Source organism: Cryptomeria japonica, chromosome 7 (assembly GCF_030272615.1).
Source record: "Cryptomeria japonica chromosome 7, Sugi_1.0, whole genome shotgun sequence".
Taxonomy (NCBI): Eukaryota; Viridiplantae; Streptophyta; class Pinopsida; order Cupressales; family Cupressaceae; genus Cryptomeria; species Cryptomeria japonica.
In genome coordinates, this window is record NC_081411.1 from 601,206,897 (window position 1) to 601,278,985 (window position 72,089).

Genomic DNA, 72,089 nt, shown 5'->3' on the forward strand with positions numbered 1-72,089 from the left:
ATAGGAAGCTTAGTAGAATTGATAGGTTTTATATTTTTTGCAACCTACAATTAGATCAAGCCATCAATGGTTGTTATGTTAAAGTGGATTATTCTACCTTACTTTGAGATCATTTTCCTATCTTATGTAGTATTAAGGAGGAAGGTAACGAAGTGGAATACAAGATGCCTTTCAAGCTCAATACCTCACGTCTAAAAAATCCTTCATGTGTTGCTGCACTAGTCGGTGTTTGTGATTCTATTCTTAAGCTCAAAGAATGTGATTCTTATAGGATTTGATGGTAGGAAGTTATCTCCCAATGTGCCATTTTTTTTACATGCTTTTGGTAAAAGAAAGCATGTCTTGGCAACTGAGACCTAAAGGGAAATCTCTCAAAGGAAAGCTAGAATTAAATAGAAATTTGCATAATTTAAATGGCAGCAACATTGTCCAAATCATAGTTGGACTACTCGCGACTCGACTCGACTCGCCAAGCCCCTGGGAAAAAAACTCGGCAACTTAAAAACACGCTTAAATTTAATAAAAATTGCATTTTTTTTTTGCAAAATTTAATGAGAAGATGCATCCAATGAGTCAATAAATGATAACACAAAAGAAACAAGCTGATTCTAGATATATTTAAATGCAAAGTGTCTACAAAATCACATCCTCATGAGGAATGCTGATGGGTGGAAGCCTGAAAGCAATATAGTAAATAGTTTTTGTAAAACCAAAAGTAAATACATCATTACAAATTAGGATTACAACTTTCTCTTCCCATCTCTAGCAAAAACTTGGGGAGAGGTAGAACTAGAGGGTCTAGTCCTATAAGTCTGTAGTGGGCAGTGGGCGTGACTGTGCCTTCTCGCTCTGTATGACTGGCTCATCCCCCATCTTGGATGAAGCTATGTCAACACTTGCTTCGGGCACTGGCAATGAATCCTCATCCTCTTCCTCTTCCACTTCCTCATCAATGTCATCCAACCCAAATCCACCCCCCTCCTCCATAGCCTGCCTCTCCAAATCAGTGATGTCAGTGTCGGAAAACAATGGAGGCTGCTCCTGTGATGTCCAATAACTATAAGGATCTATATCATCCAAGTCAATTGGACCACCTTCTACTTCCTCTACCTTCCTTATGCATCAAAGATTATATTGCATGAAGACAAGGTCATTGAGGCGTTTCTGCGCTAACTTGCTCATCTTCTTCGTGTGGATTGCTTCAAACAAGCTCCAATTGCCCTCACAATTGGATGAACTGCAAGGTTGACATAAGACTTCGAGGGCAAATTTTTTGAGATGGGGGGTGTTTCCACCCCAATTTTGCCACCAAGCATATGCAAAATAAATAAAATGGAAAAATTAGAAAGCAAAGAGATAAGAGAAAACATAATTTATCAATCATTTTAGATCCCAAAATCCAAATGGCAAATGTTATACTTGGGGTTTGAGTGGTTCTTCCTCTCCTAGCCAACTCTGAAGAGAATAATTTACCCCTTCCTCCCTCATAATTTTGGAGCTCACTCACAATGAGGTCTCTCTCCTCAACATCGGGTACCATCCTCTCAATGCATGTATTGAGGCCCTCCATGACCTCTCCATTCAGATCTGAGTAAGAACCTCCGAACCTAAAACGAGGGTTGAGGAAGTACCCTGCTGCATGAGTGGGTTGGTGGAGCTAATTGTTCCACCTCCTATCAACAATTTCCCAAATGGGATCAAATTTGAGTCTACCCCCCTTGTAGTAATTTTTGATAGACTCCTTGGCACTATCCATGGCCTCATAAAGATATCCCATTGGGGTTTTATCTCAATCCACCAAGCAAAGAACTCGAACCAAGGGCTTTGACACTTACAATTGAAAAATACAAATTACAAAAAAATTAAATAATAAAGTCTCACATTAATAATGAAAGACTTGAATCAAGAATAATTAAAATTTAAAAATTAAAGTTTTGAAGTTACCTTCACAATCTCTGTAGCCCTTTGTGCAAATTGGTTGTCGAAGACTATGCATGTGACAGTCTTTCCTTCAGGCTTCTTTGAATAAGGTGAGTTAAGCCATTCTCCACTCACACATTTGTTTCAAAGAAGTCAATGCAGCAGAAGGCTTTGCAACGTCAAAAAAATCGTTGTAAACCTTGTGACACCAACTCTCACCAAATCTTTCCCTTGGGTGTGCTTTCTCATCAAATTTAGGACACAAGGGCGATTTTAAATATGTTTGGTGATCCTCTTTGCATCTTTCACAACTGGAGTCACCCACTCAAGTTTTCCTATGTCCTCCAAAAGAAGGTCAAGGACATGTGCTGCACAAGGTGTCCAAAAAAGAGTGGGGTGCCTCTCTTGGAGGATTCTTCTTGCAAAAGAAGAATTTATTCTCAAGAAATATGCAACCAAGCAAAACAAAGCCACAACAAATGAAAATATTGCTAATGCCTAAAGGTGATAATTCAAAAGGATTTTACCTGCTGACACATATGCTGCTGCATTATCTGCTGACACATATGCTGTTGCATTATCTGTGATGATTTGCACCACATTCTCTACCCCCACCTCCATGACGACATGCTCCAACATTCCAACCAATGTTTCTACATTTTTCACCTTGCTAGAGGCATCAATAGATTTCAAGAACACTACATTGTCCTTGCAAGCAATCAAAAAATTGATGATGGTGCGGTTCTTGCCATCTGTCCACCCATCAGAAAGAATGGTGCAACCATAATTTGCCCATTCAATTTGATCCTCCATCACTTCTCTTGCCCTAGAAACTGAATTTGTGAGCAATCTGTAAGAGCAAAGTTAAATTAGGTCTTAGTACACAATTTTTATTTAATAAACAAAAAATCTAAAAATAATTAAAATGAAATCAAGTGGACTATGTAGTAATTTACTAATCTCCCACTCAAATCTTTGCGAGAAGGGACCTTGTACCCCTTTCCTGAAACTGTCATAGTAGTCACCAAATTCAGACAATAAGGATTGTCCGTCACATTGAATGGAATGTTGTTGAAGTACCAAAAATCAACTACTGCAATGTCGGTTTTCTCATGTACCTCCCTATTCCATCCAGTGGCCTCTAATGATGGTTGTGCTCCAAGTGTGTTCCTGGGCACAAAATAATCACCTATGGACCTTGATCGTGATGATGGAACAATGACAGGTACTCTACTAGAAGAAGCAGAAGCGATGGGCGAGGTGGTGGTGAGTTTGCGGATACGCGGGCCATGCCGAGAGCCCACTATGCCCTCAAGTGTTTCTTGTTCCTCTTCAATGTCAACAGAAACACCTTGAGATTCAACTATGGCTGATCTCATGGCTAGCTTTGCCCTCTCCCTTTGCAATTTCTTCTCTTCCCTAGCTGCAAGTAGGGCATTCATTTGTCTTTTTATTTCTTCATTGGTCCCAGGGAATGCTCTAACATCATGCCTGTCTATTCTTGCAAGGTGGTATTTGAGGCGGTTGATGCCTCGATGAAGTATTTTCTAACACTTTATGCATATAACTGACCTAGGATTGAGTCCCTCATAGGCATACCTCCATGCCCCATCTCTAGCACCTTTAGAACGGGTGCCTATATATCCAGATGGGCATGGATCTAGTGGCCATTCCTCCCTTGCCATGATTAATGCTTACTTAACCTACACATACAAAGTGAAAAAAAAACAAAACATTTTAGTTAAACAATTTAACAAACTATCTACATTAGTTTAAATAATTTTATACATTAAAGTTTAAAAATAAATAAATTAGAGTTTGAATTTTTTTTGAAAACTAGAGATTCTTCAAAAAAATTGTGAAAAATTCAACAAAATTTGTCAAATCTTGTGTTAAATCTTGTGCAAATAAATTAGAAAAGATTTAGACTACCTAGGAATCATTTCTAATTCATCTAAATGCAACAATATATATTTAAAAAGCATAGCAAAAAAATTAAAAAAACTAACCTGAGAATATGATTTTTCTTGAAAAATCACTTCAAATTCCCTTCAAATCCACTTGAAACGAGCAAGAATAGTTCAAAATCTCCTTGTTGGTCACTCTTCCCCCCTTCTCACCAAAAAACTCAGCTCAAAAAATGAAATGCAATGAACTTTAGATGTCATTTCCTTTTGTGCTAGCGCGACCGAGTTTTTAGCTTAGACTCGTCGAGTATTCCATCTATGGTCCAAACAACTATTGCTGGTATTGAAGCTCAACTTTGCAAACTCGATTCATATAGAGGGTAGGGGGCCAAAACTAGGGCTAGATTACATTGGATTAAGGAAGGAAACGAGGGTACTAAATACTTCAACTATTTAATTTATAAATATAAGGAGTATGTTGGTGCAATTAAAGATGAAATTGGGCAGGTCCATACTAGTCCATAAGACATTAAAGTCTTGTTCCACAATTTCTATGAAAACCTCTTCAAGGAGGATTCCCATTGGTTAGATGTTCAAAATACATTGGAAGACATTATCAAGGATATCATTCCTAGAAAAATAGACCATGGATGCAGAAAAATATCTTGATCGAGAACATTTCATAGAAGATTTGGAATGTGTTATGTTTTCAGTGGCCCCTAATAAAAGTCTTGGGATTGATGGATTTTCTATTGAATTTTACCAAACTATGTGGCAGCATATTAAGAATGATTTCTACCTAGTATACTTGGAAGCTTTGAGACAAGGATCATTAGTCCTTGATATTAGTAAAGGTTTAGTTAAACTTCTTCCTAAAGGAAAAATGAGGATACTCTTTCAGGATGGCGTCTTATCATATTGCTCAATACATCTTATAAAATAATTGTTAAAGTTGTATCTTTAAGAATCAAACATGTGGCTAAAAATATAGTTAGACTTGAGTAAATTGGGTTCCTAGGCGACGCGTTATCCTTGACAATTTAATTCTTGCTTGGGAAACTTGTGAGTGGGCTCAACAATCAGGGCAAAATGTTTTACTTGTGAAGCTAGATTTTAATAAGGCATATGACAGAATGAGGTGGAGATTTATTATCAAAATGCTTCAATGGTTGGGGTTTGGTCCCAAAATTTGCAAATATGTTCACATGTTATTTTAGGATGCAAATTCTCAACTTGTTATCAATAGTACTCTTACCAATTCATTCCAATTACAACAATCAATTAGATAGGGCCTCCCTCTATCTCCTTTTCTATATGTATTGGTTATAGATGCTCTTGACTATTTGATGCAAAATATAATCAAATGAAACTAATCAGAGGCATCCTTATTCCTAACAATGCCATTGGCCTTAATTTTCATTTTGTTGATGATAGTTTATTGTTCATCTAAAACCTTGAATCAAAAATTAATGATGTTTTGGACTTGTATTGCTCTGTATCGGGTTCCAAACCGGCTCACCATAAAATAGAATTTCTCATGATCAAATCAGGTCCACTCCTTTATTGGATACCCAAAGAATGGAAGCAAATTGGACATGGTTAGATTACTAGATATCTAGGCATACCATTTGGTTTGGGGGTTTCTTTAGCCGACATGTGGAATTGGTTTATAATTAAATTGAAAAATAAGATCTTTGATTGGGGAAACAAACATCTTTGCCTTGCTGGCAAAATTCAAGTGGTTAACAAGATTTTTTAGCTTCTCATGTTTACTAATCATCTTGTTGGATGCCCTCCAAAAAGGGAGATTACGAGTTAAATAAAATTGTTTGACAATACTTGTGGTCAAATTAGGAGGGGAAATCTGGGTTCAAAACTTCTTCTCGCTTACATTGCATACAACCCAAAGAGAAGGGTGGGTTGAGATTGTTAGATCCCAAGACTCAAGAGTCTTAATTATCAACAAAATGGATCACAAGGGTGGTTACTAGTGATGAACCTTGGAAGCTCTTAGTTCGTCACTGTATTTCTCTTGCTATCCATAATAATGTGGCAGAATGTGGGGTGGATTGATAAGATTCTAAAAACTCCATTTTTCCATTTAAGAGCTTCCTTTCCTTTACAATATATTTGGAAGGCTTGGCAACATGTTTGCAGTTTCTTAAATTGGAAAGAATCTCTTCAACATGGGTTTCGTTTCAGTTCCTCTTCTATTTGGTGGAACAAATTAGCACAATATCATGGTCAATTGCTTGCTACTATTTTCCCCAAACAAGTTCACTATTTCTTCAGAAGAGGTATGCAAAAGTTTTGTGATATTTGGGATTTTAACTTACTAGATTGGTTTGAGTGGCGAAATATAAAAAAACTTCTTTAGGTTAACCAATAAGTCCAAAGGTTTTATCACTTTTGTGAAATCACTAGTGCTAGTAGAGCTTCTTATGAAAATTTGCACTTCTCTCCAATGCAATGTTTTCAAAGATTGGCTTTGGCTGCGGAAAATCCCAGTTTACTGTTTTACTTTGAAAAAGATTTTCTTAAATCTCCTTCCTAATTTGATACTAAATCCAAGGCTTAATGCTAAATGAGGCTTTAAGCTCAAAGAGAAGAAGTGGAGGAAGTTAAGTACTCAAATTTGGAAGTCTAAAGTTGAAGCTAATGCACAATTTTGTCATGGAAAATTCTTCACTTTAAATTCCATCTTGGGGATAGATTAAAATTTCTAAAAATTACTCCAACTAGGTGCCCCTTTTGTCAACATCCTAAAAGTATAAACCATATTTTTTTGGAGCTATTTCTGGGCTAAGAGAAAATGGACTACCATTTTTATGCATTTTCTTGCTATCTTTTATTGTGTGTTGGGTTGGAAAGAAGCTATCTTGTGCATTGGGTTCTATAAGAATGTTGTTGTTGATTCAATGAGAAACTAGTTTGATGAACATTTGAAAAAGTCGATGTTTAGTTGTTTTTCCAAACCATATCACTCAACGAGAAGTTGAAATGCTTCAGTTTTACTGTGATGTCATGTGACAACTTGCTTTTTTTGTGTTCTTAGCACAAAAAGGAGGTTAGCTACAACAAATGTTTGGAAGAGATCAAATATCAATTTTTGCAATTGAATGAAGGAGATATTTATTGTTTTAGATAGCTTAAAAAATTCTTCAAATTTTAAATGGTTGTTTTAAGTTGGGATGTATATGCAAATGGCCACCAAATATTCATTTCAAAGGTGTTACACAAGGGACAATAGGCATTTGGATTAATATCAGTTTATGCAACTACATGACGGTGCGAGTAATTGTGCTAAACAAATGTAAAGCCTTATCAAGTTTGATTCGTATTCAACTTCCTTGTTTCAAGAGCTGGGTTTTTGCAGCAGGTTGTAAACTTTTTTGTAATGTGTTTTCAACTTCTATCCTTTGAGAGTTGTTTTGTTTTAGGTGTTGGTATTGTATTGTTTATCCAGATGGATTGTTATAGCTGATGGTATCTCTTTAGGACTACTTATCATGTTACTTCTTTGAAGTTATATTGTTGTCTTGTCTTACTTCTTATCCTATGTAGTCCCTTTTAGATTGCTACTTATTTCCTTTGTAATTTTTTTTTTCAGTTTATATCAATACAAAAAAAATAAAAAATGGATTGGCCTTAGGTGAGGATTAAATTAAATCATGACAAATGTTCTTTTGCTATGAAACATTAAAACACATGAGTTAATAATAAAGTAAAAAATGAACGTAATAAATTAATTGATGATTAATTGATCAATTATGCGATTTTGCTTCTTGAAGAAAGCCAAGAGGGTTTTCATCATGGATGCAATTCAAACACAAGCTCACAATGAAAATGCAAATGAAATCTTGATGATCAAATGAAGATAGGATTTCCTATATACTTTTAAATTAGGCTCTTGGGTCTTAAATTTATCAAGTATATAAAAACACACTGAACTCTTTATTTTAAGTATTTAAAATACTTTTATTTTGAAGTGTGTTTAAAAACACTTTTTATTTTAATTATAAAAATTCTATTAAGTTGTCTATAAAATTAAAATTATTGGACCCAACTTAAATAATATTATTAATCAGTTTAATTCAAAATGGAGGACGCGACATTACACAAAGTGTCTCAAGAAATGTGGTTTCATGCAATGTGATAATCAAACGATTTGTACAAAATAGGATTTTTGAAGAAGCTTTTAGAATTCTTAACTTTAAAGAATTGTGGTCTTGTGGATTTTATTGGTTGTAGAACATTCACAAAATGAGTTTGTTGAAAAGGCCTTAGAAACTTTCAAGCAAATGCAATTGGTAGTTGAAATCAAACTCCACAACTTTTGTTGGTATCCTCCCTACTTGTGCTAAAATGAGAGCATCACAACTTATTATAATGTCATTTCAACAATGAAGTGCGTACAATTAAATGGAGATTAGATTACATATAGGAAAATAGAAATCAAAGGTTATTGACATCAAAATAAGAGGCGCTAAATGAAATAGATGTACATCTTTGATCTCAACTTGATAGAAGGATTCCACAAAAAGAACAATTACAAATTATGATAAAAGCGTTGTTCTTGAGACAAAAGGTCTAAGATATTGCAAAGCATGGAGTTTTATTGACTATATGCCATGAGAGCAGCCAATTCCATTGTTTGCACGAGCAATATACTTATAATCATTCTTGTAGATGAGTACACTCCTCCCATGCTATTACTTTCCAAAAATAGTATTAAATTTTGAATTATTCATTCCTAGAGTGGAAAGGAGGATTTGAAAGAGGAGTTATAAGATCATGTTGCTTGGAAAGATCTTAATGGGATTAACCCTTTTTAGCTTAAGTTATTTCATCTTTCAAAATATTTGAACTATTTAGTAAACAAAAGTGGATGATGATGTTTTTGATAATAAAAGCAACAAAACAAGGGTGTTGGCCCTATATACAAACAACTTTTAGGTAACATAAAAGAAAAGGTAGCAAAACAAGGGTGCTGACCCTATACAAACTTTAGTGTAATAGACCATTAACAGTAGGTCAAAAGACCACTGTTAAAAGGCCAAACAAACCATCAACAACACCATAGTAGAAAGCTAGGCTCCCAACTCAAGAGTGGGAAGAATCACCCACAACTCAACTTGGAAGAGTGTGCAAGGGGAGCCTTTCTTTCCATGCTACAGAACCAGGTTGGGCATGCTATAGCACAAAATGCTGATCGAGCAAGCCAACCCTTTAGAATAGTAGGGCCCCAATATCTAGAATCAACTGGGCTAATCATAACACTTGAATGAGGCAGATGAATAGGTATAAATGACACAAACTTCAACCTTGGAACACCCACCCTATTTTTTATAAAATGGAACCCTATTTATCTTCCTGTGTGTGCTGACTAGATGTCTCCGAAAGGGTGCTTGGTTCGTTCGAAGGTAATTGTTCTCACTCTGACGTAATGTGTTTCATTGCCAACTTACTAGTATGCTAAACTGCTCTGTACTAGGCTGCTATTGCCGCCCTACTATTCTATGGTGGTGGTGGGCCATACTTAGTAGCAAAACTACCTATTCTTTACCCCATAGAATTGTAGGGGCTTTAGATACTCTGCCCCTACTATTCTATGGTGGTGAACAAGATAAAAGGCTGGGGATGAGTGTGGGGGAACCCAAATGTGAGACTCTACTATTCTATGGGAGATTATTTCGAGTATTGTACGCTGAACCACCTCTAGTGATCCTTAACAATTGTAAGTGGAGGGGAGGATTGTTTTTCGAAACCGTTCTCGCAGGGTATAGTTATGAAACTAGGTTAATTGAATCAGCGGTTGTTGTTTCTCAGTCAACTCAATCTATGGAGTGTAGATTAACAACCCTAATGTTGGATCTCAAACTCTAACTGGTGACTAGAGAAAGGGAGGAACAACTCCCTTAGGAGGAGCACAAACCGAATGAAAATCGTTCAGATGAACACTCTTCAATCAATGTTGATCAACAACTATTGATCAACACTCATCGATCTTTCTCCCATCATTGAAACATAGGAACCAACAACCCTCTAGTTTCTTATGGCAATGAAAACCATAGAACCCACCGAACTGCGCAGCCTAGGCATCCTCAGGCACTTCTAGCTAAGGGGTTTAATTGACTACTATCCCTTCTGATTCCCAGATTGAAGGATTTAATTTTTTTGCAATAAGAAAGGGGGAGGGGCTCGAGAGGGAGCCTTAGTTACAACAACATCTCGATTGGTCGAAGGAACATTCACTTATTCATTAGTTGTCCCATCCGAGACCGCTTTGGGAGGGAACAAATTCTGAATCGTGAGTGGGGAGGGGAGTCGATACGGGTGGGTGCCCATCGCTGAACCACTACCTGTGATTGATAAGGTACCCAGACTGAGACAAATGGCTATCTCTACAAGTAGAGGGAAAGGAATAAACATTGATTGGTCAAGTGAAGGAAGATGGATCATGACATAAGGAATTAGATGTAGCTACGACTGAGATCCCACCAGTCTTGGTAAAATAAGCCCTTCCCAAAGAATAAAATATGTAGGGAGGTTCGACTGAGACCCGGGTAGACGTCTGCCGATGAAGGAGGGGTGCATTGTCGGTTGCATCAAGAAGGGGTCTCACCTTCTAGATCATCTGATTAATTTGATGGAATGGTGTATAAAATCCTTGAGCATTACAATAGTCCAATCCAACATCCATGTGTGCATGGCGGTACACAGTTACTCTGAGTTTGCAAAAAAACCATGGGAAAGTAACACACAGCTGTACCTACTATAGCGATATCCAATCCATTCGAAGATTCATGATCAATAGCGATAAGATTGACAACATCGATTGAGATTCACAACGTTCAACTCATGTTCCCCAAATGTTGAAGTATGGGGGCATCGTTTGATCATGACTGCCCTACTATTATGAATTCGGGCTTTTAGTGATTGAGAGGGGCAAAACAAATCGAAGTTTGCTCAGGGGCTGGATAATTAACTAACCTTGTTGAATTGTGATTAACTAAATTTTGATCGATGGAGGTCAGCTGAACCTAAGCCCAAGATCGGGAGGTAAAGAAATACACTCTGTGTGTGGGGATGGGTGGGGGGCTAAGGTTCTCCCACCCTGCTGCCCCAGCAAGCATTATTTGAAATTGGTTTGATGCTATCTTATTCACTCAAATTAGGCCCTCCCACCACCAGCCATAGAATAGTAGGCCCCCCCACCCAATTAAGATAGAAAGAAAGGTCTTCGAGGGAAGATATGGTAAGAGTAGAGATAGGGCCGAGAAGGTGGAACAAGCACACTCGTCTCTCTTGGCTCATACCTTATACACTACTAGAGGCGAAGGGATGGATTTGCTCCTACCCCTGTCCTCCCCCACCCGATGATGAAATGCTTAAAGTCTAGTTAATCAATCCACCAGATTCTATACGTAACATTCATGCCCTACTATAGGCCTACCTATCCCAGAACTATTAATTAAAGGATGGGGTGGGGTGGAAGGGAGGAAAAATGGTAGGAGGGATGAGATGGGTATGGTGGCTTGGAACTATCGAGTCCCTCCCCACCCAAACTATTTCTAGGGGTTGGTGGGAGGGGTGAGTAGTTAACCCCAGGTTTAATCTAGAGGTGGGTGGGCGACCCCTACTATTCTAAGGGAGTAGTGTTATGTGGGAGATGCAACTAAGATTCCTTATTCCCATCGGGGTGGGTGGGAGGAGGCTATGGAGCGATTCTATAACTATTTTAGCATTACTCTAGCCCCCTAATATTCTAAATGAGATCCCCTATCCCCAGTCAATTAATGTACGCCTGCTAGCCCTTTAGAATAGAAGGGGCTCACCCAATAACAACTCTGATTGGGGGGGGGGGGGGTGGGGTGTAATTAATTTGGTAGGTCATTAATTTAAAGTTGGACCAGGTAGTCGATCACCATCTCCTATTTATGATGTAGTAGTTGGAGCGAGATAATTTGAACTTGACGGACCATCCTGAATCACCCCTTAGAATAGTAGGGACCCACCCTGATGAAGAGCTTCATAACTATTTTGGCATTTATCACCCCCTACTATTCTAAGGGCACTTCAACTAATCTACTGACTATAACTCCCTCCCACTCACTACCCACCCACCCCATGTGCATTCATATGGATTGTAGTTCCGTGGAGGTATATTATCTGCTTACCACCTTGCTTCACTCCTACCACCCACCCCTTGCCAAATATTACGGGTAGAATAAAAGTATTCTTTTTTCTGGGGGGGTGGGGGGGCCATGTTATGTATAAAATCTGACCCAAGTGGCGATAAAGGGTGGGAGGCCCCTAGTATTTGGCTGGCCCCTACTATTCTCAAGGGGGTGGGCCCCTACTATTCTATGACATGAAGATATAGAAGCTTGGTAGTCGATAGATTAACTAGGCCCCTACTATTCTATGGCTAGTTGGGAGGATATAGATTATTGCGGGAGGGAGGGCAAAGGTCTTTCCAAATCAAGTCAGGGTCATGACTTCAGGTCCGAGAAGGGCAAGAAAGGGCATTTAAGAGTAAATCCTCCCCTTCTTTATGATCTTACCATAGTGTATGTAATTAATATAGAGTGCCCAGGCTCATACTAACTTATATATATGGGTAAATTCACCTACTTGCTTGCATACATGGGGAGTGGTGGCCAGCCACTTGATGGATGCAAATGATTCCCCAACCTTCGGATTCTTGCTTCAAATGGAGAAGGCTACAAACAAACTTGAAGTAGGACAACCCAATCACTGCTTACTCAGGATGGGTTCAAACTTAGGCCATGAAAGAATATTTTTCGACTATTCATGGGTGGTACCACCTCTAAATTAGCTTGATCAAACCCCCAATAGGCTCTTAATTAGTTCCATTGGGCCTTTCTCCATTTTTTGGTCATTCTTGCAGGCATTATAAATGTTGAGTAATGCCAGCAATAAGCTATCGCATAATCAAATCGCCATCATCTCTCTATAATCGAGAATAATCATCATCTCTCTCTATCATCATAGATAAAATGAAGGGTCACCACAGATCTGGTTTTTGTGCTTTCATCCATATTGGGAATGTCCACCCTACAATAACAAAGTGGTGTTGTTCAGTAGGTGGTTTCATTCCTTATGGCGGCGGAAAAACTAAGGTTTTCATGTTGAACCACCATAACTCCCTCCCTTATGGGCTCATACTCATCCATACAAACAACTACTGACTTACATATAGGGTCATGTATTTGATTTAGTGCAATAAGTGGCCTATTCGTGTTCGTGGGATCATTCATCTAGTCGGGTAGCATTTCTTAGGAAGTGAGTCATCCCTAGTTAGGAGGAATCAACTATTGAGGCAGATAGTTACGAGAAACCACACATTGGTTCTGTTCATGTCCATTGGCACATAAGTAGCTTTCATAAGGGGCTGAACAATTGACAATGGGTCAAAGCAGTAGCGACCACTCGACAATGCGATCGTGCAACATGAAAATTACATATTTAAAAATGTAATAATAATAATAACAATATCCACCTATGATGCCGATTGATCCAGGGGGGGTGGGGATAATTACCTTTTCACATACGACAAACAACAATCCAGTCAATACTACTATTAGGAACATCATTGCAAGTGGGATCAAGAGGGGAAATTCTTAGAGTGTTTGTTAGTGCTTGGAGCATATTGTTGCTACAAAACAACACTTGGAGTAGACTATTGCTACAAAACATGAGCAATAGGAGTAAAAACCTCAAGGCTAGAGAGGGCCACACCAGTAGGAGTAGGATCCGGGGGGGTAGCAGAGGCCACAACAACAGTAAGAGGCATAACCTCATCTTGAGAGGAGTCATCATCAACATATGAAGAGTCATCAGATTCAAAAGCATTGATAGTCAAATGATTAACATTCACATCTTTCCACCAAATCACATTACCTTTACAAAGCAAGAGAGAACAATTTTTAGCTAAGTGGCTAGTTGAGAAGCATCTATGACAGTCAAATTTGTGTAAATGGATGGTTTAAAACCTACATAAAGTCCCTTGGATCTGCACTAGGGATTTCAAGATTATTGAGATTAAATATGATAAGAAAGGTGGTAAAGATATACTTTGGAAAGGAGATGAACTCTTCTTCTGGTAAAAAATGGAAAGAATCTTAAATCTAGTTGACCCCTTGGAGTAAGGAAAACCTACTTCTAAGTCCATTTGATATATCCCTGGTGCAATAATTAGTCTCTTAGCAAAATGATCTATTGTAGGTTGGATATGATATATGGGAAGAAAGACCAAGTCTCCTTTAAAAAAAAACTGGATAGAAATATTGTTGTTGTATACCCCTCCTCCATGTTTGATCATTCTCCTATTGAAGCCTTTTTTACTCTCGTTTCTTTACCTCGAGGCAAATTAAGTCTCAACTCTATGCCTTTAAACTAAACAACTCTTTGCTTGATTACCAAGATTGTCTTGTTGGTATTAGAATTGTTACTTCTATGTCTATAACCTTGAATAAAAAACTAATCCTTATTTAGAAGTGGGACTCATTAGTAACTATTTTGAGGAACTTGTTTGAAGAGGTTGGGAGAAAGAAATCTATGGATGAAATGAGTTGGAAAACCTCTTGCATCAGAAACTACTATTATATGAAGCCCAAATCCAAGCGGATAGTTGTAATTCTCATTTGTTATCCAACCATATTAGGACTAAATCCCTTCTCAAGAAGCTACAAAACTATAGATTTCAAGGTCTAAAATTTAGAGCTAAGATGATTTGGGTGTATGAGGGAGATAGAGGATCTAAGTATTTTTTCAATTCAATCAAACACAAACAAAGCTTTGAAGATATTGTGTTGATTGCTGATAATGGGTTGATCTCTAAAGATTCCATGTTTATGAAATAGATTTTTCATTGCATCTTTCAGAAGCTATTCTCCTTAGAAGTTGATGATAAATCCATAGAAGCTAGAGGATTTTGCCTCAAAATAATCCCTAAGAAAGTTTTCCCTAAGGATGCCTATGATCTTGAAATTAAAAAATATTTCAAAAATCGTTTTTCTTTTGTCCACACTAAATATTCAAGTTATATAAGTGAGAATAAATATCAAAGAAAAAATTGAATTTTCTATACGTCTTGTGATGTTCCATCCTCACTTAAAAATAATAATAATAAAAATATTTATTTTAAATTTACTAAAAACTATATCTAACTATTTTTTTTTTTTAAATTATAAACATAAACTTCATTATCATTTCTACATTTCATTAGTTTTTATTGTTTTAAAATTCAAAATTAAATGTCACGTTTAGGCAATTTAAGTTGAAAATTTGCATTTTGTGTTGGTCATTTCTCTTATAGAAGTGTGACCGGATTTTGAATTTTTAACCTTGAGAACTATACCATAGGCAAACACAACATTAGAAGTACATGCATTCCTTCTAATACAATTTGATGTCATTAATAAATTGATGGATAAAAATTGGCATCTATTGTGTACATGCCATTAGCAAAAGCTTATATAATCTTGGCATTCGTTGTTTTTATGCCACTAGTGAAATTTTGCCTAAACCCCATGAAATTGAATAGCTCGTTACATTTATCACGTCTATGCTAATGGTGTTAGACAACTAACTCTATTATATGGATGGATACTTCTTTTGACAAAGCACACTCCCTAATTCTTGTCATGCAGAGATGAATGATAAGCTTATCTATAAACAACTCATAGGTTTTACAGTTTTAGTGACCACCTTAGGATGAGTGGAATGAGCTACACCAAGAGTATAATTATCCTCTACCCATGCCTTATAGATTACCTTTCAAATACCTAATTGTGATGCCAAGAAGCCAATTGGTACATATTAATTTGAGTCCAACATTCTAACATTAGAAGGTAGAAGAACATTGATCTAATTCATATTGTGCTAAGAGTTTATACCTTATACTACTTTAGCCTGTTGCAATATCATAAAGAGGTTTCTATTAATCCCTACACATGATCTTGTACATCTTGGGATCTAAATTACTAACACTAGTAACACATTAAAGCCATATGAGCTAGCTTATGTCCAATCACCAATACATAATCAAGTAAAACTCATGAAGTAATCTAAAAATTTGTTCATTTCATTTATTTGTCAGAGATACAATATTTTTTAGATAGAAATCAAACCCATGATAGTAATATTAGAGAATATTCTACTTCTTAAGACATAACCTTTTTGTATATTACCGACCATAAAGTTTAGCATATAATCATTTGTCAACCAAATATAAAGGCACAACTCCATATATTTAGTAATACTTCCCATTAATTGCCCATAGTTGGAAAAGACTATAAGAAGGAACTATATCCTAAACTCAACATAGATCTATGCAGGTGGATCCTCCATGAAGATTACTGTTGTTCACACCTATAGATCACATTAACTTAATTTGGCATCATAATTCTATACATGGTTAGCATGTTTCAATAACTCATTCATAGCCATGTCTTGGACAAGCTCATCATGCACTTAATACCTAGAAGAAAAGACCTCTCTAGTATCTTGAGGCTAACCTATATATTCAGATACAACAATTGAGCCAAGAAACCATACCAATGTTTAGCACACAATGTTGCAATAATTTTAGTTCAAAGAAGTCTAAAGACATTCTCATATATATACATTAGAGATGGACAATAATAATAAAAACTATAAGATCATCCAATATTGGAGTAGATTTTGTAAATCCAAACACCGCAAAACTTAAAAGTAGGTAAGCTTAATGCTGATGGAGTTCATTTCATTGGCTAAGGCCTATATAGTAAGGACGTATTAGTTGGAAAGGTGATTTCATAACGACTTGATGCAAATTTTAGCCCTAAATTGAGCCATATTGAAGAGGGAAAGTATATGAAGTTTAGGAATACCCTATACCTTAAAGTAATTCCCTACACCCCTCCCCTACAAACTTTGTTGACAAGGGCATCCTTCACCAAAGGACTAATTACATACCTAGTTCCAAATGGAATCAATGTCCCATGTAATTATTGTAAGATTTAAAATGTTAAGATGAGAAATTGCATTTTCCTATGCCAATAGACCTACACAAATACTAGACATGAGTATGTTTTCATCATATACATCAAGGATTCTCAACCTGGATATATAGTTTCCTTAAAGATACTAGGGATAGTTTAACCAAGAGAGATCATGAAAACAAAATAAACACAATTATATAATTTTACTCCAATGAATTAATTCAACATGTTAAGATGTCATATTAATAAGAACAAGGTCTCTAAACTATGTTTACATGTAATGGTTCCCATTATCAACCATCTTTATACTAAGTCAAGGATAAAAATATCACCCATCTTAAATGATATACCTTAGAACATGATTTCTTATAAGGACAAATTGTTCAAATCATATTCATACACCTAAATTATGCATAACAATATAGTCAATATTAAACAATCCAATTATAGCATAGCATAGGGTAATATCAATCACAATATCATCACCAAGTGATCATTATGCAAAAGCCTCAAAATGTCTCAAATTGGGTTCCTATTACAATACGATTTAATGACATTAAGTATTTTAATCCTATTATATTGTCATATCACTCTTGCCAAAACACAAAATGCCTCAACAAGCCACATAATAATCATATAAAGTTTAAAATACATACAATGGTAATTATAAAGTTGCTTAAAGCATGATCAATACCTGAGTCATACTTATATAAGTGACAACAGTATATCCATTAGTTAATCATATGAGGACATGCACTCAATATATTCAAAATAATAATATTTTGAACCATCTGATTTCATCTACCCTTTGGCACAACTCCATATTCTTATAATTCTCTAGTTAATAAAGTAGATAACAATCACACTTTCTTTTTATATTAAATATTACCTTAATGGTTAGCCATAAGTGATCTCGAATAGAAGTAATAAATACTTGGAAATCAATGCTCATACTCAAATTTAGTTGAATTGACCTTTCTTGTCAGTTAACTAGAACACTACACAACATTACTTTGAAATTTTCTTGTGACTTCTACTATCTCAAGTGTGTTTTTATAGCTTGCTCTAAAAGTACAATAAAAACTATAAAATTAGAGAGAAATAACATGGTATAACTACTAGCATAATCAACCATTCAATCAATAGATATACATTGTCATAGAGCCACTATAGAGCTTTAGTGGTTTAACGACCAAACAATATTTTATTAAGGTAATATGTTTACATTCAAAGCTATAGTTCACATTTATAACAAACAATTTATATTTTATTAATATAATATGCTCACATTCAATGCTATAGTTCATATTTTGGAGATCAACTAACAACAATGATCTTTCAAACAAAAAACAAGTGACTAAGATTACTTAATACTATTCTTCTAGAGTTCTAAAACAATCCAATGACTAGGAGTAATAACATTGACCCAAAACCTTCCTTTTGTGATGCTGATTTGGTATCACTATCCTCCAAATCTTTTTAATAGTATTGTATTAGGATAACAAACACGTATCACATCCTTATTCACAAGTTATTTCTACCTCTTTTATATTTTTTATATAGTCTAAAGTATTATTAAAAAAAAAAACCTTCATTAGTAAGGAACATCACTCTATTTTGGGGTGTTATGTTGTCAAAGTCACAATAATGATTTTCCTACCATTAAGAATGGTTGTCCCTTAAGCTTTATCTATCAACATTATTCAAATCTAATAAAGCCATATAGAAAAACAATTCACCAACATAGAAGATTTATTTAGACACTTTGCCAGAATCAAACACAAGTATACTTCAAGATATTATTCTTATCTAGACCACCTTTCTTCCTTAAAGAAGACACCCCTAATGATAATTGTGGGGAACTTTAGGAAAACTTAATTGAGTACTAATACAACATTCAATTTATAAGACTTTTGACAATTTATCGTCGACCTCCTTAATAGTAAGATCCATAAACAAAGGTCAATCTATATTAATTATTTTCAGTTATAAAAATGCATACTTTAGAATTCAATATTAATTTTGAAAGGATAATGCAAAACAATGTACTATACTCTAGAGATGATGTTGAAGATATTTCTACTATAAACATTAGGATCAACTCCTTTCATGATAGTCAGTCAACAAAAACTACATTCAATATAAAGAAACTCCCAAAATCCCCAAATCCCCATTAATCTCACTCAACTCATCAAAATATCCATCTTTGTTCCCAACTACAACTCTAAAAACAATCTCTTCATCATCTTAATCATTAGTCATTCCCCACATTACTAACAGAGATTGTTTATTATAACAATGATATTATTTAATGGCATGTTTGCATGATTTCTACCATGCCTCTTCTCTATGTCTAGCCACTCACTCTTCTTTGTCTCTCCCATAATGTTAATGGAAAGGTGAACATTAAGATCCACAAAAGTTCATACATGTGGCCCAAATCCCTCACTTATATTATTGTTGTCTTCTACCCTCTCTTCATTGACAATGTCAACCTTTCCGATCGATAGAACATATTATAAATTAAATTAAACCTTACAAATACATAAGACTTATAAATACACTATAGGACGGATAACACCCATTCTGCCATAGAAACTGTTTCCCCTCTTTAGCCTCGCTGGCTGGGGCCTAATAACTCACTAGCTTTGACTAATTTTTATTTAAAAATAAACGCCAATAAGTGCGCTTAAAGAGAAATTCAAACTATTCGATTATACTTCAACGCAAAGTATAACGCACAAGAAAGCTGTAACTGAGAGCTTGCAGAGCTGGAAATGGTGGCTCCTCTTTGTACGGGACATTTTCCACTGAATGCCAGTTTTGAGGTGTTATTTTTGTTGGATTTATTTGCTCTAAGTATATTTTAGCGCTTTCTGCATTAATTTTGTAGCCATTTTGCATGAGTAGCAATTAGCATAATCTTAATATTTATTGGAGATGTAACAGGAATTAGAACAACAACAGCAACACAATAAAAATGTTGTTTTCGTGGATTTTGCGGCCAAAAGGCCTCTCAAATCAAAGGCTTTGTCTGCCTTGCGCTATTTTCTCCGAGACGAGGTAAAGAATTCTTCGAATTTCAAGTAATATATACGCAATTTTAGATCAGGACTGATCAATTTCTCCAGACATGGAAACTTTGCTTAACTCGATAAATACTTACAGCAAGGTTTTGGAAAAATTGTCTGTCAACGAAATTTCGAAGGTTTCTCTTTCGTCGAGGTATGTACTTAATCTTCTTCTAGCTATTATGAAGCATTGCGGTCATCTAGTAAGATTTATATGGTACATAACCTGGCTGCATAGAAAAAAACCTGTCAACATGAATCAGGCGGAAGTTAAAACTAGTTCACTGCCTGGAAAGTCGTTTTGCACAGGAAAACATATTCTTTTAAGTATGACGTAAATATTTTAGCTTTATAAGTAATGCTTATTTATTTCAAGGAATTTTTTCTTTCGTCACACTCAAACATGCTTCAATTTTGTTGCTTTAGAAGCTAATTTTGGTTAAAAAACAAATATTATAAAATGATTTTTTGTAATGTGGATAAAATATAAAATTATTATTAACTGTTTAATAATTTAAAAAAATGATAAGTAGAATGGAATGATTTAAGTTTTAGAGTTTCGTAATAACATCATTAATCGCTTTAAGATTTCAAATTTAAGTAATGTTTTGGCAAATAAGTTTAAACTGATTCATCAGGTATCACAGCCTTTGCCAAATTGCCATGAAACTTAGTTCCATTCCTTTTAAAGGTAGGACATAGTGTGAGTTACTGCGGAATTTTTTTCCATGTTTCAAGTCTACTTTTCCTTCTCAATTTTTTAGATCGTCTCCAATTCGAGTTTTTAATCAGACATTGAAACAATCATAATAATATTTTTATTTAATTATATATGTTTGTATGTTCATTTTGATGTCCATCGAGTGGATGCGTCACAATATAAACTGTTATTTTCTTTTGTGAAATTTTTAAGTTCTTATTTTTCATTTTCCAAGCTTTTTTCAATTTATTTACTGAATGGAAATTGCATTCTTACTCTTTGCCTGAGCTGAGTTGTTGTCAGGTCCGAAGTTGACTCGCTTGAAAAAAATGCTTGTTCTGAATTAAATCAAATTACTGTTCAAATTTGTACCAACCTCTGAAGCAACTTTTGAAATAGATTATAAGGGACAAGCGTTTCTGAATTTCAATAGATCATGATCTACTTTAAAGAACTGACAAATTTTGTAAATTTGCCTATAAACACTTACAGATGCTTATCGGAAACGAAATAAAGCAGCGTAAAATATTTATTTTTTATCGTGTGAAAATTTGCCCCTCATCTATTTCTCTTGTTTTCTATGACTGGCTGATAAACAGTTATTTTTGAGTAATCTCAGTATTGAGTACCTGTACAAGGTCTTTCTAATATTTTTTTAGATAATATGTCTCTTGGAATGGTCTGTGTCTGAGCAAAGCTTTGCAATTCATAAATGAGAAGTAAACAGAAAGTTTTAATAGATTAGCCAACAATGCATACTTAAATATTAGTCCATAACAATTACATTAAATGTGTCTTCGGATATGTAAAAATTAGACTCAAATTTCAGAGGACTAATCTGAATTTAATTTCAGAGGACTAATCTGAATTTATTACAAATTATTTAATCATTTATGGTATTCTCTTAGATTGGCTTCTACAAACTGAATGGTCTTTTAAGAAATTTGATCTATTCAAATTCTCTATGGCAGCATTCTAAGGGGAGTTACCCTTATTTTGAAATTTTTATTTTCTACGCTTTTAGCCTGGAATGTATTATATGTGATGAGAGAATCTGCAATGAATGTAGGCAGCATATACAGTATTCCGGTGCTCAAGAGTGGAACGGCAGCTGGTTAAGATGGATATTTTATCATCCTTTCTCTCTATGTTGATTCATTCTGTATGTGTACATTCCCGTTCCAGTAGTTCTTTCTGGGCTCATGTTACTATTTAAAGCAAATCCTAGATAGATTTACATTGGGACTTTTTCGCGTTGGATTATTTTGGCATAAATACTAACCAACATGCAATAGCTCAGTAATACAGGATCACACTTTGATGAACTGTTACAGAATTTTTTTAATAGTCTACAATATATCCCATCTATGATTTTTATAGGCATTTAGAATATTTGAAATTTATTTGATCATTTTAAAGTCTCAAGTTTTGGTAAAACATTCTCATTACTCTTTTGTGGGTTCCATTACAGGCCAAAGAAGCTGTCAAGTATGCTCAGGCTTGTGATCCGAACATAGAAAACATAGAAATTGCTCAAAATAGTGAGCATTTTTTAATCTCAAACACCCTTGATTATTTCTTCTGATCTTTTTCCCCATACAAGAAATCTTTCTTGTTCAATTTCCATTCCTTTTTGACGCGCTCTTAAATGCTCGCTTAGCCTGACTTGGCCTATTCAGCCTTATTAAAGTACGTGATGGGTATATCAAAGGTTATTTTTAGCTATTTTTTTAGTTTTTCTAATGATAACAATATCATATTTTTTTGGACGATAACAAATCATTATTTTTTGATCCATAACAATATCATAATTTGATTTGTTATAAAATATTAATTTTAACTCATTTTTAAACTATTCCAAAATTTGATACATTTATGTATTTTCTACATTTTATCATACACTGAACATTCATGTATAGAATGGTGCTAATATGCTAATGTTATTTGTGCTACCCAATCCCCAAAAAGAGACCAACAAAGAAGTGAAAAAAAAAAACACTCTGACCACTATCCTCCTTCACAGATGTTCGCCTCTGCACTTTCTTCCTTGGGCACAGCTTGTGTATTATAGAAGATATGCAGGTACATGCTCCTGGAAAGGAAAGGAAAACTATAGCGCCAAAATATGAAACTTTCAATGACGCGGAATACCTTGGTATGTTTTTAGCTCCATTGAAGTTGCTAAGGTCTATCTACTCTAGTGATTTTCAATAATAGAAGCAACTGAAGGTGCACTTCACCATATTTAGAGTTGAAGTCCTCTACGCTTTCTCTATTCTGCAACATATTAAAAATTTCAAAGCAAGCTGTTGGTTCCCCGAATGTCAAAGCCGCCGGTGAAATTATACGAAATGCAGCAGTTTCGTGTCTTATTCATCAAAAATGGGTATGTATGGCTGTACAATTTTGTGCCTAAGGGAAATTAAATTTATCTAAGTTGAATATCTCTATTGTTTGAGCCGTTTCTTTCAAACAAAAAATATTGTCGAATTAAATTTGTCAGAAAAGCTTCAGGTATTTTTGGATCTAAGCTATAAGATATTTTAACAATATTTCTGGATAACTCTGTCGTTATCTTCACAAATTGTTATGCTAACTATCCAGAAATATTACAAAAACTTTCTAGTTATGGTAGTGATCACAGAGACTAGACAATACGAGTTAGTGTATTTAAGTTCTAGAATAGCTAGAGACTGAATCACTGGTCGGTTGTAAATCTTCAAAACTGCTTACAATCCAGAAGTAGATTACCCTTATTTCCCATTTGATAACTTTTGCCTCTGCTACTTATAATGGAATGACATAAATTTTCACTCAGGGAGATCGGGGAACACTGGCAAGAGCAACACTAGAAGTGCTTAAAAAAGCAATCCTCGGCATATTGAGCGATTCATTTTCCAGCGATCCAAGCTTGGCATCTGAAGTTCCCCAAGAAACATTTTCATCATTGATGAGCTTGTGTGTCAAACACAAGCACTTGATTCCATTCATGGTAAATATTATTTTATGAATTTCCTGTGTTTGTGTTTCAGTACAATTCTGAAAATACTAGATTGAGAAGCCTAAATATGTGCATTTCATTCTCTCATTGGTGAATATGTACAGGCAGACTTCATGGAACATTTGATGACTCGTGATGAACTTGCTGGTATTTCATTTATGGTATGTGCTTCAGACATGTTGTTCTAGCAATGTTGGATGATAACTAAAGCATGCCAAATTACTGTATGAACAATTAGTTTAGATATATATCGACATTGAAGGATTTTTTTATCAAATTAAGTGATAACTGCCAAAACTGAATCATAGAACAGCAAAGCTAATACAAAACAAAAACAAAAAATGTTCTTGACTAAATTGTACTGTTTATCCTGTATTTCGTTTTAAATGTTTACGCTATGGTGTAAGGTATCATGTTCTATGCAAATGATTTGTATTATCTAATTAGTTGCAACCTATGGTTGATACGTATAATATTAACAGGCCTAGAAGCATGTAAGATCCGCCCTTCCGCTACCACAACTTTCTTTTTTTAATTACACTTAGCATCTATTGCAAAATTGATCGAAAAATCACTTTCCATTCATTATAGCGTCAATTTTAATACTCTTCTATTCATCACAGTGTTGGCACATTGTTTTATACTTGCGACCAAAGTATTAGCCTTCTATAACTGGGGTCATTCCCAAACCCAAGCCTAAGCCTCAAGGATTCACTCTTGATGATCCAACCTACGTATATTCTTAGAGGGATTCAGAGGCTTTGTAGTTAGCATTTAGAGAGAGTTTGCTCTCTTCCCTTGATGAGGTCTTGATCCCTCTCTAAAACTTGACAACTAATTAAGTGAACCTATTAACTTATTCTCATTGCAAGAAGAGATACACATTGCCATCAAGTGTTGGTTCCATAACTAAGAGTACCTGATAATTGGTGTTCAATGTGGACACATACACACAAGGGTCATATCACATCTCCTACACTCGGTGATTATCACAATCACATATACACAAGGAAATATTTCTTAGACATTACAAGTTCAAATGATGGCTAGCTCCAACATACATCACATACCTAATGAGTAGCTCACACATACATCACATAAACATTAGTGATTTTCTCATACATGCATTACAAATGACAGTGATTGTCTCATATATATACATCACACGATATAAGTGATTGACTCATTTACAAGATTTATGGATAAGTGACTAGTTCATATTCATGCATTACAAGTTAATAGTGATTGACTCCTGTACATGCAACAATAGATAATAGTGATTGACTCAAGTACAAGCATCACATATAATAGCAACTAGTTCATATAGGCATCCCAGAAACAATATGACTGACTCATCCTTAATGGCTAACTATCTCCTATCCATAGTGCATCCTAGATAGAGAAGGAATCTTGGTGCACTACACACTACACCGTGGGTCCCATTCTTCTCCCTGGTCATTTGCACCAACGGATTTGGGTAGAGGATTTAGTGTATCCCATACTACATCATTGTAATATCCACCCCATAGACACTACAATTTTTTTTTTACATTTACAAGAACCAACTTAATTAAAAAAACTTCTCTTAATTCCTTTATTTGCTTTAGTGGTGAAAGTTTCACACCACCACTTATGCTTGCACTCAAAGGTGGTAAGCTCTTGAGGTCAATATCCCTATTAGAACTAGCCTTAAACCTCGAGGGTTCATTTCCAATGACCCTGCCTATGTATCCTTTCGAGACAAATCAGAGGCTTCGTAAATCGTCCCCAAAGGTTAAAGAGAAATCCTACTCTCCTCTTGTATGAGATCCCCGATCTCTCCTTAACCTTGATTATTAATTTTATGCAATCAATTAACTTAGTTTATATCATTAGAAGACAACCATCAGTCATTAGGTAGTGTACATGCATACACAATCACATTGGGGTCAAATCCTTTAAGAAGTTTCCATTTCCATAAAGAGGGTTACAAGCACTTTTCCCATTAACACATGGGACTAGCTCGTACACATCTCACACATGATGACTAGCTCTAGCTTACGTCACTTATGCAAAGTGACCAGCTCTAGCATACATTCCATAATCATAGGGACTAGCTTCAATATACATTTCTTGTATACAATGTCTAGCTTTGGTAGGCATCACATACCTAGTGACTAGCATTTACACAGTGAGGAACTGACACATCTCTAACACTAGCTACCACTTGCCCATAGTGCATCCCAGATAAAAGAAATGTTGGTGTATTGCGCATTACACCGTAGGTCACATTCTTTTGTCCTATCTTTTGCACCAACAAGTAAGTGGAAACAAGGTTCGATGTATCCCATACTGCATCGGGTGTCTATCCTCATCCTAACAAGTCAAGTATACCACTTCCACATAGATATATGCCCAAATTATACAAGGTTTGGTCAATTATTACCTACCTACTCTTCATTAGAAATTCTCTTCCCTGCAGTCCATTGGATGGCTAAGCAACAAGAACATCCATCACCGGCATGTTGTTGGCCCCAAGACCCACATGCTCTTGGCGGACTCTGTCCAAAACCCTCTATCTAAGCGGGGTATTCCTCGCCTGCATGCAACTAGCAATAACCATCCGCTAACTAGGGGGTACGACTGACAGTCTACCGGCATAGTACGCTCCTTGACTATTATCAATCTCGAGCAGATAAGCTTATGTTATGTGGGCCATATGATTTCCATTGGTGATCACCTCAAATGGAGAAGGGTAGCCTATGCAATGAGGTATACAACCTCTACCTATGCCCTCATAGGGCCCTTACTCCATTTGTAGCCATAAAAGTCAGCACCTGTACATGGCTTAGCACTATAACTGGAAGAGAGGTTCCTAATTGAGAACAAATAGATCATAATTGGCTAATCTAGGAGTATACACAAAGTCCTATAGGTCTAGGATTAAATTACACATTCGCCTAAGATCACTAGGATCCAACATAAGAGTGTCTCTACTCAATAGATAAACAAACTGACCATAAGGTGGTCTACCCTTTCGCTTTACAACTCATCATTCAAAAACACGATATGCATTAAATACAAGTTATAACGCTTTCTTAACTCTTTCCTAAACTTCTAATGCCTATTCGATCTCCTTTGAAGCCTACTAAAGAGGAAGGGTTGAACAACCCCAAACCTTGGGTTATTTCCCCCCTAGACCCTACCCCTATGGACTTGAAGTCACATGGGCATCCTTCACCTAAAGACCGCCTACGTTCCCACTTCCAAACGAGTCAAAGTCACATGTAGTTCTCCTACAAGGCTTCTCTCAAGGATGCCTATGCTTAAATTCCCCATGATCAAAATTTCAATAGTATTTCCTTTCCATCACTAACACTTAGCAATGAACACAAACTCATAGATAAGTCCATAATTTAGTAACAAGACCTATACCACTTTCCCTTAAAGATATTGAGGTTTGATCAAGAGTCCTCCATTATTATTCATACCAATTTGAATGTCCCAGGTTTTGTTTAATCAACCTAGGGCTAACCTTATTACTCAACTTGAAAAAAAAACCATAATTCACACTTGAACTCATAAGAAAACACTACCAATCAAAATTCACCCAATAGGTTTAATATAAAGGTTTTTCTACTTAAAAGGGCTCAATATATATATCTTAAAGTTTCAATGTAACACTATATTAATATTTCCAATATCACAAATATTTGAATTCTCCTAAGACTTGCAACATAGGTGTATCTTTCCTAAGCCATGATTCTTACACAAACATACAATCTTCCAACACAACTATATAAACCTTCTTTGGTTCCCATAATAGTCCTCTATCAATTTTAACATACTTACAAGATTGATTTACATTGTGTAGTCATAATATTGATAGGATACAGGAATGCCACAAAAGCCTCGATAAGGCTTCGAGTGGTATTCCACTTCAAAATGGTTCAATGATATCAATCATCATAAAAATATAGGACATCGTCCTATTAAAGCCACATAAATGTCTTTTGGATTACTAAAGACATGGCCAATGTTTACAAATTTGCATCAAGCATGATCAATGTTTATGCCACACTCGAGGTATTTAGAGCACTATACTCCGTGTATTTTCATATTGGATATCCAATCCCTAATCTTAGTGGTAATCATATTCTTAACTATATAGTTCATTTTCCTAATGAGTAACCCATTGTCATAATATTGAAAATATTATCATCAAGATAAGTATGTCATGTTTATTGTAGTCTGTGTTATCCAACTGCATAGAAGTATATGTCAAGAATGATAAACTTCCTTTAAGTGTAATCATTACTAAAACTCTATGCTCAAGATAAATTAAGGCACTATATTTGACAAGTCTTCGTATAAAGAAATACCCATGACAATAATAATAATAACAACAATATTCTATACTTATGATATACATCACTAATAGTGGAGATCAATAATTACCATATCTCATTGTTAGGTTCTACTAGATAAGGTTTAACGAACAATAGTTGTGGAGTTATCAATAATCAACACTATGTTCAATTTTTCATTTATCATATTTTACTAAATTAGAGGACACATTGGTATCAACCTTAGGAAAGATGAATATTAGCTTTTGGGATTGTTATTATTTAAAACATAAGGGTATCATAAACCTAAATAACATTTCAGTTATGACCAAACCCGTTAGGATCCACATGACAATCTAATTTCAAGATACGAGTTAAGATCCAAGACACTTCTTAGCCTTGGAGTAATAACATAATTAATCTACACAACATCTTAAGTTGCTATTGGCTATAGTATTTGAGTTGATTATGACCTAATGTACTTAGTACCCCATATTACAAAAGATGGTTATCAACAAGAATTTATTAAAGTAATGTCATGCATGGGTATGGTTTTTGGATGCAAATTCATCATTACTTTCTTTACACTCTATAAGTATTTTTACCATAAGGAGAACATACATGAGATTAAAGTCATATTTCTTGGTTTTCTTTCATCCTAAATTGAATCAAGTAATATTAGTTTAGTTCATATGCAAGTGATCATATTTCATAATTGCTTAAGTGAGGGACAATCACAAAGTACACTTATTTTGTCAATTACTAGGTTCAATAGTGTTTATTTACCCCTTACATATTGAATATATTAGAGAGTTCTTGAAGTTTCCATCTAGTACACATGGATTCATTCAACCTCACATGATTTATCATAACATGCTATTATGAAGTATTTAGAGTGAGCTAATGCATATCACCAAATATCATAAGTCTACCCACCATGGCTAGAATATATGTTTTCTAATTTATCAAGGATTATCATCTATAGGTTTTCAAGCCTTACTTATTGAAATTATAATTGTGTATAACGTGTTTACTTTCATGACAATAGTGTGAAACACTAAATATGACTCCTTTGTGAGAACATAAATATACAACAATGTTTATATCTATATAGATGCTTGTAAGCCAATCATGTCTGCGAACACCTACAAGTCTCTCACATTCGGGCAAATACAATTTTATGTGAAGTATAACAATAGCTTCAGTACTTCCTCTCCTCACTGCTATATTAACAATCAATACTAGTGTGATTCAAAATCAAGCACAATTCAAAATCAAGCACAGACTATATGTTACGCAAGGCAAGAACAATGCGAATAAAATTAACTTATCTGTTGCGATGGCATACAAGACCAAAGAGGCAGCGTACTCCACATACTTGAGCCAAGTCCCCCTCTCGGTGCGTGTTACCCTCGGACAATTTTCCTCTTCCCTTTAGATAGAATAGATTCCATAGCATTGTATGTGAGCTCTCAGGGAAAATTCGCATTCCTTCATCCCTTCTCCTTACGCCATTCTCCCTCTTTTTACCTTTCAAACTAGATTTATCACGTCTTCTTTTCCTTCGATCTCCTCCCTTGCCTCATGGACTTCCTCTAATTGAGGTCCCCTCTATCTCTCTTATGCCCTCTGTCTTTTTTTTCTGTATTTCGCGGTGGTCTATTCCTAGTTCCAAAGCTCCCATTTAAACATACACGGGGAGGTTGTGGCAACGCTTTGGTGTTGGAATTTACACTTGCCGATACTGAATTCCCGAAAGTTTCTAAATCCTTTTCGACAAAATTCAGTCTGTGCATATCCTGCGACCATTTAAGTCCATGTACCTCATTTCATTCAAGCAGTGTCGAGCAGTTCACGTGCTCTTCTAATCTTCCATGTTTTGCATACATACTTGAGAAGTTGCAGCTACAACATTTGGCTAAGCGCCCCCTCTTCTTCTGCCAGTCTCTTTCTTTCCTCTGTGCACTCTCACACCCCTCCACTTGTCTCTCTTCTCATCCATTTGCTGCATTTTTCCTCTCACATTCTATCCCTTTCTCTTGCTTCCTACCCACTCTAACAAAAGAATGGCGTTCCCAAGGGTCATGAGGGAGATTTTTTTTTTATTGCACCATATTTGTCTTCAGTTTTACCGTATTCGATTGCCAGAATGAAGGGATGTCATGCCTTGCCTTCTACATGACCATTCCTACCATACTTGAACCATTCTTTCTTAATGGTAGATCAGAATTGCCCATACTTACGCCAAGAGTTTATCAGATGCAACCTTTCTAGGCTCCATACTTCTTTATTGATGGGTCAGCGATCAATCTTTCTTCTTATACTCCAATAAATGCTCATTTAGCAGGGCCATACACAACCCATGTCTTGCGAATTCAACAACATTGATTATAATAGTTTATTCATTTATTTTATTTCCGAATGCCTAAACGTGGGATGTGACAATCCTGGGTCCATCCTCAACCCAACAGGGTCAAGTATACCATCAAACAACCGATGCATCCCATAATACACCACAGGTCTGTCCTCAGTCCCAAGAATTTCCACAAGAAGTGAACCAACCTAGACCGATGGATTTTGACTTCAAATGCCTATGACAAGTCTGTCCATCCAGGAAGAAGTAGCTTCCGGCATATACCACTTAGTGACCTTAGTGATATTGTCATCTATATTCTTCACAATCTCGGGTAACACCTGACATCAATCACCCCCATGCTAGGTAACTGCTAGTGAACCCTCTTGATGCGACGATTATCTCCAGTTATCGCTACTCGCATGGTAAGGTAACTACTCATGCAACCATTACCGTATCAAATCTCAGATAGCCCTTAGCAATCCTTCACCTCCGTGAACCCGGTGAGTGTTGGCGGATCCAACAATACAACAATAGCTCTAGGTCTTCGCCATTGGCACAGTCCAATGACTCGACCTACTAACTGTTACTGTATCATGTTCAGGGTAGTCTAGGCAATATCACCTTCATGAACCAGGTGATTGTTGACCAATCCCTTGCAGTAGCCCAAACATCGACAATTGGCATGGTCTAACGATTCCTTACCTTTGCATAAATATCCTAGCGGTTCACTCTTATTGGGGGCTTCATACACATCAAGATTCACAATACTAGACAAATAGATAAGTACAACACAATCAAGTAACTAAGGAGCCTATAACTCTCAGTTTAACTTCACAAACACATGATACAATTATAAAGAACCAACACAAAATGGCCTCATCTCATCCTATACCCTTAAGCCATTACCGATTGTATGGTAGTCAACCCATGTTCACTTCCTTGAACTTGCTATTCGATGACACATTACATAATATTACGCTTATTTGATTTGCTTAAATCTTTCATAATCTTTTAATGCCTAATTGGCCTCATCTGAAGTCTACTAGGGAGGTAAGGTCAAAATGTTAGGAACAACTCCGAACCTTAGAGTTATTCCCCCCTAGACCCTAACACTATGGCCTTGAGGTGACAAGGGCATCCTTAAACCAAGGACTGCCTATGTTCCTGCTTCCAAACAGGTCAAAGTCACACATAGTTCTCCTTACAAGGCTTCTCTCAAAGGAAACCTATTCACAATTACCTATAAGGACTCTTACACTCAGGTTCCCATATGTAACTAATGTTTTGTTCATGTTTCCCTTCAAATTAAAACATTTATCAATATTTAGGTAATCATAAGTAAGTTTACCATTTAGTAACCTATACTATTATAATTCTTCCATCCATGTAGGTCAAATGTTATCTCACATTTTAAAGCTCATCCCATTACTTATAATGAATATCCTAAACCTCATATAGGAATACCTTCTAGACACAAAAGTTAGGTTGCTCTCCCTATTCCTTGTTCAAACAACTACACTATTCACTAGACCAAGACATCATTCCATAATGGGAACATAAACATTAAAATTACGTTAAGGTAATCATAATAGCTACCTCCAAAGTGTTGTATCCTACAACAAGTGATATGATGATTGATCGACTAGATCGCCTATTAGATACAACATTATAGAGTTGGGGACCCTTACTGCTTTATATTATAGGAGGGTCATGTACATTCAATGATATAATTAATAATATTCTTATTCCTTTGATTCCATTCACCTCATAGTGCAATCCCATATCATTATACTACTCTAAATCCTACACTATAGAATGTTCACATTCACCACTTATAATCTTCTTGGTTGACAATAAGATATTAGGGGAAGCAATATGATATGATGCATAATGGTTTTCTATTAATTTGTTCTTGACATCAATATCAAATTAAGAGATAGTCTAACTTTACAAAACCATAGTACCACTTAGTACAACTTATAATATCCTTCATTTGAATAAAATAATAGATCCACATAAAGATTCTCATATCTATGAGGTCAACAAATAATTTACCATCACATAAAGTAATTACCATGATATCAATGAAATTATCAAGGCTATCGAGTTGTAGGATCAAAGATATGTATGATAAATTGTAATTGTTGTACTACTAGATGAAGTTACCATCACTTACAATATTATACATCTTCTAGCAAAACCTAGCATTAATCGTATCTATCTCCTAGTTTATATCATAAGATGGTCTTATAGCTTGGGATTTGAGCTAGAAATATGTTGATAGCTATTAGAAATCTTAGGTGGTGTAGACGTCTAAAAATGGTCAACGCTTGCGGAGTCATACTTTAAAATTGGCGCATTGCCTTATTTTAGGTATTTTTGCGTCGCATTAACATTTCTTCTATGTCGCGCACTTGGTCTTTATCATTTGTGAGCATCGAGTCCTTCTTCTGCATTCCTCATTTTTCTCGCTTTCAAATTAGGTCTTGTCGATGGCAATCTTTAATCATGATTTTGGTCGATCTTGTCAATCTCTTATCAACTTGTCAATCTCGTCATTTTACGATCGATTCGTCATCGATCCTTGTCCTCTTCAATCATGTCAATTGGCGCCTATCAATTTGGTCTCTTTATCAATGTTGGTCAATTTGTCAGTCAATCTTAATTGTTTATCAATCAAATCATTTATCAAGTCAGAATCATGATCACATTGACCCTACATCAATTATCTTTTGTCAAGACCTAATTGTCGTCCTTGCATTTCTAATTCATCTTCTAGGGTTTCATGATTTATTCATTTAACCTTGTTTGTCATTTTCCCTCTAGGTTAAATAGTTTATTTATCCTAAGTCTTCTTGTCACAATTAAATGTTTATTTAATTGGCTAACTAATTCCTCCCTCTTTGTGAATTAATTAATAAATGAAAAATTGTTAATTAATTCACTTAATTCCTAATTTCCTCATTTTCTAATTTTCTAATTTCCTAATGTCTAATTCATCTAATTTTTTAATTTCTCCTATTTTCTCCTAATTTCATGGGAATGACATAGCAAATTTGTCATAATTGGTCATAATTGACAATCAATCAATTTTGACATAGCAATTTGTCATAATTATCAATCAATCAATCTTGCATAGAAAGTGTCAATTTGTCATAATTTGTCATGTTTGTCATTCTTGATTTGAAATTTCCATTCGAATCAAATTCATGCTAATCTTGTCTTTTCTCCAATTTGTCTATAAATTGGATGAATTTCTTCAATCAAGGTCCCTGATCCCTGGTCGAATCAATCACACTTCTAGTACCCTTATGTTGTCATACTATATTGTTAATCTTGCTTTCATCTCAAGCATATGCGCTTGTAGGTGAGATCCACAAACAAAAGCAATTTGAAGGAGAAAGAAGGACAATGGAGCCACATGAAGGAGACATCTGCATTTGGTTTGCTTAGATTTCATTTAGAATGTCTTGTCTTCATGTTTTTATTGAATGTTTTTAGGATTTATCACTGCATTTCAGTTTTCGTGATTGAGCTAGGCTAATGTTTCTATATTGCTTTGATGATTTCCAGATTCCTATCTACAGGTGGTATTCCATATTATCTCAACTCCCCTCATTTCCTAATAAGACTCATTTAATTCCCACTTCAAATTACATTACAATGAAATATATCTTCTTATATAAATATGACCAAGGTGAAGCATAATTACTTAACAAGCCCACCCTTTCTTTTTCTACACGATCACAAAGCATGTAGAATGAACATGCCAAGTACACAATGTAATATTTCTAATCAAATGTATTATTAAGAAAGGACCAATAGGCAAATCCTATCTAAAACAATTTTTAACTATTTACCATTGACTTTCTGATAACATATCTTCCATTGAGAGATGTCAACTCATAAATCAATATTGTCTTTATGAGAATAATTAAGGAGATGTATACTTAAAGCTCTCATAATGAAGTTGAATACATCCCTGATGTACGAGTTGAAAAGCTTCTTAAGGCAGATTTTGTTTGTTTGAGAAAATGTTGAATCTGAGTCTATTAGAGCTCACTGCGCACAGGGCACTAGTTATCTCGGGAGCAAAATAGAAGCTATTCTAGCTCCAAAACAGACCTTTCGTACTGTGTGTTAGTGACAGGTTAGTCAATCGCAGCCGTTTATTGCAAAATTGACGGTGTAAAACACGCGACTAACACGCGTGTTAGTCAATCCATACTGCCATTTTGAAACCAGAATAGACGCATCCTTAAACATCTATCCGATACGGATCCGTGTACCCACTCCAAAAACAGTAACAATTTACCGTTTGCCATGCCATGTTTGCCTTGCGGATTTCTCCCTTGCCGTTCCACCTTTTCTTCTGCCATCGTGGATAGGAAAAGAGAAGGCTGCGGGGGCAGACGATAAACTGTTACTGTTTCCCGAGGTGGGCGTGGGCACAGGGATCCGTATCCGTACAGCAGGGATGGCAGAGGACAGATGCCTAACTTAGGGGCCATTTTGCTCCCGGGATAGCCAGTGCCCTGCGCACAGATCTTGTATGCTACACCAAACCCAAGCTTCAAACCGAAAGCTAATAGCTTATAATATTAACAGCGATGTTGATAAAACCTCACGCCACTATCTGAAGATAAGAGTCTCGACCATCACCAAAAGTCGCACCAGAGTTAAAGTCCTTCCACGTTCTTAGTTTGTAGGAAACAGGCCGCTATGATGCAGCTCTACTAGAATAGCATCGCATGATGTGTCTCTATTCCTTCTCACAAATCGAGAGCCAAGACTAACTCTGCAAGTAAGTTATCCACCGTTTTGTGTGCCCCTAGCCATTGCCATTATACAGGACCATTATGAAAGCTTGCTTCCCAAATTTTATCCAAATTATGGCAAGACTACTCATTCCCTAATTCAGTGATGAAATCTCATACCCTTTAAGCTTGATGGGCGTCTGAACCAATTGCATTCGCTTGAAGGTTTCTCCTCCTCCAACAACATTTAAATAACTTTCTCTCTACACTCCTATCTCCATCTTTGCGTGTCATCTCCTTGAATCAGACTTGGGTCCCCTCTTTTTGTCTTGCCTTTAGCACTGCAACATACAGGTGGGTAGCTTATGCCGAAAAACCTCCTATATTCTCACCCAAAGGAACGGATGTGTTGAAAAGGCTTCCGAAACTTTCAAGCATATGCATTGGCAGGCCTAAAGCCTAATGCTTTCTCCAACGTCCTATCGACCTCCTCCTCAAAGGGAGCTTGTGAATTGTGTTCTTGAATGCCTCCAGAGATGTCGTATCATGGAATGCAATAATTGCAAGTTTTCTGGAACAATACGTTTGATGAAAAGACTTTTCCAACCTGTGTACGCTAGTTGCTTAACCTCCTCGCCACGCCTTACCAATTACATGTCGGTGATGGACTTTCTTAGCTCATGTAGACGTTGGAGGAAAATAGCAGGGGTGCCATACCCACTAAATGCACCCTCTTTTGTTTGGTGTTCATATCTGGTACCCATACTGTGCATTTACTCTCCTTGAATACCATTTCGCGGGCCATAACTTTGTGGGATGTGACAAAGCAGCTAAGCAAATAGATAAAGTCACCTAGTAGGGAATAACAATTATAGACTCTGTGCAAGCCCTGACAAAGGTCAAACATGATTGCAACTCTTCTTTCTCCTTTGCACTGGGACTGTTACTTCATAGTTGATCAGAAATAAGTGAGAGTATTAAATATTTTTAATCTTTAACTAATTTTTGTTTTCATATAAATGTAATAATCTTTTGATATTGGATTGTCTTTTCGACTTTCAATGAAGACATAAATGTGGTGGCTGTTCAGCTTCTTTGAAAGTTTATAAATAAGCCCAATTCGAGTCCAATTGCAAGGAGTTGGAGAGATATGGAATTACAGAGTTATAGGCAGACGCTCCTTTACAAGATTGCCTAAATTGTACAGGCTCAGGCATACAACTCTCTTTTACAGAGTTTGCCCAAATTGGATACATTCCAAGCATACAACTCTCTTTTACAGAGTTTGCCCAAATGGGATAAATTCAAGGGCACACAACTCTCTTTCACAGAGTTTGCCAAAAAATTGTATGGTTCTTACATATTTTCAGTGAAATGAAATTTTATATGATTTGTTATGTATTTACAATACCACAAATTCTGCTTTGGGTATTGTCCTCTGAATTGATAAAATAATTCAGATCAGTGGTATCAGAGCCATTTTTTATCGCTGCAGGTGCATCTACAGCCAATGAGCCGGTGCCCATACTACGCCAAACTCTTCCTTGTCTTCGTCTTCAGCAGAAGGAAACGAGGAAGCTACTGCAACATCTACCAAGGAACCAGTAGCTACTACGCCTCAAGCTGATCAGGCTCTTGCTGCTACAACAGATCAGGAAGAAGCGATTATTCTCTTGAGAGTCTCATTAGCACTTTCAAGTTACATGGCAGAATTTTATTTGGAGAGCAATGGGGCCCATTGCCTTTCAAGAAGGGAGTAATGATCAACAATAAGTGAGAGTATTAAATATTTTTAATCTTTAATTAATTTTGTCCTCATATAAATGTAATAACCTTTCAATACTGGATTGTCTTTTCGACTTCCGATGATGACATAACTATGGTGGTTGTTCAGCTTCTTTGAAATCTTATAAATAAGCCCAATTTCAATCCAATTGCAAGGAGTTGGAGAGTTATGGAGTTACAGAGTTATAGGCATACGCTCCTTCACAAGATTGCCTAAATTGTATAGGGTCAGGCATACAACTATCTTTTACAGAGTTTGCCCAAATTGGATACATTCCAAGCATACAACTCTCTTTTACAGAGTTTGCCCAAATGGGATAAATTCAAGGGCACGCAACTCTCTTTCACAGAGTTTGCCAAAAAATTGTATGGTTCTTATATATTTTCAGTGAAATGAAATTTTATATGATTTGTTATGTGTTTACAATACCACAAATTCTGCTTTGGGTATTGTGATTGACAAAATAATTCAGATCAATAGTTGAAGTAGCGCCAAGAAATTATTGTGGAATGTTGATGCCAATTTCTGTCTATCATGGTGTATGTGCAAGAGATTGAGTGAAAATCTCTTTGATATCAAGTTGCTCATTGGAATATAAGATGTTCCACAATTAGGCAAATTGAGATCCTCCCTGTACATGTTTTTAATGCTGATCAGCTCTATAAGGTATTGATAATAAGACTTGTTGAGCCTTGCCTACTAGGCTCTTTATTACCACCCTTTTGGCTCCAAAGGAATACAAGATACGCTCTTGAAATTGGAATTCGATTTCTCACCATTAGCGTATATCTTCCCTCATCTCAGCCCAAGGCTGTTGGAGCAAGATCTGCCCCTTTGGTGGGGAGGGGGTAGGGTGCATGACAAGGGAGAGAAGCGGCAGGGCATACACAAGGAGGCAGCCCTCCACTCTCCTCACATGACTCTTCCCCTCTGAATCCGAACCCTAGTTTCAGATTTGTTCTTCTATGAAACAAATCAGATTTGTAATGGACATCTGCAGAAATTAATTCAGCAGCATGCACGTAGTTAGAAGGAAAAATGGTTGTTACCTTAGGATGATTAGGATGAAGACCCCACAAAAGGTAACTATTTCCTTGCATGAAAAACAAAATAGACTCTGGTTGCTCGAGTTAAAGTCCCTTGAATAGTTGCTGGCCCCGAAATTTGAAAATGCAGGCGCAAGAAAACTGAAAACCCTTAGGATCTATTGATATACTTCATGGCTATCTCCACCGAACAAGACAATAATTTATGTTTTCACGAAGGCCCCTGTCTATGAAAAAACAGGTTTGTTCACGAAGCTTTGGTCTCCTACCTTCAATCCCACAAAAAATTTCTGAGCAGCCTATGGGTCAAGATACCCCTTGCTTTCCATTGAATATTGGGAAAATTCCACCCTAGTAAAATTGGAGCAATAAATGAATACGTTACCATCTCTACATATACAAATTATCCTAGTGTTCTTATGTGAGGATTTGTTGTGGAAACCGAAAAACCATTCCTTGACCATAGAATCTTACACGTGGAAGGGATTGAATGAGAACTAAAAGATTATTAAAATATCCTCTTTTACTCTAGGAGTTGTCATGAACATGCTCATTTGTCCAGGGATCTTGCACATTAGCCACAAGAACAGAGAAGAGGCCAAATCTCTTGAGAATTCTAACAACAAAGCTGGCCTTCCCAAATAGGAACAAATATCCAATCTGAAAGTGATGCAGGGGCATCCACGTGGAAGAGCCCCAGTTTGAAATTTCAAACCTTCAATAATAATTTGAATGTTAATGCTTGAGTGGAGTCCCGTAAAGACTCTAATTTTGGCAAATTCGTAAATAGCTTTGAAAGTAACGGAGGGGAGTGAATAAGTGGAATTAATGTTTTGGTGTGTCTCTTTATGGTTGGCTGTCGCATTTCCCTGGAACAGATGTTAAGGGCAGCAGTTATTTCTACTTTTTGGAACGACCTATGCAGAATGATGGAGACATGCACCAATAAAGGGAAAAAATAAAACAACAGAGGAGTGGTTAGTAAAGGGATGGAATAAGCTGCGTAGGGGAAGAGGAGAAATAAGGAGGCAGAAATAAGACTGCGTGGGAGACATGAAAGGGAGAGTGGAAGGAAAGCATGGTTCGCGGAGAAATAAGGAGGCAGAAATAAGAGTCTTCGTGGGAGACATGAAGGGGGAGAGTGGAAGGAAAGCATGGTTCGTTGGGAATGAACAAGGGTGGAGCTGTATAGAGGAAAGGCATAGGCCCAAATAGGTGAGAGTGGGCAGAGATTGGTAGCAGTCCAAGCAAAGGGGAGCTGCACTAAGATCGTCGTGTGGAGACAATCTAAAACAGAGAAAGGACTGATTGTGCAAGTAATAAAGAAGCATTTGTCATTGAATTTTGGAGTGCATATAACAAGAGGAGTGAGGCATAGATTAGTGTGTAGGATGAATAGAGAAGATTTTTTTTTGATCGGTAAAGGCAGAGTCAGATTTATATTAATTTTGGTTAAATACATAGATTATTCTCTGAGTTCCATAACATTCCAAAAACACCTGTTCTCAGAGAGCTCAACATAACATAGTTCCCTCCAAGGGCTGGAGACCTTTAGGCTTATGGTTTAGCCATTTTATCAGAGCCATCAAAAATTTAATAGTCTAGAAAAAATAAAAGGACTATTAACGATAGTGGCAGATTTGCAACTGCCTAGAACCAGAGTATTTAAACATGAAAGTTTAAAGCCAAATAAAAATATACAGATATAATTAAGTATCCAGTAGGCAAAATGAAGTATCAACAGAAAAGAGCCATCAAAATGAATAGAGAAGATTTAGGTTGCATGTGAACCCAATTTTGTGTGTGAAGTTAAATGGAGGTCATCGAGAAATTAATACTTTTATGTGTAATCTTCATTTTGATTGTGTAAATTTGAATCTGGCAGTAGAAGATCTCTGCACATGCTGCTTGTGTTTTGTGATTGAGTGTTTGAAAGCAGGAGGGAGTTGTAAATGGTTCAATTCAGTAGGTAAAGTTCCTTGTACTGAACTCTGAACACATGCTTTTCATATTGACAATAAATGTGCTTTCAAAGAAAAATATAAGGCTTAATCTAAACTTGAGGCCTTGATTATCCAAATAAAAGCCAACACCAGAAGTTCGAAAAAAACAATTATCTTAGGGAAACACTAGGAAGCTTAGAGAGGACAGATCACATATGGGTGAGCAATTCATAAGAACCACTAATATAAATAGTCGGTAAGCACCCTACAATAGCTCTAGAATAGTCACCATCAATCTTGAATTTAAGACCGGTAGACACTATCAGCTAGTGCCACAGTAAAACCTAGTGTCACATCCCAAAACTCTGTAATTATTTTATAAATGGAAAGATTTTGAGATATAAATATGTAGCAAACACATTTATTAACAGTATGGGCTGCTCCACGGGTATGAATCATATTGAACGAGAAATGATTTAAGATAAATATATAAATCATATACAGCTGCCTAAAATGGCTCAAATAATTGATCAACCATTTGTACGGGATTATATAATCCGCTTCAAACTCTCTGAATGAATCTTCACCCTACACGTTTGGAAATCACAGCACTTCGGTATTAAAAATTCTGCCTAAATTAAGAAGACATTAGTTTAGTGTGACAGTGAATAAAAATGGAAAATGGGGAGAAAATTCCAGGCCATTGAACGCTATTCCTGGCGGCTTGCTACTGCAGTTTGAAGAATAGAGATTTATGAGAAGCAATTGAATCTGAAAACTTTGGGAGGGTGGTTAAAAGACGCAAAAAACAAGAAAATGGAGAAGCAGCATGCTCACAAAGCTGATTCAGACCAGCCTCTGTTCCTGCAGCTTAGCCTCAGGAAATCAAACAGTCTGCTCCAGAAATGGGGTGTTCAGATAAACCTCCACTCCTGCAAGTTAAGACTCTCAAACAATTCTATGCCCTTGCAAATAAATTACAACAGAATACCCTGTTTCTGCAATTTATACTCAGCACTGAAAACAGTTTTAAAAAAACGGAAAAAGGAAAAAACTAGGAAGAATCATGCTCAGGTTATACCAGAAGAAAATAAGACATGGATTCCTTTATTCATTAAGACAAACACAAAACAGTTAACACCCAATACAGAAAATCTTTCTGAACAGTCCGAAAAGAACAATCCACAGTACTATTAAAGTCTAACTTGAAGGAGAACAATAAACAGAATAGAACGATCGTTTTCTACAAAAAACTAAAACGGAAAATGAATTTATAGTATAATACAAAATAGAGAACATAAACAACAATAAATAGAGATTTCAAAAGAGATACTAGAAAACTCCAACATCGTGGAGGAGTGGAAATAATGGAGAATGCAGTCTGCAGCATGGTGGAAGAGTGGATATAGAAGATACTATATTTAGACTGGGAAAATGTAGAGATTGCAATGGAGGGGTGAAATTATTAGATTCCTCCAACACTTTTCCCTAATTTCTACCACTAATTGTTTCAACATTTACAATGCCCTAAGTTTGTTTTAAATGTTCAAAAAAAAATTCTGCTAATTGATTTTCAGATCTGCAAAAGTCCAAATAAATTTGTCTATTGTTCACCAGCTCTTTGATAAAATGATATCTGGTATCAATGTGCTTGCTCCTTTTGTGAAAGACATGATTTTTTGACAATGCAGTAGTTGATTTATTGTCATAAAAAGATTGATGTTGACTCCTCTTGTGCTTGCAATAGTTGTGTCAATATTTTTCTCGTCCAATTGACTTGGCATGCTACTGATGTGGCTGCTACATACTCTACTTCAGCTACTGAAAGTGTCACTACGATCTGCTCTTTGATGACCTATAGAGCGTATCATAGTGACACTTTCAGCAGCTGAAGGACTCTTTCTATCATCAATGTTACCTACAAAATCATAGTGACACTTTCTATAGCTGGAGTATGTAGGTAACATTGATGGTAACATATCCGAAAGTACTCTTTCTATCATCAATGTTACCTACAAAATCATATCCGAAAGTACTCTTTCGGATTTGCTCTTTGATTCCACAATGAAAAACATATCCGAAAGTACTCTTTCTATCATCAATGTTACCTACAAAATCATTGTTAGTATAGCCAATCAAACAAAAATATTAGTTATGGAATATAAAATTCCATATCTTAATGTTCCTACAACATATCTCAATATCCTTTTTCCGACTTGTCAATGTGAGTCTTCTGGTGACTCCATGAATCTTGAAACTAGAGAAACCACATACAATAAATTTGGCCTTGTAGTTGTAAGATACAACAAATTTCCAACATATTTTGAATATTGTAGAATCAACATTAGATCCTTTGGCGTCTTTGCCAATTTTAGTTCCTATAGCAATTGGTGTAGTTGTTGGATTATTATTCAAGATTTTAAACCTATTTATATTGACAAATGAAAATTCCCCTATCTATTTGAACCACTTCAATCCTAAATATGTTATCTCAAATTCTTTGTTAATTGCTATTTAAATGTGTCTACTTATCTATAGGCAAATTTCCAATGAAAATCAAATCATCAACATATAAACATACAATCAAAACTTGACCACCATTATCGATTTTTGTGTACAAAGTGGGCTCATTACTGCTTCTACTAAATCCATTTTGCATCATGTATGAATCAATCCTGCTATACCATGCTCTTGGTGCTTGCTTGAGACCATAGAGAGCCTTCTTCAATCTAAAAACATTGTCTTCATGTCCATGAATTTCATAACCTAGTAGTTGTTTTACATAAACTTCTTCATCTAGAATACCATTCAAAAAACTTGATTTGACATCCATTTGATAAACTTACCATTTATTTTGTGTAGCTAATGCTAAAACTATTCAAATAGTATCAAGTCTTGCAACTGGAGCAAACGTTTCATTATAATCAATTCCTTACTATTGTGCATAACCTTTTACTACTAACTTTGCCTTATGTTTTTCAATTTTACCTTCAACATTAAATTTGGTTTTATAAACCCAAATGCAATCCTTACCTTTAGGTAAATCAACTAGCTCCCATGTTTGATTTATTTCAATAAACTCCATCTCTTCATTCATAGCTTTGAATTGCTCATCCTCCTTAACCATTTCTTCAAAATATACAAGATCATGAGTTCTCTTTTCTCATAAATCTCCTTCAAGCTTCTTGTTCTCCTTAATCTTCTTGTAGGATTAGAATAATTACTTTGTGTACCGGGAGAAGAGTTTTCACCTTGTTCAACATTCATTGGAGTTCTTGTTCATAATTTAGGGTCATTGATGCTTCAAATGTGTGTGTTTTATTAATGCCCCCATCACATGCTTCTTCTTTAAACTCTACATCTCTACTAACAATCACTTTCTTTGTAATGAGATTGAACGATTTAAAAGATTTTGATTCTTCACTATATCCAATAGAAATACATTTCTCAGCTCTGTCATCAAGTTTCTTTATTATTTCTGATAGAACAGAAAATATGCAACACAACCAAAAATTTTGAAATAGTGTACACTACGTTCCTTACCACTCCAAGCTTCTTCTTGTGGAATCTTGTCCTTAACACTTTTTGTTGGGCTTTTATTTAAAACATACACTACACATGCTATTGCTTCTGCCCAATATTCATTTGGTAATTGTTTGTCCTTCAACATGCTTTTGGCCATCTCCATGATTCTAGTACACCAATCTATTGTGGTGTGTATCTTGTAGAAAACTGCCTTTTGATTTCATAATTACAAAAATCCAAAAACTCATTAGACATATATTCACTTCCTCAATGTAATCTCAATACCTTGATATAATGATGACTTTGCTTTTCCACAATAGCTTTGAATTTCATGAACTTTCCAAAGGCATTAGCCTTCTGCTCGAGAAAATATATCCAAGTCTTTCTACAAAAATCATCAAATAGTGTTAGAAAACAAATACTACCTCCAAGCGATGGAGTTTGCATTGGTCCACACAAATCACTATGAACAATCTCCACCAATGTCCCCTCTATATAAAACCCCTCCTAGAAAACTCTCTTTATGTTTAGCTAAAATGCAACTATCCCAAGCACTAGTAGGTTGTACAATTGGTGGAAATCTATTCACCATATGTTTCTTGTGTAACAAATTCAAACCTCCAAAATGTAAATGTCCATACCTTAAATGTCATAGCCAAGATTAGTCTAGATGCATATTTTTTAAATTGTCTTCCTCTTCTCCTTGGATGCATTGAATTCGTAGGGAAAACATTTGGCTTGTCATCCCCACTCTTGCAAAATTCTTATCATTTGGAAATCTATTTAGTATGATGCATACACTGTCTTTGAAGGATACCTGATAGCCTTTCTATACAAACTATTCCACACTCATCAAATTATGCCTTAGTCTGGCTTGGACAAAATAAACATCAAGAATAAATTTTCTCTCACCATTTTTTGTAAAAATATTTATCACTCCTTACCCATTACATCCACTTTATTATGATTTTCCAATTTCACTTATGATTTAACAAAATCATCAAGACTAGATAGGGAATAAGAAATCATTTTCTAGTCTTGATAATTTTGTTAAATCAGAAGTGAAATTGGAAAATCATAATAAAGTGGATGTAATGGGTAAGGAGTGATAAATATTTTTACAAAAAATGGTGAGAGAAAATTTATTCTTGATGTTTATTTTGTCCAAGCCAGACTAAGGCATAATTCGATGAGTGTGGAATAGTTTGTATAGAAAGGCTATCAGGTATCCTTCAAAGACATGATGCCCATATTTTTTACAATAGAATACTGAATATTAGATCTATCAAACCTTTATGAATGTTGTTGGAAATGATTGTTGGCATGTCCTTGATTGTTGTAATATTGATTTGCTTGTTTATTCCCTTCACCTTGGTTATAATTACTCCTTCCACCTCTACCACGACCTCTTCCTCTGAAAACTTGACCTTCCCCTTCCTTTACCAAATGATTCTTAAGACTTGAAAACATTCTGAAAAGGAGTGTTGTTATTTTTATTCATTTCAGACATGTGATAACAAAGATCCCATTAATTCATCCACTGATAATTATGCCAAACCCTTAGATTCTTCAATTGCTACAACTATTGAATCAAATTTGCTAGGTAAACTCCTAAGAATTTTTTCTACAATCCTCTGATCTAACATTTCTTTCCCATTAGATATTATTTGATTCACAACATTCATAACTTGATTCATGTGGTCTACAAAATTTATATCATTCATTTGTTGGTTGTACCTTGATATGTATTTTTTTAAATTTCTAAAGCCTTTTTAGATGTTTTTGTTGCTAGAATCTTAGGAAAGATTGACTCATCCATAGCTTGTGAATAAAACCTAAAGCTCTTGCATCTTTTTTCCTATTTATCTTAAGTTCATCTTTTTTATTTCTAGTTAATGCTAGATATGATGCTTGATCTTGTGGTTCTGTAAATCTATTTTTTATGATCTCCCTTAATTCTTGTGAATAAAATAAGGTTTTCATTTTTATTCTTGAAAAATCATAATTTTTACCTATGAAAATGGGGAATGGGAGCTACAGAAAATTATTTCTTGATGTCATTCCTTCAATTTGATTTGTTACAGAGATTTACCTATGAAAATGGGGACTGGGAGCTACAGAAAATTATTTCTTGATGCCATTCCTTCAATCTGATTTGTTACAGAGATTTAAATATCCCCCTTTCAAGAGCTTCACATGCCTTCTTTCATCTCTCAACGACCTCCTTTGCACAATTTATCTTCCAATTGCTATGACAATTCTTCAACTATCAATATCTCCTTTGTGCCACAACAGTTTTAAACCATTGTTACCTCACCTTATTCGAATGCCTCGGACTTATACAAACCTCTAACCTCGCTCTAATACCAATTTGAAGGGCATAGTAGAACAATAAACAAAATAGAACAATCATTTGCTTCAACAAACCAAAATAGAAGATGATTTTATTATATTCAATGCAAAACAAATAACAAAAACAATAATAAATAGAGATTTCAAAATAGATTCTAGAAACCTCTAACATCATGGAGGAGTGTAGATAATGGAGAATTAACAAGACATCCAAGATGCTACAAGATTTATAGTAAAATTAGAGAGAAGTTCTCATGGAAAGGGCCTCAATAGGATGTCCTCAAACACATCAAAGCATTCATGACCTTTTGACAAAATAAACTAGAAAATATTTTGAGGTAGCAAGCTTGCTTCAACATTTTCCTATCCAAAATCAAAAGTGAGAAAGAAAAAATTCATCATAGCCCCCCCCACCAATGTGCATAAAAAAGGTTGCATTTATGTTGGTGTGGATAGGCTAACTAAGTATGCACACTCCTTTGCTATTTTTAAGACTCCAAAACACATCATGTTGTAGATATATTCTTCAAAGAAATGTTTATATTGCATGGTTTGCCTTAAAATATAGTTAGTGATATAGATAATAGATTTCTTAGCTCGTTTTGGCAATAATCATTTTATTTGGCTAATGTCCTAGCGCAAGCTATCATCCACAAAAAAAAAAGACAAATAGAAATAATAAATAAGGGGTTAAAGGTTCCTTAAGGAATTATGTTTTAGATCAACTATCAACTTGTGTTAAGTGTTTAAATTTGGGAGAGCATTGCTACAATACTATCCACTATATGTCCATAGATATGTCTACATTCATGACATTATATGGTCACGATGAATTAACCTTTGTTAATATAATGTTCGTGGATGATAGATTACCAATAGTTAGTTACTTTGCTAAGCATAGCTATGACACATTGAGATCACTTAAATATCTCTTCCAACAAGCCTAGAATTGGCAAAAATCCTATGTAGATCATTTCCACACAAAGAGGTTGTTTGAAGTTTGGGGTATGGTGTTTCTAAGATTGCAATTTTATAGGAAAAATGCCATCAAAGGTAATGGGATTCAAAATATTGAACCATGCTTCTATGGGTCTCACAAGATCTTGAAGAGAGTTGGCGAGGTTACATATGAGATGGAAGATCACAAAAATAAAAAATAAAAAATGATTCATAATGTTTTCTATGTGTTGCATATCAAGAGGACCCTTGGATAACATGTGACACCCGTTGTGGATTTTACCACCCTTGGATGACGAGATGAAGCTCATATTGATACTTGATGTTGTTTTTGATACCAAAATCTACCTATACAATATGCTATTTGGGAAGCATCAAAGATCTTAAAGCATCCAAATTTGCATTGGTTGAGAGAAAACAATTTTGGAAAGGGTAGACTTACAAAGTCCAAAATCTTAAGTATGAGATTGTTTCAGTCATATTATAGCCTTAGGCAATATTTTGGACTTTCTCATACTATCATGCCTTACCTTCATTCCCCACGGCCTCATTTCCCACTTTCCTCAATTTCTCGAACCTCTTCCTTCTTCTTGCGTTAATTTCACTAATGCTTCCAAACACTAATCTAGAGTGGGAGAGATATTACAATTTTTTCATACAAATTTGAACCACTACAATACAAGAAACACATATAGAAATAGATAAGAAACATGTAGATAGAATATAATACTGAACACATGATATACATGGGGAAAACCCTTTCTAGAGAAAAACCCCACACTCCAAAATCACAGTACTTTGTATTACTGTAATCAAAGAATTTACAATACAATGCCAATACTAAGCTTCTCCAACAAGAGTACACAACAATCAACCCAACACTCTTAATTAATTCTTACTATAAAACTTCACCTAAAGAACTTCTCATACAATTTCTCTCAAACAAACTATGAACAACAACAATATATAGATTTTAAAGTGCATAGAGGGGCGAGCCTAAAATGGGCATCCAAATCCATGCAACATTAATTAAGTGGTTGTAAGACTTTCCTTGACATGCATGGTACCTGCATGCATGCAACCACCTTGCGTGTAAAGCACTTGACATACACATGTAGGAATGTGCCAAATATAGTGCCATTATTTGCATGCACAATATTCTTCAACATGCAAGCACCCTCATGCATACAACAACCTTGCATGCATGGGAATCCATCTCCAAGAATAACCAATTGTCTTAATATATCATAGAAACTTGTCATAGACTATCATAAGTTATCATAATATTTGTCATTGATTTCATCATAAATTTGTTATAACTTGACACTTGTCACCTATAGATACTTATTGCATGGTCTTCTAAATAAAATACCTACCTCCACATGTGTAGAATACGTGTCATACAATCACCCCCAAGTAGGATGCCACTAAGTTTGTGGGTCCCATTAGGTGACTAGACACTTGTAGGTAGACAATTAAATAAAATATTAAATAAATAAATACAATAATGCAATAACCAATGTTAGGATTTGCAAAGGTTGAGACACCTTAATCCCAACATTCTCCCATTTGTCTAAGACCTTTCAAATAACCCATAAATCAATTGCAAGGGGCTAAAAGGCATATAGAACTAGAACACCAATTGAAATTCTTTGTGCTCACAGATTTTGTCAATGTAACTATAATATTCATCAAAGTGTCAAATTTCTCTAATTTTGCCTTCCCATCCTCCACCATATCTCAAATAAAATGAAATTGAACATCAATTTGTTTTGTTCTAGCATGAAAAGTCAAATTCTTTGACCCTCTGAATGTCACAACGAGTAATAATTATCTCTCAATCAAACCCAATATAAGAACACAACCATCTAAGCCAAATCACTTCCTTAAAAGAATGAGTAGCTACCATACACTTTTCTTATGTCGTGGACAAAATGACAACTTTCTTCTTACTCATCCAACTAATAACACCATCAAACATAGCAAAAACATAACCATTGGTGGACGTTTTGTTGTCAATGTGACCTTCCCTTTGAATCCACATATCCATGAATACTCATAAAATTTCATGGTCCATTAAGATAACCATGAAAACACAAAGAATGCTCAAAAGTACCCAAGTTAGATATTTGAATACTCTCTTAACTACATCCCAATATACTTGTCTAGGATTAGCAATGTATCAACTTAGGATTCCCATTGCTTGGGAAATGTTGGGTCAAGTATAGATCATAGCATACATTTAAGACTACCAAAAATAATCACATATGGTACACTGGCCATGTCCTTTACCTCACTAGGAGATTTTGGACAATCCTCAACAAATAATTTTGTTCCTTATAGAACAAGAACTATCATCGATCTACAAGTTGTCATACTGAATTTCTCCAACACCAAATTCACATGTACTTACTCTAGCTTAATCAAAGGTTTCTATTAGCTCTATCTCTTCTAATATCCATTCCCAAATGTACCTAACTACACCTAAATATTTTATTTCGAATTGTTCTCACAACTGGGACTTCAAGTCAAAAATCAAATATCCGTTCCAAACAGCAACATATTATCCGCATATAATGCAATAATGTGTAGAGCTCTAATTATAGTGCCCTCCCTCTATATATAGCTTCCCAGGTGGGAGAATGTGACTATTATTAGTTTTGAAGTAAACACAACAATAAGATTTAGACCTTTGAAATCCCAAACTCAACACATATGTATCAAAATTTTGGTACCGCATCTTAGGAGGCTGTTTCAAACCATACAAAGACAATTTCAACTTGCAAATTGAATTTTCTTTACCTTCCACCATGAAATGCTTTGGTTGTGACATATAGATCTCTTCCTCCAAATCACCATGTGAATGGATTTTGTCTTCACATCCATTTGCTCGATCTCCTAGTCATGAGCTCTAGCAAGTGATAACAAGAATTGCATGGATGTCATCTTTGTAACAAGAGATAAAATATCACCATAATCTATTCCCTCAACTTGTGAATACCCCTTCATATTCAATTGTTTTTTATATTTCTCAACAGTACCATCAAGACCTAACTTTTTCTTGAACACCCATCCACATTCCACCAACTTACGCCCTTTAGGCAAACGTACCAGATCTCATGCATCATTCTTCTTCAAAGAAGTCATCTCTTCATTCGTGGCTCTCATCCAATAATATGCATCACTCATACCCATAAATTATCTAACAATCCTAGGCTTATAAATGTTAGCAATCAAAATAAAAATAAGGTTGGAATCTAATATTGAACACCCAAACCTGTCAGGTTGACACATGATTCTCATAGACCTCCTTAAAGACTAAGGTTGAGGTTCTTCTACTTCTTCTAACTTATAGCTACTAGAGCTTTCCTCATCATTAGGTCCATTAGGAGCTCATTGTTCCTCTTTTTAGGGGTAAAAGGAATGGGTAAGTGCACCAAGATGGTGAACAAAAAGGGGGGTATAAGTGGCTCACTTCTTCTTTTTTTCTTTTTTCTTTTTGAAAACAGGTAAACCTGAACTTCAAAGAGATATTTGAAGGTCATGCACTAAAAACTAGGAGTTGAGAAAAAAATAAGAATTGTAGTGCTCTGAATCTAGTTTCTAAACTACTAAAAAATTTTAAAATTGGATAAGATTTTGAGGGTCAAACCTTTCACGCACGAAAAATTGTTCTTGATTTTTTCAGAAAAATATAACATAGCTATTTTTGTGCGTTGCACAAAATATATAGTTAGATTTACTATTTTGCAAAACCCTTTGGTAGGATGATAGGTAAGAGTGAGATATAGAAGTTGTGTATTTTTTTGTTATTTTTCATTGAGTATTTTTTTTTTTATGATTTTTTGAAGTGACCGCATCCTGAAAATTTGGTACCTGTTCATGCGCTAGCCATAACTTGCATCAAAATAATCGAAAATGAAAACTTTTTAAAAAAAAAAGTGTATAGAATCTAGTGTAGAACAATAATATGTAATTTATTTTGAATTTGGTTAATTATAACAAAAGTTATTAAAAAAATGGTAGACATATGTCTGTGAGGGTTGTCAAGGCACTGGTAAAGAAAATTAAAGTTTACTATGCTAATGTTGTCCAAAAATAGAAAAAAATATATGGTCAGAAAACTGAGAAGACGTGTGAGATTATGGTGGTAATTTTAGAGATACCCAATTGATCATTTGTAAACCTGATGATGACAAAGTCAAGAAATCATGTTGGAAGATGAAAAAACGTGTAAAGGGACAAAAATGGGGGGAAAATGGGCTTGCAAGCCTTAGGGTCGTTTTCCAACCCTCTTACCAAGCCAAAACCCGCACGGGTTTTGAAAAACAAAAATTACTATTCATAGATCTTCATAACCCGCACGGGTTTTGAAAAACAAAACGTACTATTCATAATTCTTCATAACCTGCACGGGTTTTGAAAAGCCAAAAGTACTATTCATAGTTCTACATAACCTGTACGGGTTATGTAGAACTAAAACCATTATTTTGTGTTTTACAAAACCAGTACGGGTTATGAAGACATAATAATGTATGCTTGTAATCTTAGCATTTACTACAAATATGTACAGACATACATATATAATATGTGTTTATGTATGTATATATGCATATCTATAGTTATATATACATATATTAATATAGATATATGTATATATGTTTGTATACATGCATGTATCCCTTCTTTTCCTCTCTCTCTCGTCTTCCTTCCCCATCACTGTATTTGTCTATTCTGAGCCCTAATTATCCTACTTGAGTTCTATCTCATCTCTCTCCCCCTCAGACTTCTCTCTCTACCGAGTCTCCCACCCTTTTCTCCTTCTCGTTCTCTCTACCTCATCTCTCTCTCTCTCTCTCTCTCTCTCTCTCTCCTATCATATTCTCACCCTCTCCCCCTTCTCTCTCTTTCTCCCCCTCCCTCTCCTTCTCCCCCTCTTGTTATCTTATCCTACTCTCTCTCTCTCTCTCTCTCTCTCTCTCTCCCAATCTCCTCTCTCTTTCCCCCCTTCTCCCTCCCCCTCTCCTTATCCTATTCTCTCCCACTCTTCCTATCTCCCACTCTCTCTCTCTCTCTCTCATCCCTATATATGTAGTCCTTCTCATTCTCTCTACCTCATCTCTCTCTCTCTCTCTCTCTCTCTCTCTCTCTCTCTCTCTCTCTCTCTCTCTCTCTCTCTCTCTCCCCTCTCCTTATCCCAATCTCCCTCCCTCCCGCTCTCTCTCTCTCTCTCTCTCTCTCTCTCTCTCTCTCTCTCTCTCTCTCTCTCTCTCTCTCTCTCTCTCTCTCTCTCTCTCTCCTTTTCCTAGTCTCCTCTCTCTCCCTCTCCCCCTCTCCTTTTCCCAATCTCCCTCTCTATCTCCCCCTCTCCTTTTCCCAATCTCCCTCTCTCTCCCTCTCCCTACATCCCCCTCTCCTTATCATACTCTCTCTCTCTCTCTCTCTCTCCTTTTCCCAATCTCCCTCTATCTCCCTCTCCCTCCATCCCCCTCTCCTTATCTCTCTCTCTCTCTCTCTCTCTCTCTCTCTCTCTCTCTCTCTCTCTCTCTCTCTCTCTCTCTCTCCTTATCCTATTCTCCTCTCCCTCTCTTCCTATCCCATATTCTCTCTTACCCCCTCTCCCCCTACTCTCTCTCTCTCTCTCTCTACCCACTTCCTATTTGGTTCCCAGTTCTATATAACTCGTATGGGTTATGCAGAACTAAGACAAAAACTTCTAGTTTTGCATGACCCGTGGGTTTCTAAATAGTATAATGTTCCTCAAAACCCGTACCGGGTTTTGAGGAACTTTTGATTTTTTATTATAAAATATAATGTTCCTCAAAACCAGTACGGGTTTTGAGGAACTTTGGATTTTTTATTATAAAATATAATGTTCCTCAAAACTAGTATGGGTTTTGAGGAACTTTTGATTTTTTATTATAAATTATAATGTTCCTCAAAACCCGTACGGGTTTTGAGGAACTTTTGATTTTTTAATATAAAATATTATGTTCCTCAAAACCCGTACGGGTTTTGAGAAACTTTTTTGTTTTTTTAATTGTTTTTGGCTAGGCTTGGTGTTACCGAGCCTAGCACAATTTTGAATTTCCAGAACACACACGGGTTATGAAAATTTTCATTTTTTTTTTTGCATGTGGCCACTTTTCTGTTCACCATCTTGGTGCACTTACCCAAACCTAAACTACCTCCTTATTTTGTTTCTCTTCTTTCTCTAGCTACAACTCAATTGATGCAAGAGCATCATGCTCCTATTTTTGTTCTCTTTATTTTCTTGGTAGTTTGGAAAAATTAGGTTGAAAATTAGTTTATGGTTCGATGGTTGGCAGTTACAAGAGCTAGACGAATAATTGGAAGGTGGATGTTTAAGATATTTTGGAAGGATAATTCGATGGTTATAAGAGAAGACAAGAATGGTGGAAAAAAAGGAACTCTAGTCAAGGAAGGGGAGCTTGTGATGGAGAGATCAGGGGTCAGTATGAGAAGAAAGGTAGTCGAGCTAGTGTATGCCAACCTATTTGAATAAGCCAAGCATAAAATCAATTGATCATTTATGTCATTCTCATTCTATGCAAAAATAAAAAATTTAAATTTAAATTTTTGGTTTATTAATTTATTTCATTTGTGTCAAGATCGATAATGAAGTACGTTTGTTGTGTTGTTGTTTTGTTGCTATGAAGTTATGTAGTTCTTGTATCTATAAGGAGTCGTTGTCTCAATAAAGTTTTTATCTTTGTTACAGTTCCTATTGCTATTAAAACAAGAACTCTGCTATTGTTTTGTAGAAAGGATTTATTTGGTGGATGACTGTCATCATCAATAGCGGAAGGTTTCATCTCTCTAAAAAAGACACTTCTGATGTAGAGAACCTTCTCTGTCACTAAATCCCAAAGCTTGTACCCTTTTACACCAAGACCAAAGTTGATAAAGATGCACTTAACAACCTTATTCTCCAACTTAGATCTTTGTTTATTCAACACATGAACATGTGCCTTACAACCAAATACTCTAAGATGTCTCATTGAAGGCCTATTTCCTGACCACACCTCTATAGGTGTCTTATCAATAAGTGTTAATATAGGATATATGTTAACAATATAGAAAATAGTGGCTATAGCTTCAGCCCAAACCTTTTTTTGAGGCCATCACCACTAAGCATAATGCTAGCCCCCACCATCAATGTCTTGTTCATCCTATCAACAACTCCATCTCTTGAGGGGTGTATGGAGTTGTCTTATACCTATCAATCCCATGATCCTTATAGAACTTGTTAAAATTTTTTGAAAAAAACTCACCATTGTTGTTATTCCTCAAACACTTAATCTTTCTACTAGCCTAATTTTCAACAAGAGTCTTGAACTCATTGAACTAACTAAAGACTTCAAACTTGCTTCTAAGAAAATAAACAAATGTCCTATTAGAGTTAGATAAATTAATGAAACAAAGTACATAGATCTAGAAATTGAAGGAACAAATTTATTAGACCAAAAACATCAAAATGTACTAGATCCAATAAACTACAAGACTTGTGAGAACTTGAATAAATTGAACATAATTTTGTTTTCCATACAAGCAATATTCCCAGAATCAAACTCGAGATTACAATAATCTCTAATCCCCTCAATTAGGCATTTATTCTTTAGGATTTGGAGACCCTTCTCAGCAATGTAACCATGTATTTGGTGCCATAACATTGTCTTCTCCACTGGAAGCTTCATCTCCAAAGCATTAGCACCCTTAAGTACCTAGAAAGCAGAACTATCAAATGTAGAAGAAATAGACCTCTTCACAAATAGATGAGGAAAAATTATCCATAGCCCTCTTCTTTGGCTCCACATAAGTATTATTGCACTATATAGTGCATGCATCTAGCTTATGAAAGGTGCCAATTTATGCACCCTTAGCAAGCACCATAACCCCTCTCCAAGTCATCTTGCATCCACATTTTGAGAAAACAACCTACACACACATCACTCAATTTATTTACCACAAAGTAGGTTTTGTGCCAAACCTAGAATATGAGAAACACCATCAATCCCCTTCACTTTATCATTAGGGAATTTGATATTGTCTCTTCGACATCCAACAATAATTAAATGAAATTCATCACCAAGATACACCTTCCCACTATCATATTCTTTAGACTTTGTGAACCAACCTCGATGTGAAGTCATGTGGAATGATGCACTAGAATCTAATAGCCACGCATCTTTCGATGGGTGTTTTACCAGGGTTGTGATAAAGGCTTCACTATCATCCTGAGAGGTCTAAATCTAAATTAGAGGGATTTGTTTTCTTCTTCTCCTCCTCTTTATATTCTTTTTGGAGTGACCGACTTTGCCATAGTTTCGACACTTTGCTTTGGAATTTTCAGGAGACTTGGATCTCCCACATGATTTGGATTTTCCTATTTCATCTTTCTTGTCCTTCTTCTTGCCTTTCACTTCTAATTTACCACAAATTGCAAGAGCCTCCTCAACTAACTTAGAAGTCTTATCGGCATTTGCATAATATTTTGTAATTAAATGTTAATGAACCACCTTGCATGTAAAGTACTTGTCATACACATGTACGAAATATGCCAAATATAGCGCCATCATTTGCATGCACAATATTCCTCAACATGCATGCAACAACCTTGCATTCATGGGAGCCCACCTTCAAGAATAGTTAGTTGTCATAATTTGTCATAGGCTATCATAAGTTGTCATAATATTTGTTATTGACTTTGTCATAAATTTGTTATAATTTGACACTTGTCACCTACATATACTTATTGCAAGGTCTTTTAAATGAAAAACCTCCACATGTGCAACATGTGTGTCATACAATCACCCCCAAATAGGATGCCACTAAGCTTGTGGGTCCCACTAGGTGACTAGACATTTGTAGGTAAATAATTTATTAAAATAACAACTAAATAAATACAATAATGCAAGATGTTGGGCTTTGCAAAGGTTGAGAGATCTTAATCCCATCATTCTCCCATTTGTCGAAGACCTTTCAAATAGCCCATAAATCAATTGTAAGAAGCCAAAAGACCTACAAAACTCGAACACCATATAAAAAAATATATAAATAATATTAATGTTCATTAAAAATTAATTATGAAATATTATACAAATACTTATAAAACATTATATTCCCACAACAACTAATACAAAACTATTTAAATATTTTAATCACCAACATTAAATCACTAACATAACTTTATTACAAAATTTGAACCTTAATTTCCAAACAGTATTAATAATGAAATATTACTAAATTATTGAAACGAAAAGTTGGAAGAAACAGAACAGCTATAGGTACTTATTTCGAAGAACACTTCTAATCCTTTCTTATTTTCATTCGAAATTTAGGAAAGGATACAAAAGAGTTCGTAATTCATGAGCTACACATGCGGTACATCAATAGCTTTTTTCTACCCTGTATGATAATGGCTGTGCTCTATTTGCCAAAAGTGGTACTTCTCTCCATTTTATTTAACATATTCTGATGAGAGGAAAAATATATGAGGTGTGAGAGTTGTTCATGGTTAATGATGCATTTTGTTCTTTATTCATCTACAAGACATTTATATGGTCATTGTGAATAAATAAATTGTCTAAATCCACAGTTATTTCACTCTTTGCACAGGCGCAGGTTGTGAAGAAGGCTACTGAAAAGGATGCTGATGCTGAAAAAACCAGTTGCTTGCAGGATGAAATCGGTGAGTTAGAAAGCAAACTCATACAGTAATTTGCCTTTTGAAATCGGTGCTGTAGACGTATCATTGGATTTACTTACGAGTGCAGAGTCAGCAATGTCCCTTCTAGCTGATTTTGCTACCAGACATGATGCCCTTGTTTTGGTGAGCCTTCATCTAGGTACAATTTCCTATTTTTCCTTTTGATTAGAGGTGTAAGCATTAGAATTGTTTTGCAAGAAATTATAGAGGCATTCAGTTGTAGCTAGAGCATGTGAATATCCCTGTCACGTAAAATTGACCTGAGTTCTATGTCAGGTTCCCTCTTGATGACCCTACGTAATGAGCGAGCAGCGATTCGGAAATGCTTCTCTGTTATTTCTGGATGTTGTCTTAAAAAGTTTGATGTTCTCTCTCCTGCTGATCAGCATACCTTGGAACAAATCCATGATGTCCTTTCCAGGGACCGGGATGCCACATGCAGATTACGAGCCTTAACAAATCTTGGAAATGATCTCAAGTGGGTACAATACAGCGATGATAGAACCATTTCCTTGTTCATTTCGGTGATCTCAAAGAGAGTGCCAGACAAAAGCAAGATAGTGAGACTAAAAGCAATTCAAATTTTAGAAGCTATATTTTCATTTAAAACATTGACTCGCTCCTCGACACCTAATAGTCCACCACATTCGATTATTGCTGGGGCGCCTGCCATGTTCGTAAAATTTTCAAAATTCTTGGCTGTTTCATCAGATTCAAGCTATTTTTGTAAAGATACCCTAGAAGCTTTAGGACATCTTCTCTGTTGCCCAATCTTGAAAGGGCCTATTATGTTTGAACTTTTAGACAGCCTACTTAACTTTTCCTTCAGTTCTTCAAATCTGCCAGTAATCTTTGACATCTTCAACTTTTATTTGGATGGATGTGAAATGTGGATGAATTTTCTTATTAACAGAGATGAAACGTCAATAATGAAGCTACAAAATTTATTGACGATGGCTGCTGATAGAATAAAATCCGAAATCAGTAATTATCAGAAGATAGTTGAGAAAACATTTGACGCACTTGAAAACCATCGTGCTCTTAATTTGGGCAATGCAGTAGTAAGGGCTTCTTGTGCAGTTATAGCTATTTTAGCATCCATTGGTTGTTTTACTTTATCAGATGTTGAAAAGAAGGGACGGTGTCTCATAGAGATTCTTGCCGAGTGTGTGAAGCAAGAAACAAATGTTGATCTCACAGCAGAGGCAGTTATTAGGAAACAAATAATTAACTGGGCATTCAAGGTTAGCTCTTTTTGTTCTGGGTTTCAAGAGCATTCTCATATTGCTTTTTACCATTATTTCAAATACTTGTTTCATGCTTTTCATGCAGATCTTGGCCATGCTCCTTAAAACTGGAAACAAGATCATTGAAAAAGAAGTGAAGAGATTTATAGAGAGTAATTTTTTATATTTACTGGAGAATAGGATAGACGGATACTTAGATTGCCTCTATTGCCTTTCAAATCCATTTGAGGTTGTCAAGAAGATTCTCTGTATATATGAAGACCAATATCAAGTACTGGATACAAAGCAGCCGCTGAAAGTACTTTATATGTACATCACTTTTCTTGGAGATATCTCCCGAACTTATGACAAAGCTTGTGATTCTTTCATCAAATGTCTCCGAAATGTAGAAATGGATCTTAGCAAGCCCATAACCTTTGGAAACACCAGCTCTCAATTTGATTATTTACAGCAGGAGGAACTAAGGGCAATGGAAGAAGGTTTGAATTGTCAAAATTTCTACGATTTTCTTTATAAGATTTTGGTATTGGTTATCGTATGAAATAGAAGAAAATTAATTAATGTTTTATATTGTCTGAAATGATGTTATTCTTCCGACAGATGCTATTGCCCGTTTTGCTCAGATGCTTTTGGATGGAGACTCTGTCCCAGGCTGTTATGTTCCTTTCCTGAGAGCGCTTGTGCATGGAGAAAATCTTCCAACAGTCTTAAGAGTAGCAGCTACACGGAGCCTGGGTCAATACATGCTAGCAAGTTGCCACTTAGCAAAAGACCACAAGGATGTACTAGAGTTCCTTTTTCATTCAGAAATACCTGAACTCAAGATCACTGCTCTAAGCTTAGCAGAAAAGCTTATCATCACATTTCCCAACGATTTTTTATTTGCAGTCAATTTTATTGAGTCATGCTTAAAGGATGAGACAGTAAAAGAGATGGCATATCGTGCATATGCACATTTATTGTTGGTAGATAAGTTCAAGCCTGATCTGCTCTTAACCCCTATCTGTGATGGCCTGTGTGAAGCAAACGAGAATGTGAGAACCATTGTTATTTTTCTTCTGAAGAAATTGTTGAAGGATTCTGGTCGGTCAAAGATTAAATCAGTTTTGCATCTCTATAACAACACTGCAAAAGTAGAGAGCCGCCAGAGACTCGTTGAAGTACTGGTTATGGAGTTGCTTGATAATGAAGATCTTCAAAGTGATGAGCTGGCAACTTCCATTCTACACCTACTAGCAAAGGGAAGAAACGATGCAGCCTTTTTTGCAAGCTTTCTGCATCCTTCACCAAAGGTACTCAACATCATGCTCTCTTACCTCAAATCAAGTCCCCCAAAAATTTACATTCAAGGTGATAACGAAGCAGAGAAATATCTAATTAAATTTGTCAGCAACTATAAACGTCTAGAAGCCACTTCTTCTGTAAAGGATTTAGTAGCTAGTTTGCTAGATCTTCTTGAAAGCAAGCCTAGGAGGAAGAGAAAAGGTCCTGTTGAAAATACAGACGTAGAAGTAGCTTCAAAAATGTCTCTGGAGGAGTATGAAAAGGCAATAGAAAGCTTTAAGAACTGTCAAGTTACTAGCAGTCTAAGGGATATCGTAAGGATGGACATCTGAAATTGGTGATTGATGTGACATAAAAAAAGACACGCTTGGTGACCAGTTTACTGGTTTATTTCAACAAAGGTCATGGACTCTTACTAGAGTAATAACTATAATGTGAGATTTATCATTTCATGAAGGATTGCTTCTGCTCTTGATCTTTTGATTTGAAAATGTCCCTCCACAGAACTAAAAAATGTTTCGTTATATCTCACAGAATTTGAACAAAATGCAATCCCAGAGAGAGGTCTCGAAAATGTACACCTTTTGTGTTTCACAAGAACTACACTTCGATTTCAATCAAGGCTATGTCAGAGATTATAGGCACTCACTGTCCATAAATTATAATTACAGAAATGAGAATCGTGTGAAAAGTGAAAAACTGTAGCAATTCCATCAGATTGAAAACACATTGTTTAAGAGTGTTCAAAACTTCAAACAAATCAGAGAGATTATTGTACGAGACTATAAAAACAAGAGTGGCATTGCAGCGTAATTCCTGTCAAATGCTGGTAGGTTGGTTTTGAAAAACAGGGTATGGACATCCATTAAAGCATAATGTAACAGGATTTCTGATGCAGCGAGGTGTTATAAAACAACGCTGATTGTAAAACTGCACACGGAAGGTGTACAAAGCAGGAACACAATTTTTTTGTTTTAACTTTAAGGAACATTTATGAATAATATCGTACAAGATGCGGCTTTTGGGAAACTCTAGTCAATAAATTAGTGCATAATGTTGAAGATATCATTGATGCAAACTAGATTTGCTAGAAGCAATTCAAAATGAACTCCAAATTAAGAATCTTAACATTGTAATACTAATTTAATCACTCGAGAAGTACTAGAACTCTGATACAACTCTTTGTTTTCCATGGAATCACAATTAACTAAAATAAGTGCAGAAATTAATGCGTCCCAATTACAAAAGTAGAATTGTAAATCTTTTATGTGTATGAATTATTTTGCTCAGGCCAAAAGATACTTTGATTGAGAGGCCACAGTTGCAAAGAAGAAATAATGGTTAATCCATAGCTGTCATTGATTTTCCTCTTTTCAGTCTTCACAAAAATAGGTTCAGAGGCAGTTCCTACAATACATGTGAAGCCATATGCAACAATAGTTGCAAAGAGTTACCCTGCTGCTGATCTTGGTCTCTAGGTCGTCTAAAACTGTCATCTCCTTCTCGTTCTCCACAAGACCCGTGTATAACACAAAAATAATTGCTAACGCCTGGTTTGAAATTAGCATCCTAAAAGAAAAGGGAAGTGTCAGATTCTTCAAGACCCGTAGCAACTCATTTCTCAGATCAACATTGTTGTGTACTATATTCTTTGTAAATGAAAAGAGATGTGTCAGATTTTTCAAGTTTGTTAGCTGAGGAATTTCTTGTTTACAGAAGATTTAATTTATCTATTTTAGATCATTAATTTGAAGAATAATATGTCACATAGATTCAAATTAAGACTAAGAATAAAGTTCTAATGGAGCTTGGGGATCTATTTTCTTAGAGTGGGAGATTCCACGAAGCAAAAAAAAATATGTTATAAAAATTTTGAATTTCATCTAGTATTTTAGATTATAGCCAAGAAAAAAGTTTGAAAGAAAATGATGTTTATTTATTCATTTTTTTCACAGCATTCTTCATAAGACCACGGTGACCTTCCTTAAATCTTGAAGCTTAAATTTTTAAATTGAACTGCACTACTAAATTCATGATACCACTAGCTTCAAAGTATTCCTAAAAAATCTCAGTAACACCCTCTAAATTTTTATAAGAAACCTCCTTGTATAGAGCCTTGCCCTAACAGTATGCTAACTAAAAAAATTGAATATACTTAATACCAATTAACAAAATGAATACTTTCAGATCATAAATAAAACAAAATCTCTATGATAGGCTCATTGCAATCAACTGTCTAACAGAGTAATAAAAACCTACAAAGAAATTTTATAATCTTAAAAAATGGTGTAAATTCAGTAAATTTACTTTTGCATGTAGGATATCTGTAAATTCAATAAATTCACTTCTGCAAAAACGGATTTAGGAATAGTCAACAATTATACACCTAGGCAAATCGTAGAGGTGAAAAAAAAAATATTTTTTTTTCCTCCAAATACATTCACTAAAGCGCCCATTGGACATGGTCCTCGTGCTAATGTAGCCATGATAAAGCGAGCTATCTAAAGGAAAGTTGGATGAATGTCCCAGGAAAAGTTTGGCAAAGAAACCCCTCTGAAGTTTAGTTCTTTTGTAATGTATAAAACCTAAGTGCAAGATCAAAACGCAACCATTCTTTTTGAAATATTGCTATTATCTCAAGTTTTCATGTTTGTTATTAAAACTGGCATCTTGTTGGAAAACCATTAGCATTCTTCGTGAATGTGTGCAGTGCGAGTGATTTGATTTTCCAACAATTTCCTTTTTTCATTTATTTATTTATTGGAGGTATGAACCGGAACATAAAATCCATACAACGAGGAACCACATAAAACAGTTGACATAAAAGTTGAGATACAATAACAAATTATAGAGTGGAGCCAAAACCACCAAACAACAGTCTGAATGAAAGGCGCCATTCCAGTGTAGATTCTTAAAACTCGCGCAATAAATACAAACTGTTTTACTCATACATAAGATTTTATTCATGAAAATTGATTACATTTTGCTTCAATGTAAAGGTCTTATCTTTTGCTCAATACAAATCAGACTTCAAACTATATCTCAAACAATGAGAGTATTTAATAGAGGTTGCAGTGTCAGATCGTGGATTCTAAAAATATTTCATAATAAATTATTTTCATGTAGCTCATGCAAACACTCGCTTAAAAACAGAACTGCACATGACAGTCACAGATTAGTGAACTGCATGGCAATGTCACATTCATGGTCAGCATCTATGTCAAAAGGTTATACAAGTCTAAATGTTTGTATTTGAAAAAAAAAAATAGTAATCCAACCATGTGTGCTTGCTTGTTTTAATTGGCACATTGAAAGGTGTCATGTAATTTGAAAGACTATGAGTTTTCTATGTTAAAGAAAAGAAGGAAAAACCTTGTGATGTCTATTAAAAAGGAGAGATTAAAAAAATGGACACTTGACTTCTAGAAAAAGTGTATTAAGTGGAGTGTGATGGTAATATTGCATAACAAGTTGTAAAGCTTTGATTTTTGAACAATATTATCCAACATATTCCATCTTGATGTTGAGTGGTCTAACAAGATGATTTCGAAGTGCCAAAGTCAAAGTTTTGCAACTTATTGTACAATATTACCATCACTTTATTCTTATAAATCCACTTAGTATACTTTCTTTAGAAATCAAAGTACCCATTTTCTCATATTTCTCCCTTTGAAGAGATTACAAGGTTTTCCTCTTTTTTCTAACATAAGGAAGACTCATAGTGTTTCAAATTACATTACATCTTTCACTGTGCCAATTACAAGAAGCAATCATCAACCACTTATTCAAACATTCAAACTTTTACATACGAAAATTTGAACTTGCACAAATGATTCACTAATGCATGTTGACTCATGCGCAATTTTATTTCTATTTCTAGACAAACTATTTTAAACAATATTTGCATGAAATACGTACATAATTTATAGAATCATGAACTAAGATTGCAACCTTTATAAAATGTTGTCCTTATGAAGAGTTGGGCCCTAACACATCCCTTCCATATACTCATCACTACACAGATCCTTCCCACATAGATCCTTCCTGGTGACAAAGGCCAAGCACAAATCAAAAAAGCCAAGGGACGGGAGGTTTGGGAACCTCGACACCTAAAAACCTTATAGAATCAGTATCGCTCATGTCTTCCTTCGAACAAAACTCCTTCAGTCTATCCACTTTGGGAACATCTAGCAGAGCTACAATTGGAGAAGAGGAGACATCCTCAACTCTCTTCCTAGCCATCACAACATTTGGCCGCGGTTGAGAAGGCATTGACCTTCCCTGGCCTATTGTCTTGTGTCTCTATCCTACTCGCAACAACAAAACCTGATTTGTTGCATTTTGTGCATGCCACAAAAAAGTCCTTATAAGCAAACTGCTACATCCATGTTCCAAATTTGGAATATAAAGTGATTAAAAAAGTTTTTTTTTTCATTTGAGGCTTTTTGTATAGTTACCTAATCAATAGCTATGAGTTGGTTGATAGCAACTCTTCCCAATACTCCATGGGCAGTTTTGGAAGACTAAGTCAAACACAAATATGCTTGATGAAATCCTTTTGTGGGTCAAAGCCTAGAAACCACTTTTTGAGATATAACTCAATAGAGTACCACAACCCAACTAAACAAACCTGAGCACAATAATCCAAATGAAAGAGGAGATCAAGAAGAATCTTGAAGGTAGGGCCGAGAAAATATATTGGCCACGAAACCTCCATTTTTTGGCCCAAGCTTTGAAAACGTTTATATTAAGAATGGTACCATCAAACGTACTGCTCAAGGAGTCCATGAGTTTGGTTGAGGCTGTATCAACCATGTCATCAAGAATGTTAGCATTTAGTCTTCACACAAAATGGCACTGCAAATTTTTTTTAGATCTGCAAATCATTATGTTTTTTCATCTGATTTTTTATCGTTTTACAACAATGGGGATGGAGATTTGAAGATTTATATACTAAAATTTTTGTAGAAATTCGTTGTGTTTTGAAATTTTAGAAACTATAGAGAGTGATGTTTTATGTGGATATTAGTTGTGTTCCATCAAGAATATTGGAAACTAATGGCTTTGTATACACCTCTTTAGGAGAGAGGGTTTGGCCCCATAATCAATATATAAAAAATTAAAAGCCATGTTAAAGTATCCCATGTGTACCTATACTAGTGTTCATTTGTGCATTTAATTTATCATTAAATTATTAATGAGAATAGTTGTGCAATTATTTTGGTGGTCGTAGTGCATTTGTATCTAGATATTGGTCGACAAGGTCTTTTATAGAGGAAGATTAATTAGAGGAGTTGTACAACTCTTTTGGCACGTGTATTAGGGTTTTTATGCATTGGTAATGGTTGACATCTCCAAATAACCACTTTTAGACCTTTGTGCATATAACAACTTGACTTGTTGTTGCCATAACTACTCATAATTTTCTCAATTTTCTAAATTTGTTCATCTCAAATTTGACATTATATTGAACCTAGTAGCCATCATTCATAGTCAAACTTATCTCATTTTCATCAATATCAAAGTATTATTTATTCTTTTAATTTTCTTTTTATTTAAAATATTGATCAAATACTTATCTCTAATTCAAATCTTTATCTAAAGTATTTAATTTATCATTAAATTCTCTCAATGTGTTTATGTGGGAGTGGTTATTTCCTTATAATATCATATGCGAATATGCAATCCTAGGAAAGAGAATAAAGATGTCAACAGATAAAAAAGAAGGTGCAAGAAACATCAAGAGAGCATACCAAGAGTGTTACTAATAGTGGAACTCTTGAAATTGAGAAACAAGGATGCATAATGGACATGAAACTCACCAACATTGAAGAACCTAACTAATTTATAACCTAAATTTAGATTCTAAAAAAAAATTAATTGGGATCATAGAATAGATAAAATAATTTGAGGTGATTGTAGACTTAGAAATGTTGGACCTATTTCATAGGGACACTATAGAAGTTGTAGCAAAGGAGGGCTTGGAAGAATGGAGGTTCAGTTGAAGAGGACATTCCTAACCCAATGATTCCTTACCAATGAAAATTTTGATTGGTTGAATCTTAGGGTTTTAATAATTGACGTGTTTGAAGGTTTCATGACTCCAATTTAAAAAATGATCATGATACATCTATGCATTTGGAATACTTAAGTAAGTAGATAGGATGGGATGCAAAGAAGGGAAGTAAGGAAATTAATAGTCAAGAGATAAAATGAAAGAAGAGATTGTAATAAAATCTAAGGGATTGCTAGAAATTTTGAGTTTGCTATGGAAACCTTGGAGATGTTAAAAAGAATAATCCTCAAGATGAGGATGAGTGTAACATAGATGATATTAAAGATAATCTACTAAGTAAAGAGGAGTTACCAATGCTCACATTCCCTAGAAGGGTGATCCCACAATAGTGTACCACACTTGTGGGACATCCTGATTTTTACTTAAAATTATATTTTTTAATAAAAAATAACGAATTAAGTCTAAAGAGTCTCATTTAAGGGGTTTTGATTGAAGGAGATTAGATTAAACCCACATAGGTCAACCATTTTAAAATAAAACCCCTCTAAGATGAAATTAAACCTTTGACAAATTCTTCAAAATCTACCTATCAAAATGTAACAAAAACATAATTTTGCTTCAACTTAAAGGAGATAAAATGAAATCATTTGAAAAAGTCATGTTATATAAGTATGTAGCCCTTAGTATTAGATTTTTAAAAATTATAATATGTATTTTTAAATATTATATATTTTAATTTTATAATGAATTCAAGTCAATTGTGAAAAATAATGACCTTTTGTGTAATACATTGAGAAGTGGATCATATAGCCTTGGGTTAAGAAAAGACAACTCCTGATCAACGTGTCTTTCATATACTATATTAGGACAAGAGTAATGGCATAAAATAAATAAGATTTATACAATGGGCTTGTGTTTCCTTATAAACTTCTTTTGAATTTCCAAATCTATCTCCTAAATTCCAACAAGAATACCTTATTGCTACAAACCTAGGGAGCAATAAAAGTGCTCCAAAAATCTTGAAATTTTAATATAGCTTGATTTAGGGAATCGGATAAACCAATGTCCTCATCTAGATGAAAATTGATTTTCTTCATTTCTAATCTTCACTATGTCATGTCTAGAGAGTTTATTGATTATAAGGTATACAAGAGGATCATTAGCCCTTTTATAGTGAATCGATCTCTTTCACCTAGTGTACTTTCTATTGTCAACTCTAGGAAGTTGGCTTTCCTTGCAGGAGATAAATGATAAAAGATGTCATTGTGAATTGCATGGTAGTCTATACTTTGGTCAACTATTAATGTAAGTTTTCACTTAGTAGTTGAGTCCCGTCAATATATTCAACATCTTTCAGAATCATATAGATAAATTAACATCTAGGTATGATATATCATGGATTTTGATTTTTCCACTACTGCATTCAACATAGTGATTGTGTCCCTTATCTCCCATTGAAAAAGAAAGGTTCTCAAGACTCTTGGTATTTGTTTTCCTTGGCTTGGTCACCAAAGAATTGTTGAGATGCTTGACATTGTGTCCTTGATTAGTCTTAAAGGCTTCTTTAAGCTTCTCTTTTGTCAAAATATTCAAGGTTGCCTTGAATGGTAGGAAAAATATAAGGGCGATGAAATCGTGATCAATATTCAAAGTAACACTTCCACCTAGGTCTGGATGTTTTTGTCTCCAAATTATATTGTGCAACATTGACTATAATCAATTCCATTTTATGAGAGGAGGCTAAGAATCCTACAATGTGATTTAATCTCAAACTTTTAATGATTCTTGATCTTGGTGTAGCCATGTCCCCAATTTCCTATATCGAAAGTCCTTGAGGTCAATGTGCCTTATGTTTGTACCTATGATATCTTGAATAATGGAGTTAATCTTAGGCAAGGGTCCCATGGAGGGGGACTTAAGCTCTATTTTTAAGGAAGAGGTGGTCCCATGAAGAAATTATTTTTCTACTACGGGATTATTTGGAATCTTTTCCCAAAAAATAAAAGCCCGTACTTTTTAGGCATGCAATTTTAAGCAAGCGAAAATGGGGTGGGGTTAGAAATTGCCCCACTAGCTTAGGAATATTTATGCCACTTGTCAATCATCTGAATTTTAGAAGGAAAACTAAATTTATTTTCAATTGCTTGCTTAAATTTAAGAGTTTAAACTTAAGATGAGATTGCCAACATCTTTAAATTTAGGAGCTTAAATTTTTTAGTTGGAGTGGAATACAAAATTCATGGGACCGCCAACTTAAAAATATTCCTAAAAAATCTCAGCAACTCCAACTCTATTTTTTAGGAGGCCCCCCTCCATGGGACCCCAGCCTTAGAGAGCCTAGGGAATCCCTAGAATTTTTATTTCATCATGGCTAGGATATTATCTAACTTCTCAGTCTTGTCATTCATTTTGGATTTAAGCAAAAGAACCTAACAAATTCCCAATATTTGAGTTTTTAAATCATTAATTAAGGTTCTAGGGTGATAGTTATTTCAATGAGTTCATACTAGGTCTAGGTCATCCTACAATAATAGGTCCCAAACTTGGGACATGAACATTTTGAAAGTCTATGGGATTTTTTTTACAAGTATCTTTATTCGAAGGTCCACCTTCAAGTGAAGGTAACCATCTTTGTTTGAAAGTAGTATGAATTTCTACATTGTTAAATTCCACCACATGGTACCTTCATTTGAAGATTGTAAAATATTCACTTGAAGGTACCTTCAATCAGAGGACCTTCAAACAAAGGTCCTTACCCTAGGCCTCTCCTCCCTCCCTCTTTAATTTTTCTCTGAAATCTTACTTTTGAAGTTTGAGTTGGACCTCAAAATGGAATGATATCAACAAACTAATATGTAGGATTGTAGCCCTCAAAATGAGCTTTCCAACAACAATAATTTACACACACACACACACACACACACACACACACACACACACACACACACACACACACACACACACACACACACACACACACACACACACACACACACACACATACATATATACATATACATATATATACATATACATACATATATAAATACACACACATACATACACATATGTATATGTATACATATACACACACACATATATATGTATGCATGTATGTATGTATGTATGTATGTATTTATGTATGTATGTATACATTTATATGTACATATGTATGTATATTTGTTTGATTGAAAATAGGATTTTATCGAACATCAAGTTCTTTGTTATACAAATGTGGGAAATTAGTAAAATAGTTTTGTTTTTTTTAAATATCTATGCATTAGGTATTGATGTCCTTGTTTTTAAAAAAAAGAATTTCGATACATACAAAACAAGTTATGTGTTTTGACATACACCTATGTCTAAATAATAGTTTTGACTTCAAAACTTAATGTAAAAAATATATGCAACAAAATGTTCTGAAACAAAATGAAAATGTTAGATATTGGTGTCACAAATCTATAGTTTAGAAAATTAGAATTTTTTCTTTTTGTATAAAAAAGTTATGCGTTATGACATACATGTCACTTTAAAAAAACAAACATAAAAACAAGTTATTAAAAGCTATGTAAGAAAAATATGGAGTGTGAGCTATAGAGGAGACACAAAAAAGAGTAGGTGACTTGGACAACCAAGTTTGGGGTGATTTGGACTATGCAGAGGGTGAAAATGTTAGTCACAAAGATAGGGAAGAAGGAGAGGTTCACATCCCACAATGGGTCTATAAACATGGCAGATGGGTGGACAAGTGTAGGCCAAACCCAACAAGTGCAAGCTAGTAAGGGCTTTCACAACTTTTGGCATGGTTTCCCTGATGATAAAGGTTTCAATGAAGAAGGCATAGGAAAACAACCTTGGGAAGAATTTATGAAGAAAAGAACAAACCCTCCAAAAGGCCATAGGGGTCTTCTAGCACAACAACCCTTGCGAAATGCTTACCCTCGAGTAAGAAACAAGCATGGGTGGTCATGGAAAAAGAAGCAAAGCCCTGCAGAATCCTCATATAATTGGCGAGCAAATTAGGGGCATAGGTAAACATTCAAGAGATCAAACAAGCCTTAGAAAGGAAATCAACCTTTGAACTCGGAAGTGGATTTGAAACCAGAAATGAAACCACAACCAGATACCAAATTGGAGGGTGAGCAACTTGGGAAAATTAAGGAGTTTGGGAGTTGAGTGAAAGAAAACACTAATGGGAACCCTAGAGACAAATCTTTCATCCCACACTTCATGATGATGAATCCAATTAGAATCAAATGAGAATATGCACCCTTTTTTGCCAAATGGTGTGGTCTAGATTTGCCTGCAAATTGAATTATGGATTGGTGGGTCAATAATTTTTATGAACAGGTAAACCCATAGTTTATAATTTCTTTGTGGTAGAATGTTTATGTGAAGGGCTAAAAAGAGAAATTTAATATGGTAAGCTCCTCTTATTTGAAGGGTTTTTTGTTTTACCTCATGAACTAGGAGCCAAATTTTAATCCTTACATAAACCATATGAAACAAGCTCCAAGATGGAACAACCTAAAACATTTACCCCCAGAGTATTGGGGTATGGAGGTTATTAGTAGAATTGGGGAAGAATGAAAATTTAATCCTTACATACACCATATGGAACAAGCTCCAAGATGGAGCAACCTAAAAAATTTACCCCTAGAGTATTGGGGTATGGAGGTTATTAGTAGAATTGGAGAAGAATAAGGGACCTTCATAGGTATAGATGCATTTTTTTCTTTGGTAAACCCAATGCATATGTTAGATTGTGTGTGGATATCAATATCAATGCTAAATCCTTAGATGATTTAGAAATTATGAAAAAGAAAGGCATCTACCTCCAAAAAGTAGAAATTGACTCATTATGTTTTGGGGGGGAAACTGCATCTAAGGTAGTAGTTTCTACGCCTCAACCTCCAAGAGAGGTAACCCAATCTAGTTGAAGCCCTATCCCAACTCACACAAGGAAAAGAACATTGAGGTTATTCTAGTTGTTGCTTTTAACGAAGGGAATACGATTAGTTGTGTAGTTAATGGAAATAAAAGGAAAAGGATATAAACAGATAAGGCCTTCACTAGCAGTTGGGCTAATCCTAGAAGTAATGAGATTGACCCGTCGCTTAATCTACAATCAGAGGTATACAAGACACATAAATACTAGAATGAATTAGTTCTCATCCTTAGAGAAACTTTGTCCCTACAATTTTACACCAATAATTAGATAAGCATAATCCCATTAAGGAAGGAGCCCTTGGCTATTGAAGGTTCTCTAGATACTTAAAATAAGTTGAGTGGATTAGAGGGGCAATGAGAGGATCCTCACCCTATGAGAACAAGGGAACTAAAGGTGGTTGAATTGGTCATGGAGGAAGTATTACCCCACTCAGATCATGGCCTTAGAGTAGTGAATAGTGATCAAATCAAGGAGGATCAAGATTTGCGAGTTCCTTGATATCACTCAAAACCAAGCATACTTACCAAAAGTAGATCAGGTTTCAGAAAAATAACACTTAATGTTTAGCTTAGTGGTAGAAGGGGAGGATGAGGATTTGGAGCATGACTCAATCCTCAAATCAAATGAGCAGGATAGAGTATAGGGAGTCCCCCTAGAGGAAGAACCAAAGCTAGGAATTATGCAAATTCCATCCATAAAAACCAAATTGGACTGTGGCAACAACTCCAATAAGAAGGTGGGTAGAAAAACTATGCAAGAACTCATTGCCCAAGCTGGAAAGGCCGAGGATTAGAAGAAAATCACTGATCTTTTAGGATCTGGGAAGGGTTTTCCCTTTCCCCAAGGGCCATGATGCTCCTACCATGGAATGTTATGGCCTTAAATGCCCCTAACTAAATACACTTGGTTAAATGCAAAATTGGTTTGAGGGGCAAAGGTAATCTTAATTCAATAAACTAAGTTAGTAGTAGGAGAGGTTGTTAAGTTCAACAAACTATTCAAGAATTGGAATATAGTTGAAGTGCAAACAAATAGTGCATTTGGGGGTCTGGTAATTTTTTGGGATGTTGCAACAGTGAATTTTGCAGTCAATTGTAGAGGTAATAACTGGATAAGTAGACCGGTCAAGGGTTTGTATTCAAATCTAAACTACCAACTTATCAATGTGTATGGGTCAAATTATTGTGGAAAAAAAAGAGAATTGTGGGAGGAGTTGAACACATTTATTGATGCATATCCATCACAATTCAACATAATTGGAGGAGACTTCAGTGCTATTCTAAATATAGAAGATAAGAGAGGAGGAGTGAATAAGCCTAATCAATCTCAAGTAGATTCTAGAAATTGGGTGGCAAGAAATGAGCTTTTGGATATAGAAGTCAATGGTGGTTTCTTCACTTGGAATAATAGGAGACTTGGCTTTAGAAACATTTTTGAGAAGTTAGACTAGACTCTCTTCAAAAAAGATTTATCTACCTTCCCTTACACTTTGGACGGACCAATTCTTCCTTGTTCTAGTTCAAATCATTATGCAATTCAGTTAAGGATCCTTGGAGATGAGAAGCCCTTTAGGTCTCCTTTCAAATTTGAGAACATGTGGATGAAATTGTTTAGATCTAATAAGAGATTGGTGGTTAGAAGAAGAATATGAGGGGTTAAAATTGTTTCGCTTTGTGACAAGACTAAATCATGTGAAACTGAGACTGATTGTGTGGAACAAAGATCATTTCAAGGACATATTTGAGACAAAGAAAGATATAGAACTGGAAATGAAAAAACTTAATGAAATTATTATTGCAAATGGCATGGACCAATAAGGTTATTTGAAGGAGAAATAATTAATGCAAAGTTATGAGGATATTTTGGCAAAGGAGGAAACATTCTGGCATAAAAAATCTAGAGAGGTATGGATGTTAGATGGAGATAAGACTACTAGATATTTTCACAATGTAATAAAGAAAAGGAAGGATCTTAACATAATTATTAAAGTTAAAAAAGATGATGGTTCTTTCATCAAGGATTCTAAGGAAATGGTTGTAGGAATTGTCAACTTTTTTCAAAAACTACTTAATAACTATGAAGGGTTCAATTTTTTTCGAAAAAAAATTTAGATTTTTGGATTTTATTCCCATGTTAATTAAAGAAGAGCAAAATAAAGAATTGATTGCCAAAAAAACTATGGATGAAGTGGAATCAACAATCAAA

At 35.3% G+C, this 72,089-nt stretch overlaps 1 protein-coding gene across 1 annotated transcript; it reads left to right on the forward strand.

Annotated features, from left to right (window-relative positions):
* The first annotated feature begins 19,458 nt into the window (after nt 1-19,458).
* On the forward strand, nt 19,459-59,936 carry LOC131029644 (uncharacterized). The gene is made up of 14 exons (XM_057960207.2): nt 19,459-19,665; nt 19,787-19,900; nt 20,006-20,062; nt 21,678-21,770; nt 22,080-22,149; nt 22,632-22,763; nt 22,858-22,994; nt 23,427-23,600; nt 23,714-23,770; nt 56,296-56,368; nt 56,454-56,525; nt 56,663-57,630; nt 57,719-58,112; nt 58,234-59,936. Exons 1-14 carry the CDS (start codon nt 19,615-19,617, stop codon nt 59,247-59,249), a joined length of 3,408 nt encoding a protein of 1,135 aa, XP_057816190.2. The 5' UTR covers nt 19,459-19,614; the 3' UTR covers nt 59,250-59,936.
* Nucleotides 59,937-72,089: the final 12,153 nt, after the last annotated feature.

Excerpts from the sequence above, each read along its gene's own strand:
- LOC131029644 (XM_057960207.2), top strand. The coding sequence starts at position 19,615 with ATGGTGGCTCCTCTTTGTACGGGACATTTTCCACTGAATGCCAGTTTT. Across the intron at positions 19,901-20,005 it reads GCTATTTTCTCCGAGACGAG|CAAGGTTTTGGAAAAATTGT; the intron begins GTAAAGAATTCT and ends AAATACTTACAG. Across the intron at positions 22,995-23,426 it reads GTCTTATTCATCAAAAATGG|GGAGATCGGGGAACACTGGC; the intron begins GTATGTATGGCT and ends ATTTTCACTCAG.